This window comes from Eschrichtius robustus, chromosome 3 (assembly GCF_028021215.1).
Source record: "Eschrichtius robustus isolate mEscRob2 chromosome 3, mEscRob2.pri, whole genome shotgun sequence".
Classification (NCBI taxonomy): Eukaryota; Metazoa; Chordata; class Mammalia; order Artiodactyla; family Eschrichtiidae; genus Eschrichtius; species Eschrichtius robustus.
In genome coordinates, this window is record NC_090826.1 from 154,398,085 (window position 1) to 154,470,173 (window position 72,089).

The following is a 72,089-nucleotide window of genomic DNA, read 5'->3' on the forward strand; positions in this document are numbered from 1 at the left end:
CCTAGGAATGCAAGATGAATTTCACAGGGGAAAACTGATGACTGTAATTTACTTTGTTAACAGAATAAAAACAAAAAGTTACTATAAATAAAAACCATTTGACAAAATTCACAGCCCTTCTTTTATTTTCTAGAGCTTTACAATGTTTCAGCTTTATTCCTCAGATTTTTTCTTCCAGTTTTACGAGATATAATTGATATACAGCACTGTATAAGTTTAAGGTGTACAACATAATGATTTGACTTACATCATGAAATGATTATCATAGTAAGTTTAGTGAATATCCATCATCTCATATAGATATAAAATTAAAGAAATAGAAAAAATATTTTCCTTGTGATAAGAACTCAGGGTTTAGTCTCTTAACTTTCATATATAACATTCAGCAGCATTAATTATATGTATTATGTTGTTCATTACATCCCCAGTACTTATTTATCTTATAATTGGAAGATTATACCTTTTGGCTGTCTTCATCCTATTCCCTCTTCCCCCATCCCTGCCTCTGGTAACCACAAATCGGATCTCTTTTTCTATGAGTTTGTTTGTGTGTTTCTGAAGTATAATTGACTTACAACACTAAGTTAGTTCCTGTTATATGACATAGTGATTCGATATTCCCATACATTTCAAAATGATCACCATGATAATTCTAGTTATGATATGTCAACATACAAAGATACCACATAGTTATTGACACTGTACATTTCATACTGGTGACTCATTTATTTTGCATCACAGACCTTCTCTTGAAAACTCTCAGCAAACTAGGAATAGAAGGAAACTCCCTTTGTCTTATAAAAGGCATCTACAAGAACCCTACAATAAATAGCATACTTAAGGATGAATGTTGCAAACATCTCCTTTCTGGCCAGAAACAAAATAAAGATGCCCACTGCTACTGTTTTTATTCACCACTGTACTGGACAGTCAACAAGAAAAAAAAGTCATAAGGTTTGGAATGTAAGAAACAAAACATTAATGGAGATGATATGATTGTCTACATGGAACTTTCTGCAGAATAATCACTGAAATTAATAAAAGGGTTGGAAAAGTTTCTGGGTACAACACTGATATCCAAACATCAATGACATTATTATACACTAGCAATAATTAGTGAAAAAATTTAAATTTTTTTTTTCTTAAATAAATTTCTTTATTTTTTGGCTGCATTGGGTTTTCGTTGCTGGGTGCAGGCTTTCTCTAGTTATGGCGAGCAGGGGGCTACTCTTCATTGCAGTGCGTGGGCTTCTCATTGTGGTGGCTTCTCTTGTTGCGGAGCATGGGCTCTAGGCACGTGGGCTTCAGTAGTTGTGGCACACGGGCTCAGTAGTTGTGGCTCGCAGGTTCTAGAGCGCAGGCTCAGTAGTTGTGGCGCATGGGCTTAGTTGCTCCATGGCATGTGGGATCTTCCCGGACCAGGGCTCAAACCCGTGTCCCCTGCATTGGCAGGCGGATTCTCAACCACTGCACCACCAGGGAAGTCCAAAATTTAATTTTTAAAAAGGATAAAATTTATCAAAAATTTAAAATCTAGGAATAAGTATCATAAGAGATGTATGAGATCTTTAAGAAGAAAATTACAAAATTTTATTAAGATATGTTTTAGAAGAAATAACTACATAAAGAGATATACCATGTTTTTAGAATGGGAGACTCAATATCATAAAAATGTCAATTCTCCCCAAATTGACCTATATATTCAATGCAGTTCTTGTCAAAACCTAAACAGAATTTTTAATGGAACTTGGCAAAAGGATTCTAACATGTACATGGAAAAGTAAGAGCTAAGAATAGCCAAGACATTCCTGAAACAGAAAACATAATAGAAGGATTTACCCTCCCATATACCAAGACATATTGTAAAGCTTTAGTAATTAAGTCTGTGAGTTACTGTGGCAGGGGTAAAAAAATAGATCAAGGCAGAGAAAGATACCCATGCATAGATAGAAACCTGATTTATTAGTATCAAAATGAAAATGATAGATTATGCAATAAATGGTGCTGGGACAACTGGTTATCCAAATGGAAAAAAAATTATTTTGGATCCTACCTCACAGCATACTTAAATGTCAGTTTCGGAAGGATTAAAGATGTAAAGAAAAAGAACTATAAAAATTTTAAATGACAATCTAGGAAAATATCTTTCTGACCTCGGACTAAAGAAAGATTTCTTAAACAACACAGGAAGCACAAACAATAAAGGGTATAAGATTACATTAAACAATACCTAAAAAGAATGAAAAGCCAAACCTCAAACTAGGAGAAAATATAGCCAAACTTGTAACTATCAAAGGATTTGTGTTCAGAATATGTAAAGAACTCCTACATTTCAATAAGAGAGACAAACAACCCAACAGAAAAATGGGCAAGGCACACTCACTCTATTCACAAAAGAACACAAATAGCTTATGACACAGGAAAAGATGCTAAAATAATGAGTAATTATGGAAATGCAAGTTTAAACCATAATGAGATACCATTTTGCACCTCTTGGGTTGGTATAAAGTATAGTGTAGTAAAGGTAGGGATGGAATGCAGTGTGAACTTTGCAATGGGAGGGAAAACCTGTACGACCACTTTGGAAAAATATTTGCCTGCACCTAGTAAAACTGAATTTGCATATGCCCCACATCCTATCAAGTCCACTCTTGGACAAATTCTACACATACTTACCAACAGTCATGCTCAAGTGTTCATAGCAATATTGTCCACATTAGCCAAAAGCTGGAAGCAACCCGAATGCCTATTAATAGCAGAATGTATAAATTGTGGTATACACATATGATGGAATACTGTACAGCAGTGAAGATGAGTGGGTTACAGCTCTGTGGAGCATAAGAAGTGGGCCACAGAAGGTACCACACTGTATGTTTCTATTTATTTAAGTTTCAAAACAGACTAGACTAAATAGTATCTTGTTTAGGAACATACACACGGTTGGTAAGACTATAAGAAAAAAGAGGGAATGACTAACCAAAGTCTAGCTAGAAGGGTGTGGGACTAGGGAGGGGCACATGAGTAACTTCAAAGTTGCTGGTAGTGTTGTTTCCTTACTCCCGTGATGGATTCCTGGGAGACACTGAACATGCGTATTTTTTTAAACACTCTTTTGCCCATGTGGTAGATTTCATAATTGAAACAAAATAAAGACAACAGCGCTTCAGTTCCCATGGCTCCAGGTAAGGTGTGGTACATTAAGAAGTGGATGATGTCAGAGCAGGGGACTGTGGGCCCACCAGGAGAGCTGGGTCCTCGGGTGGGGTGGGGGTTGAGGATTTGCCTGGTGTTCCAGCAGGTATATTAGACATGGTGGTGCATGCTCTGAGTCTGCTCAGAGAGAAGACCAGAGGAACTTCTCCTCTATGGGGCTGAAAGTGGTCATTGCTGTTAGAGAGAGTGGCCAGACATTCATGGACTAAGCCACTAAAGCATAAGTGACCCAAAATTCCTTTACAAACTATATTGCTCGGGGGCGCGGGGTGGGGCGCGGCAAAATGGCGGCCTCGCGGCGAGGGAGAGCTTCCTCCACGGTGGTATCCCGCTGCTGCATCCCTGTGGCCCTCCGTCAGCCCAAGACCCAGACCTCCCAGGCACCTGAAGTCGGCTCTTGGCTCCTGCTTTTTACTGCTTTAAGCCCCCAGCCCCTAGCCCCACCTTCCCTATAAGTTTTGAGTAGTCATTCCACCTGAGTGGGAAGGGCGTCCACTAACAGGTGGAGAGAGTTGATATAACCTCCTCCACTGGTGCCTCCTGCTCAGCCCCACGCCGAGGGATGGCTGCCTGACTCCCTCCGGGCCCTGAGGGGCAGGAACACGAAAACCCCTCACTTGGAAAACTTACAGACTTGTTTCAGCATAAACAAATACGAAGTGTTCAGAGCTCAGGAAAGTTGCTAGTGGGTATTTAACTGCCCCCCAAAAGAGAGAAAGGCATTTTCTTTGAAGAAAGTGAAAAAGGTCACTTTTTGCTCTCAGTGTTATAACTGGGACCTAGGTCAGGGTGATGCCACCTGAGGAAGCCCGGGGTGCCGAGGCCGTCCTGCCTGCAGTCACCAAGGATGTGCCTGGTCCTCTTGCTCCAGGCTAGGATGTCCCCTGGGGGTAAGCCCCAGCCCCACCCCGGAGCCCACAGGAGCCCTGCCAGGTGTGGTGACACCAGGAGGGGTGTCAAAGGAAGCCAGGCAGGGGGCCGTCGGCCGGGTCTCCGTGGCCACCCGAAGGTGCCTGGGCTGGACCCACGTGTTTGCAGGGCCTCTGGACAGGTGGCAGAGCAACCTCTCCTGTCCACCCTCCCCAGGTGGGTGCCCTCGGGCAGGGTCATTTGCTGGGCCTGAGAGTCCTTAACCGCTGGCCAGCTCTCATCACTCCCTCTTCAGATGCTGCTCTATCTGAGTGGAACGTACTATGCCCTCTATTTCCTAGCTACGCTCCTGCTGGCCGTATATAAAAGTCAGGTTTTCCGGCTTCCCTGGTGGCGCAGTAGTTGAGAGTCTGCCTGCCAATGCAGGGGACACGGGTTCGAGCCCTGGTCTGGGAAGATCCCACATGCCGCGGAGCAACTAGGCCCGTGAGCCACAACTACTGAGCCTGCGCGTCTGGAGCCTGTGCTCCGCAACAAGAGAGGCCGCGATAGTGAGAGGCCCACGCACCGCGATGAAGAGTGGCTCCCGCTTGCCGCAACTAGAGAAAGCCCTCGCACAGAAACGAAGACCAAACACAGCCATAAATAAATAAATAAATAAAATAAATTTTTTTTAAAAATCAGGTTTTCACTTATCCTCACAGTTACCTGGTCCTCGACCTGACTCTGCTCTTTCTGATGGGCATTCTGGAAGCAATTCGGTTATACTTCGGCACCAAGGGCAACCTGATGGAAGCCGATGTACCGCTGGCCGCCAGCCTGGTCCTCACGGTGGGCGGTGCCCTGCTGTCCATCTACTTCCTGCTCTGGCAGACCCTGGTGCTGTGGGCCGACTCGGCCCTCAGCGCCATGCTCTTCGCGCTCCACGGCCTGGAGGCCGTCCTGCAGGCAGTGGCCATCGCCGCCTTCGACAGCTAGGTAGGCGGTGCCCGGCCCGCGGGACAACCCTGGACAGGAGACCCTCCTCAGAGCCAGACTGTGCCCCAGCCATCACCTCCCCCGCTGACGGTTGGTGAGCGGGAAGGACATCTTCGTGCTGACCTGCCTCGGTGTTTGTTAGAGGGTCAGATGGTGTGGAGGGTCTATGAGGCGGAGGTGGGGTCGGGAGCCAGGGCAGAACAAGGTGCTGGGCAGAGGCTAGGTGTGACGGAAGCAGGGGTGGGGCTGTCCCGGCCGGTCTGCGGGGAATCGTGGGGACGTCTCTGGCTGGTGGGGATCTGGCTTCAGCAGCCACTGACATCCGGGGTGCAGAGGGGGACGAGGCCTTCGGAAAGCAGGCAGCCAGGCCAGTGCCCTCGCGGTTTCCGTGGCACCTCCCTCTCAGGCAGGGATCGGCCGTCTCTGCTCTCCCTGCAACTTCGGGGTGGCACAGGGACCAGGGGTCCTGCTCTGCGGGCCGAGCCCCGGGCAAGTGGTGCACTCTGCCGTGCACAGGAGGCACTTGCCAAAGGCCAGGCAGCTCGGGGCTGGGGGGGTTCTCCTCAGCCGTGACACCTTTCCCTTGGGGAATTCTGGAGAAAGGCGAAGGTGACCTGGAAGCCCCAGCGCAGAGGGGAGGGAGGAGAACTGGAGAGTCCCCAGTAGGGGTGCTGTCCGGCTCCCAGGCCCTCTGCAAGTGCTCCTGGAAGGAGTCTGCGCCGATGTTTTCTAGTGACTTCCCTTGGTCTCAATTTCACATTTTCTACGTCTGGAGTAATGTTGTGTTTGAGCATCTGGATATTCTCTCTTCACAGTATTTTTAAATAAAGAAGCTTCTCTACCTCAAAAAAACACTATATTGCTCAAAGCGAAGCAAAGCTAACAATCCAGGCAATATTTGCACTTGACTTCAAAGGCCTACTCCATACAAGGGTACATCACCTAGGTTATAAAGTTGGGGGTGGGTGGGTAGGGCAGACAGGTGGGTAAAGGGAGACAGTCTTGTCTAAAGTACACAATAGTATTTGCTTTGGGACAGGGGCTCAAACCTCATAAGAGTGACGGTGGACATCTGGGGTCCCACATGAGAAGCTGGCGTGGCTGAGGTTAGTACCAACAGCTGGGGTACCTGGCACCTGAACTGGGGTTGGATGATAGGAATGAGAGCAGAAGAGACTGGGCCTGATAAAGTGTCTTGACACTGTGCTGATGACAGAGACTTTATTCTTTAGGCGGGAGGAAGCTGTTGGTAGTTCTTAGGCATGGGAAATGACAGGGTTAGATTCCTATTTAGAGAGATCAAGCTGGTCACAGTGTGGAGGTTGCACTGGATGAGGGAGGTACAGGAAGCAGAGAGCCCAGCGAGAAGGTTAGTGAGAGGTGGTGCTGATCACGCTGGACCCAGCTAACACGCACTTACTTCCCCTAATCCTCACCCACCCTGACAGGAGGAGGCTGTCCCCAGCTGCCGGATGAGGACACTGAGCCTCCATTTCTTTGCCTAAAGTCACACAGCTAGTAGGTGGTGGGGCCAGAAGTTGGTTCTGCAGCTGTCTGGCACTAAGCCTCCTGCAGCCCCTGCCATAAGGAGACTTCCATCCTAGACTCCATTCTGAGCAGAGACAGGTCTCAGCTGAGACCTCAGAGGAAGGAACATGGGCAAAAGCAGACCTGTGCTCTGGACTGAAGAAGAGCAGATTTCAAAAGGCTTGAGGACAGGCAGGGTGTAGAGGGGAAGTCACTGCTAGAGGGATCTGGTGCTGCTTGTACTCATGCGAAGGGCCAGCTCATCTCTCTCCCCACTTGTTCCCATCCCCAGCTGCCCGAGTCCCACCCAAAAAACCAGCTTTGGGTGAGTGCATGGCAAGCTGGACCATTAGATTATGTGCAGATTTTCTTCAAATTGACCAAGATTCAACTCAAAACTTCAAGGACTGTTTGGATTACTCTATTTGTCCAGGATACTGTATGTGCATGCCCTTCTGGCCCATATTGGCCCATTTAGGTTCTGGTCTCAGAACTGGGTTAGAATAGGTCTTCAGTTTAAATACCTGTTAAAGGAGGGTAATAAGTATCCCTGCCTCATCTGTCAAATGAGCGCTTAGTAGCAGGGGGTCTGGATTCTCATTTTAATGCAGAGTGGCCATGAGCGGAGCCCTTAAGGCAGGGGAAAAACTCTTCTCTGCTGCCATCTAGTGAGCATCTTGGGAATAACACCTGAATGGAGGTCACCAGGAAAAGTTCTCTCTCCAAGGGGTTCTGAGCCAATGAAGAATGTGTCAGATCCAGGGCCATGCCCCAGATGTGGTCATCTGTGCCCTGGAAGCTGCCCACTGGAAAGTGGAGTCTTCAAGGCGAGACCTGGTGCAGAGCCCGACACACCCTGAATGGACCGCCTTCTCACCTGGCTCTGACCTAGTCATGCCTTATGTCACCCTCCCCTCTTGGCTCCCTACCTTCCTCAGGGTAGTTGTTGAACTAACAGAGTGCTTAGAGAGCCTCTGTAAGCCACCACATCTGGGGGCAGTGGGGTGCAAACCAAAGATTTATTTTTCAAGTAAAATAGGCAGCCCGGGAAGAGCAGAACAAGAGGAAACCAAGGCTGAGAACAGAAAGCTTGGATATGGAAAGACACAAGAAGCCAGATTGCAGCTGCCAGGGAGAGCTGGGGAGGCAGGCTATGGAGTGGTCTGGGCCCTTGCCCAGGTGCTGGGGTCAAAGGGGCCTTTGAGACTCAACTCCAGGTGCAGCATTTGCAAGAGGAGCTGAACACCAGGCTCCTCAGGCAGCTTTGCTGGAACAACCACCCCCCTGTACAACTGTAGTAGCTGGACCAGTCCAGAGGGTTGGGGTAGAGCCCGTCAGCTTTGCCCTGGCAGAATGTGTCTTGTCTGAGGCTGGAGCCATGCTCAAGTTAAGAGGGCTGGCCTGGTGCAGGAGCTTCAGGCTCTGGGGGGCCTGAAGACATATATGGAAGACCTGGGAAAACAGTGATGATTCAACCAAGGCTCCTCCAAAAGATCCCAAACCCATAGGCCAAGCACACAGGCAGCAACCATAGGCAGCAGCAGCTCAACACCCCATACCTTACAGGCAGGGCATAGTCAGACACCCAAGGCAGAGGACAGCCAGACAACAGCCACACCTACAGCTGGAGCACAGCTCAAGAGAAAACACCGGGGCTACAAGTGTCATAGGCAGTGAATGGCTATCTACCATCTGCAAAGGCCAACCAAGTAATGGTGAGGGCCAGCGGGGTCTCACAATGAAGGCTGAGTGCAGGCCTTGAGAAGAGAGGCTGTGGGCCCTCTGGAGGGAAGCCCTGGTTACCAACACCTGGGCAGGCATTGGTACAATCAGAAAGAGGAAGAAGAGTGTGAAAAGAGAATCGTTTCTACAGCTTCCTCAGCTCCTGGGGGTGAAATTTGGGAAATCACAGTACTGGGGCAAAATCATTTCCTCAGAAGAAGCCAGTACCTGAGGTGCCCTGGCCCCATACTCACTCAGCTCCAGCCGCAGCGTCTTGATGAGGGGGTATCGGCCCTGGTTGCAGAAGAAACCAGCAAAGTTGTCCATGTCCAGTGTCCAAACCATGACCCCACCCAGTCCCGTCTGCTTCAGATAGCTGACCTGTTTGAGGAGCGAGATGGGGGTGGAGGAGCCCAGGGAAGCCCGGCCAGCAGCCCCAGAGCCGGTTTCCTCATCCAGGCAGGGACCTCTTTTCTCCAGCACCCACGAGTTCTGATCCTTGCTGGGCATGATTCATTCTGGAATCTCCCTGCCCTGACATAAACATGGCCAGGGGTGGGCATGAGGGTGGAGGTGTGAGGAGTACATGGATGTGTGACCTTCCTTAGGTTGGAAGCCTTAACTTCCCAGCATTTTCTGGGCTGAGCTATTGTGTTTGGGGTACTGTCTGCTGATTGTAATGAGTTCAGTTACCATAGGGAACGACTAACTTCCCCAGAGATCTGAATCAATTCCCTGTCTTCATGTCTTTGTTCACCCTGAGGGCCTTCTCACCTCCACCAGTTCCCTGAGGCTTCTTTAAGGTATGGCTGTGTGTCCCCTCCGAGTGGGCTTCCCTGGCCCTAGCCCTGCCGGGCGCCATGGCTCACCTCTGGCATGAGGTGGTCGGAACCCTTGATGGCCCCAATCTCCCTCCCAGCTACCTCCCTTTCTACACCAGTCCCCACTCAGGGTTCCAGCTACGGTACAACTTGCTCTCAGAGGCTAGCTTCCCCTTTTCTCTCCATCAAGTCTTTCTCCTGTGCTTTCCTCCCCAGAAGGCCCATCTTCTCTGCTTTAAGACTTTCTCAAAATCCCTTCCACCATGATGCCTTCTCTCATCTCCCCCAGCCAGGATCATGCTGCCTCCTCAATTCTCCAGAGCACTTTGTCTACACCTCCAGAAGAACCTGCCACTGTCTGCCCTGCATAACTGACAAGAGATAAGCAGATGAGCAAATACAGGTCCCTCTGCAGGTGCCAATGACTTCACTGGGGAGAGAGACATGGAAACAGGTAAACACACTCAAGTTTTGAGGCAGGAATTGAGGGGGTGTCATATAAGTAAATCAAAGGATCTATAATTTGAACATGCACCAAATATTGTCAACGGACTGAATAAAATAATATGCCTTACTGTATGTATTTCTCCTCTTATATGTCTGTAGAATTTGTGTTTAATAAAATACAAATACTTTCAAGAGAGATACTCAATGTAGAGCAATTTTTTTGCCATTGTGTCTTTTCTTAACCAGTAGGTGATAATGGTACAAAATGCTATCACATGGAGATCTGTGAAATGCTGGGCTATTTCTCCTTGAAGAGGTTCTGAATGCTGTCATTGAATGTTATTGACAGGCCTTGGGCCCACACAGGGCCACACCTTCCCAGCAGGGCTGAACCTCACCTTGATTTTGCAGCTCTCCACATCATCAAAACCCACCCACTGGTTGCTCTGAAAGGCATAGGGCACCTTCTGGTCCTTGATTCTGTGCTCAGCAGCCCCCTTCCAAGAGCAGACCTGGAGGAGCAGAGGGCAGAGCTGGGAAGGAGGTGGGAGGCACTGCAGGCATCTTCTCCCTGTCATGAGGAGACTAGAGACTGAAAAATTCCCATCTGAGAAGCTTGGAGATTCTAGGAAGTTCTAGACTGAGTGACCTAGAACTGTTGATTCAATGAGGCACCTGGGCTTAAGGATAAATCCAAGATGACAGGCATGGGATGGAATTTACCCGACCAGAATTCACTGTGCCTAGCATCCTCATTCAGAAATTATGGGAGAAGAAGCCCCTGCTCTGCACAATACTCGGGGTGGCTGTGGGTTTTCCTACTTCATAGTAAGCCAGGAGTCCTCCCTCTTTGGTGAAGGGGCCAGGAATTCCAGGCCCCGTGGCTTGGGCCCCCACTCCAGTGTCCAACAAAGAGGCCAGGGTAAAGGATCATCCATAGGTGGGCATGCCAAAGATCAGTTTGCTGGCAGGGTCCCTTTCTGCAGCCACCGTTGCATGGCAGAGTCCTGGTGGTGAAGGAGGAATGTCAGGGCTAATTTTCTTTGCCTTTAGACTGGTTCAGATCATCCAAGCCTGGGGGGTCCAGAGGAGTTTCATGAGCCTTTACTAGTGTTCCAACCGTGCCCCATCTTCTTTAGATCCTCTCTTAGACCCTGAACCACAGTGATTGAAGCTGCATGGCCCTATAGCCAAGAGCATGGGCTCTGGAGTCAAACAGTCATTGACTCAGTAAATATTTACTGAAGGCCAGCTGTGTGCCAGGCACTGTCCTAGACGCTTGGGATACCTCAGTAAACAAAGATCTCTGCCTTACTCAGCAACTTATTTGATCTTGCTGAGCCTCAAGCTTCCTGTCCATAAAATGGAAATGATAAAAATATTTGTCACTAAAGGCATTGTGAGAATTAAAAGATATAATGCATGTATAAGTCTAATATAGTGCAATAAAGGGGAGCTATGATCGTGATCATTACCATCACTGTTGTTTCACCCTCAGTACAAGAGCAGGGAATTTTATTTATCTCTGTAACCCCAGTGCCTAGAACAATGCTTGACACTAAGATGTGCAAATAGAAAGAACAAATGAGCACAGGGCTTCTTCACCGCCTCTGCACAAGACCTTCCCCCATCATGTATTACTTGACATGACACCCCCAGGCCTGTGACATGAGGAGGTACCCAATACAACTCTGTGGAATAAACAAGTAATGAAGACTCTTCCCTCAAACCAGGATGGTAGGCTCACTTTCCCCAAGAATCCACCCTGTTTGAGTCCAGGTTTTCTAGTTACCCTGCAACCTCTTAGCACTTAGGTATTTTCACTGTATTGATTTACGTGTATTTCTTTTTGCTGGTCCATATGATTTATCTTTGATCAGACTGGAGCTTTCTGAGGGCAGAGGTCAGAGCACCCTGCTAAGTTCTGTGGCATTTTTGTGCAAATTTGGAAAAGTCACCCCTCTGGCCAGAAGCAACATGCAGGGCACATAGTATAGAGAGTAGAAGGCCTCTTTGTAGGAGGATAAAGGCCTCCCTTCCCCCACATGGATCCAGGGCACACAGCTTGGAGACCACTGTGCCAGTGGGAGTTCAACCCCCTCACCTCTCAGCTGAATGTCTTTGTATGTCTCCCCACTTGACTTGGCTGGCTTCCCCTGGGACCCACACAGTTTCCCAGATGAGGGTGGAGGAACCAGGTGCAATGTGAGGTTTAGACGCTCGGCTCAAGTGCCTGAAGAAGTGCACTTTTTTTGTGAAAGAGCCACGGAAGTCCTAGATGTTCCACCCAGCTGAAACACAAAGATGTGGACTCCCCAAAATTAACAAACATTTTAATTTAGGGCTTTTTGTTATTGTTGTTTGTTAAGAAGGAGAAATGATATGGTCAATCTTGACTTTTAAAATATAGAATGGGCTTATAAAAAAATGTCTAGCCTACTCAATGAGGAAGAGCTGGGCAGGAAACCTCCACCCACCCCAGTCTACAACCAAGCCTGCCCTTTCCAGGGACTGGGGTGGCGTAGGGGGGGGTCTGCCCTGAGTGACATCCCCTGAGATGTTATCAACTTGGGAAAGCTCTCACCTCTTTCCAGAAGGACATTCAGTGCCAAGGAGCAAAAGTTACCCATTATCTTGAAGGAAATGGGGCTGAGGGTGTATGAAGGGAGCAGGAGCCATTTTGGCTGGAAACTTGAGCTCAAAGACAGCCTCCCAATTAGTCACTTGTTTGTTTGATGTTGCTAGATTGGTTGGCTGTGTCTAATATCAGCCGAGATGCTACACAGAAGTGAGGTTTCTCCTCAGCAGTGACATGGAATAGGAAAATAAAACAAACAAACAAACAAACACGAAAGAAACAAAAAAATCCTGGCTTCTCCATGCCCTGCTTGGTATCCTGCTTTTCCCTTCCATTAGGTTCTTCGAGGCTCAAAAAGGGCCACTGGCAAGGGCCTGTGCCAGGGGCGTCCTGCCCCTTACCACATTGAATTCGGCCATGGCCCCAGTCTCTCCCTGTCTCTCATGGGGGGGCTGTTATGCCCTGTGTTCTTTTCCCAAGAGCCATGGATGTCATAGGCCATGAAGCTGAGGAACTCCAGTTTCCTGCATGAGGCATGGGAAGAGAGAGTGAGGGGCTAGTGAGCAGGGTGGAGCCCTCCCCTTTCCTTGCTCCTCTGTCCCCTCACACGCAGTGTGTGGCCTGGGGAGAGACCTGCATGGTGGGGGCGGGCTCCCTTCTTGCCCTGGGAGACGCAGCAGCATAGGCAACACCTCCGGTGGCCCCCGTCATCCTGGCCATTCTCATTCTTGGCAGCTCACGTCTTCAGCGTCCTCCTCCCAGCTGTCCCCTTAGCACCCTCAGGACAGAGTCCACTCAAGGACACCTCTTGCTATTTTGCTATTTTGAAGGGAAATCTAGCTTAGCATTTCTCAAACTTTAGTTGTGCACATATATCACTTGGGAATCTCATTCAGGTACAGGCTCTTATTCAGTAGGCTTGGGGTGGGAACTCATTCTCTCAGAGATGCTAAGTGCTTCCCTCTTTCCTCCTCCAGGGGTATTTCACTTTAAGACTGAATTCTTAAGGAAAAGGGCAAGGCTCCAAAGAGAGGGACTCTGGAGTGATGGAGTAGCAGATGTGCTAAGGAAACCCTCCTTAGGTCTGCTGGTGGTGCAGGTGAGCCCCTGCTCCATTCTGGGGGAAGCTCAGCCTGCCCTTGGTCTCTTTCCCCTGCAGAGAACACAGGGTCCATGCCATCTGCCTGAGACTCACAGAGCAATTTTGTCCCACTCATATCCAGCTTTTGTGCAGTGTGGCCCTGCTGGGACAGCTGTGCTCGGCAGGAGGTGTGCCTTCCCTGAGGCCTGGGCTTCCTGCTGAAAGGCATTGGCCAGGTCCTGCAGGGGCAGCTCAGAGTGAACACACAGGCGGGGAACAGGCAGCCCTGTGAGCTCCAAGCAGATGTTCCCACACAGGAGCCTGAAAACTGACTACAGGGCTGGTCTGTGCTATGCAGACACATGAAGCAGCTGAGCCTGGGGGCAGAGCAGCACCTATGCGGCCCCCTGGCCAACTAGGTCTTCCCTATCTCACCCAGCTGTACCTGCACCAGGGCTATGAAGCACTGCTTATCTGATGGAGGGCTTCCCCGGCTTCCTGCGTACTCCCAGTCAAGGTCGAGACCATCAACGCCATATTTGCACAGAAACCTGATGGCTGAGTTGACAAAGGTCTGTTGATTATCGGCTATAGCCACCATATCCATGAACCTATGGGTTGATAAAAGGCAGTGTGGGCCTGTCTTACACAGGACAGTGGGTCATGCTCCCTCAGAGGCAAGTGAGAAACTTCTCAGGATATTGGTGCTCGGCTGTCTAGGCTAGAAGGGAACCAGAAGGGCTGCTTCAGAGACTGCTGGGATATTTGCAGGTGGGTTATGGGCCTGGCTAAGGGAAAGGGACAATGTAGAAGTGCCCCCAAACATTGACATCACCAGGGGCACACTGACTCACTAGGAGTTCTGCTTCCCAAAATTCCCTCCAGAAGCTTACTGCCACATCCCTGCCCAGGGATTTGTTCTAACCTGAATCAGAGCTGGCTGTCAACCCAGCAAGGAGATTGAAAAAAGAAGAGGAATCAGTTTCTAAGATGAAGAGGAAGAGAAGCACGGCAGTTTAGTGAGGATCTGGGTAATCTTGGGGGCCTGCTGTTCTACTTCCCTGGCAGGTTAACATGGTTACTATTCTTCTAACTCACATTTGTAGAGTGCTTTGTGTTATTGTTATTACTATTACTAGTCCAGAGTTCTTTACAATTTCTGAGGTGCCCCAAGAACAACCTCCCCACATCTTACTTTCTCAAGAAGTCCCTGGACTTCTTGGGGGTCTTGAGTTTTATAGACTGTTTCTATTTTAATTTATTTTTTAATTTAGCTAATAGCATCAGTTCTTAAGTGGGGTTTGTATGCCTGGGAACCCCAGGCTAATAATCCTGAATTTCAGTGAAAAATCTGTGTATAAGCAGTGTTTTGGGAAGGGGAGTCATAAATTTCATCAGGTTCTCAAAAAGGACCATGATCCAAAAAATTATTAGAAAGACTGGTTTAGAATTTTGGGGACCTTATAGTTAGGACTTTCTAGGAAAAGTATGGTTCCAAATATACCATTCCATTATCTCCATAAATCATCAAAAATGTCCTGGAAATGTCAATATTCTGGCATCCAAGCTCAATCTCGCAGACTGCCTTTGACACCCAGAAGGGGAACAAAAATTCTCAGACATACTGTTCCAGAGCTCAGAAAATATAGACATTATATGTTGTCTGGGATTAGTTGAGACCCTCCCTTTACACATTTCAGGGAGGAAGAGACTGAGGCCTGGAAAGAGGTCAGACTCTCTGTGCTGCATTTAAAGCAAGACTGGATGTATAACGGCCTGGAGCTAAGCCCACTCCACTGCCTCCTGATGAGGTACCAAGAAGTCAGAAGGAAGGTCAGCCCCCAGAGTCCACTCTTCTCTCCCACTCCCCCTCACCCTGGCTACACCTCTGCCTGGCTGATTCCCTGACTGGGGGTCTCTCTGGCCAGTGAGCCAGTTCCCCACTAGGGGCCCTGCCACATTGGTGCCCACAGACAGCTCACTTCTGAGTGCCGAAGCTCCAGCCCCCAGTGGCCTGCAACGTCTTCAGCTTGGGATTCCTGGGAAAGAAAAGAGAAATGCCAGAATTTATCCAGCCAGGTCCTGGGGGGGCTCACCTCACTAACAAGGAAGCAAGGAGCCTGGCAGGGCTGGTGGGGTGAGGTAGGGGATATATAAATCCCTATGTTCAGATTCTGTACCAGGGAAGCTCTAGATTGGGAAAGAAAAGACACGTTCCTGCCTTTGAGGACTTCTTGTCTGGCTGGGGAGCCGTACACTCAAGGAATTCAGAAAGCAAGAGATCAGAACAGATCTTCAGAGAGGCTGTATTAAGGTAGTGATAACACTTGAGCTGAAGGATAGATAGATTTTAGGAGAAAGAAGGGCACTCATTCCCAGTAGAGGGAAACAGTTTCACAGTCCGGATTCCACTTAGACCTAAACTGGAAGGGCACTTAAGGAGTCACTATCTACCCCCACTTCTTCCACATAAGCACGGGAAAGCCCAGAGAAGTGATGAGACTTGCCCAAAGCCACACAGCGGGTCTGCAGCCAGACTGCAGTAATGGAGAAGGTTTCTGGCTTTGAGAAGAGGCGCCTGTCTTCTCCACCTCCCATCCCCACCTCCTCCACTGCAGCTCACATCTTTTTCAAGATGTTGAATTCCTTGTAGAGTGTCTCATCATTCCACGCTATGGAGCTGAGCTGGTGATTGTTCATGCCAGCAAAGGCACATATGAGGTGGGTGCACAGATTGGGGTCCACATCCTTGGGCAAGAAGCGAACAGCCCCGTCTGTACTGGGCCCAGTTAGTGAAGTAGCAGACCAGTTTTGCCGCAGAGCCTGGCAAGTTGGGGCAAAGAAAAGAAATGGCAATCAGAAGGGCCTGCTGTGGACTGGCCTCCTCTGCCCAGAGGCAGAACTTATGTCATGCCAGAAGACGTTAAACATGGCCCTTCATCTGCTGGAGGCAGGGAGGCAGAACTTTCAAATCACAGCTTGGAATACTTCAGAATGTTAATTAAAATACAAATATATAAAGTGGCAGAGAGGAGGCCCCAGTTACAGCCTGGGTTTATGTTTCTTTAGTCTTGCTTTAAAGAGGTTTGCATTTATATACTATTATCCCTTGTAGAGAATTGGTTTAATATCACTGACAAGGTTCTAACAAGGAGAATATTTTCTCTAGGAAAAGGCAGCTTGTTTCTGTCATCCCCACACCCTGTAGAATGGCTTTGTGTGTAGGGCCTCTCCTCCCAGGTGGGGGCTTGTCTAGCAGTGATCGCTCCCACCGAGGGCAGCACTGTGCAAAGTTGACCAGAACACAAAGGCCTGCAGCTTCATCCCTGCAGCTGCCAGAAGTGTACTTTGGGCTGATCTTCTCTTTAGCCTTGGCTTAGGGGTCCCCATCTGAAAATGACAGTGTGGTCTCTGAGGGCTCTTCCAGCCTTGCAGACTATGATCGTGTGGTTTGCACACACCAGTATTTTATGCCAGGGACTTGGCAGAATGATGAGTTTGGACTGGAGCATGTCTGTGGTCATGGTCTAGACCCTAGGATTTCCTTTTGCACAGACAGGGTCTCTCTGCACCCTCTTCCAGCCCCCATGTGGCCAGTGAGAGGATGAGGAAGGAGAGCAGTGCAAAGTGGCTATAGGAGAGTGTGTAGGAACCCAGAGCATGAAGGGCTGGCTGAGACACCCCTGGGCCCATGGATGGCTCTCAGAAGGAGGAGTCAAAGCTCTTGGGTAGTCACTGGCCCTAACTAGAGGTCACCCGGGAGTGAAGTTTGCCGATGGGACTGGGGTGTTGCCTGAGTGACATAGAAGGAGGATTGGTGAACTCCCTAGAGCAAAAGAAGGAAACAGGGGATTAACCCAGCGAACACATCCCTGGGACCATCTAGAAAGGAGCCAGGAGGCTCTTTTTATTTTGTATCATATCCTGCCATAGCATATTGAATATTGTGCATGAATATTTGTACTATAGAGGCAACAAAGTCTAGTGGTTAACAGCAAGGACTTTGGAATTTCATGCCTGGGTTGAAATCCCAACTCTGCAAATTTTTAGCCAGATAATTCAGCTTTCTCCTTCATAAAATGGGAATGATGATTGTTCCTATCTTAAGGACTATTGTGTGAATGAAGAGTTAATGTATGTGAAACACTCAGAACAGTGCTGGCAGAAAGTAAGCTCTGTTCTAAGTGCTTTGCATACATTAACCCTTAGCCCACAAAAAATTCTATTATTATAAATATATACCATCCCATACCATAGCACACCATATGCCCAGAAGTAGCTTGGATTAAAGCTTTTGAGGAAATCTTCAACTTTTCTCTCTTCCCCATGTTTGCTATTTCTCTGGACCTGGCTGTCCCCTCCTGTGAGATGAAGAGGGGAAATGTGTGTCTAGTGCCACAGCCCAGGCTCAGGATGAGGGTCTGAGTACAGGGAGTGGTGTGGGATAGGAAGGGAACCCAGGAGTCCAAGTTGCTAAACATCACCCAGAGAGTTCTCTCTTGTCTTGCACAAGAAGGATCCCTCCTGGCTCTCCCAAGCTCCACATGCAATCAGTTCAACAGACACGGAAAGAGTGTGTTGTCCTTGCTGAGCCAAGGGGCTAGGACATGGAGCTGGAGAAGACTTAGGTTTCTTACTTCCAGTAGGTCAGAGCGCCCCTACTGGTGGTAGGGGAGACATCTAAGCCAGTAATTAGAAACACTGTGATATATACTGTAAAATGTGTTCCAGTGCTATGAGAGCACAGAGGTTGGAGCAAGTGACCTCAGGAAAGAACAGAGAGAGGTTGACATTTAAGCTGGCCCCACGGACACACAGGAGTTCAGCTAGTGGGTTAGGAGGCTAGACCCTTCCCAGAAGAAGGAATGGCAAGGCCATTATGCGGACAAGGACACTTGCAGGGGCCTGAGCTTTGGAGGCGAGAACCCACTGAAATCTGGCAAGAGCTCTTGAGGTGGGCGTAAATGTTGGGGGAGTGAATGGGAGAGGGTAGCAGAGCCCAGGGAATGGGGCTGAGGGAACCCAGGGCTAGCTTCAAGAAGGGCACCACTTACCCCACTGGATCGTCAGCAGAACCATCAAACCTGAACAGCACAAAAGAGAAGGCAGAGGTTAAGATGTCATTCTTACTTTCCCAGCCCTCTATGGCTATTGAAGCGCAGGAGCGAGAAGTGGTCAGGGATGGGGGTGGGCTCAGGACAGTTTCCTACAAATCCAGCTTCCTCTGCCCACAAGTGACCCAGGAGGGCACTGTGTCCATCCCTTTACCCAGGCCAGACAGCAGGGGCCCCTACCTGGCCTGGGCTAGTCCCAGAGCTGATGGAAATCTCCATGAGCTGAGACTGCTCCCTGTCTAGAACATCAGTAGAGGGCAGTGTGGATTTAGGAAGATTCTAGGAAAACCACTGACTTTTAAGCTTTTTAGAGAGAAAGTTTCTCTTTTGAAATAAGCAGAAAACCTGTCCTCAGGATGAAAAGAGCCAATTTGCAAGGGCTAGGCCAGAGAGTTCATCTCTAGGTGAGGTCTCTGTACCTCTGCTCACAGCCACAATTGACTACTTTTTGCTGCTTTCCTGCCACACCCCACAAGAGGCTGGCTGAGTTACCAATATCCTTGGAGACCTAGGGCTCAGTGGGACTCCTTTAAAAGTATTTATTTCACCTCTCTGGTGACCTTGGATTTTCCCATTAACCTAATAAAACCTGCATGAAAATTTGTAAGGGCACCCAGGGTCATGGCTCCCAGGCTGCACTTTGCAGGGCAACCAGCTTCAGGGTGGGGAAGAATTCCTTGGCAGTGGGCACCCCTGGAAAGTAGGGGGCCTCAGAACATAGGAAAGACAAAACCACCCAATGCCGAGGGGTTCACTGACTCTGGGCTTCCAAAACAGGAAGAAAAGTCATTTTCAGCCTGTTGACAAAAGCTTTTCCTTGCAACACAAAGCCTCTTGGGCTGAAAGACCTCAGGGGGGAACCCACAGGAACTGCAAGCCTGGCAGCAGAAGGAGAAATGGAATGACCGTCCAAAGTTCTCCTGAAAGCTTCTGCTTCCTTACAAACAGCACCAAGGAACCATTTCACATACACATCCCCACTTCCCCACAGCTCCCGGGGCCCAGCCCATACTCCCTGACAGCACCCACTCACCTGCCCAGGCTACAGACCACACCATGGTGCTGGCTCAGTGATAGACTCCAGCCCACGCAACCAGCTATCCAGGTCCTGCCCTCCTTTTATCAGGCCTCCCTGTCCCACCACAGCCAGGGTGTTGAAGTCAGACAGGGGCAGTGGGAGGGCACAGGGGGCAGGGGATGTGGTATGGAGGTCTAGGGTGCCAAGTAGCACGGACTGGGGACACCCGACACAATGCCCTTTAGCAATGCTTGGTTTTCTGGAACAATCACAGGGTGTAACCTGGGCTCTTATCATTGCCAAGCCAGGAGGCAAAGGGAGGGAAGAGGGAAGTGTTTCTAAACCTTCTGCTGGGCAAGCTTGATTCTGATTTTCTCTGTGTGGGCTGGTGAGGACCACGAGCAGCCCCAGGCTTTGGAGGAAGAGAAACACCTCATGAGTCAGGGAAACAGGCTTCCAGACCAGCCTGCCTGCTTGCTTTACCACGGCCCTCTCTGAAATTTAGGTAATCTCTCTGTAAGGTGATAGTGTTGCAAGTATAATCTGTATTTTACAATAGTAATGTTTTTATTACTATCCATGTGATAGTAATATTTTATATCCATTGAGAAAAATACATAATGATAAATAGCAACTATGAGCTTAGTACTATTGTTAAATGCCTGTGTTTCTCATGAAGAATCAGAGGGACCTCTATCAGTGCCCTGTGGCTGCTGTAACAAATAACCTCAAACTAGGCGGCTTAAAGCAGCAGGATTTATTACCTCACAGTTCAGGAGGCCGGAAGTCTGAAATCGAGGTATTGGCAGGGCCATGCTTCCTCCAAAATTTCTAGGGAAGAATGTTTCCTTGTCTCTTCCATCTTCTGATGGCTTCTGGTGTTCCTTGGTCTGTGGCAACATCACTCCGATGTCTGTCTCCATTCTCACAAGGCTTTTTCCTCTGTGTCTTTGCATGTCTTCTTTTCTGCCTCATATAAAGACCCTTGTCATTGGATTTAGGGCCCACCCAGGGTGATCTCATCTTGAGATTCCCACCTTACTTACATCTGCATAGACCCTTATTCAAGTAAGGTCACATTCTGAGGTGCTGGGTGGAGATAATGGGGGAGGGGGCAGCATTCAGCCACTGCAGGACCTACTGGGACATGTTACTTATTCTGTATGCAGACAGTAGCCAGTGCATACATGAACTCCAAGGTCCTGGCAAAACTCTGAGCTTCTAGGGGATCTGCTCTTTGGTCCTAGGCCTTAATATGAGTGGCCTGAATGGCTGAGTGGGAACGTCCAGTGGCAGCAGACTCTGGAGTCAAGTTGCCTGGGTTTGAATCCGAACTCTGTCATTTACTATCTGTGTAACCTCGAGCACGTTCCTCGATTTCTTTGAACTCCAGTTTCTTCATCTGTAAGGAGAAGTCCTCAGAGGATGGTTATGAATGCACTGCCTGCTGGCTGCTCTTATTCCTGGGGCTGCCCGGCCCTGACACTTCTGCCCAGTCTCTGTTGGTGTCAGAGATCAGGGCTCTGGTAACCTCTGTGAGGTCTCTGAGGCGGTCAGAGCTCTGTGCCCAGATGGACAGTCCCTGTGTCCTTGCCTTCTCTTTCACTTAGGGATCCTGCCAAGGAGCCTGTTCAGAATCACCTGAGGTCTATAGAGCTGCCTCAGGTCTTGGGATGTGGGCAGAAGGGGAAGGGTGAAGGTGGGAAGTGAAAACCAGGAGACTTTGAGAGGCTTCTCCAGGGAGACAGGTGGCCTCCTTATCTTGCTCCCTACTGCCGTACAAATAGCTGACCTGTCAGCTTTGAGCTTTTCTGACTCAGCTTCATGTCACCAAAAGGACCCTGCATTGTGGTGTCCAGGATTCTGAGTCACTCTAAGTGCTGACCTGCCCCCAATCATCTGGGGTCTCCACCGTGCCCAGTAGCCCCACCATTAGCATCACTACCTTGGTTTATGCAGCTGTTTCTTTTCTTTCCCCCTGACTACCTCATTCCTGCTACTCTCTCCTGAAGCAGAATGCTCTTTTCCTTCCTAGCCCTTATCCTAATTTGAAATTATGTACTTATTTTGTGAGTTTATGAATTGAATGTGTGTCTCTCTCACTAGACTGGAAGCCCCAAGAGTGGGAACCATGTCTGTTTGTCCACTACTGTGCACTGACAACCCCAGTGGCCAGTACATAGAATAGTCATCAACAAATATCTGAAAATATTGAGTTTATTATTGGATGTTGTTTCCTCAGTCCTCTCACCACTCAATGTCAAGTGCTCAGAAAGTATCTGGTTGATGTGAGAAGTGCAAACCTCCCCATAAAACCTCTTAACTATTAGCAGAAGCTATTCTCCCATATTGCAGTTGAAGAAACAGGAGCCAAAGCTTCTGTTTCTTGCAAACTTGCCCAAAGCTGGATAAAAGAGGAGCCAGAGCTGGAGTGAAGGTTCCCAGGCTCTTCCCTTTCCTATCTGGGCATCTTCTGATGGGCCTGAGCCCCAGACAGGGGTGGACCTTGTGGATGCTGGCCACTATGGCCTTCAGTCATGCTGAAACGCACATCTGGGAGCCCCCACCACCACCCTCTGGCAAGAAAGGGCACACTGAGCCCTCTCTGGCCATGTAGGTTGTGGCTTTGCCTGTCCAAACGTCAGCTTGTTTCCTGATCCTAGTAGACCACATCCCAGTGGAAGCTGCTTTTCTCACAAATAACAACAGGTTTGAGTCTGAGGCAGTTGGCATTCAGTGGGTACCAGAAATGAGAGGCGAGGATTGGATCTAGGTAGTATGGGCCAAGGCCAGAACTACAGCCCATTCATTTCCCTGAGCTTCTCCCCCACTCCCTCCTTCAGAGCCTGACATTCCATGTAGACCTCTTTCTTCTTCCTCCTTCCTTCTCTCTTTCTCACTCTCTTTCTCTCTCTCCTTCTATTCTTCTCTCCTTTATTTCTACACATAATTATTAGTGTAAAATAATGTTCGTTGTATACTTTTCAGCATTAAGCAACATAAACTTAAAATAGATTTATGTGTTGCCTATTGGAGCCCGGAATTCTATACCCAATTACAAAGAAATAAACACCTTCTCAATATATTGTTAAAAGGAAAAAGCACAGTGTACCCATTGCACATGGTAGATTGAACAAAGGTGTTTATCTCCACTCTCTTCTGAAACCCCCTCAAAATAGCAGTTAAAGGATTAAAATGGTATAAACCAACTAGGACGAAGTAAATGGAAGAGGGGACCAAAATAGATGAGAGATATCAACAGCTGCTTGGAAGATGAAACAGAATGAACAAGTGGAACTCACTCAGCAGACCTGAAAAAGCTGAAACCTCAGCCAGCAGGTGGGGAATGCACAGGAAGCAGGGGATTCATGCCAAGGCACCCTGGAAAGGCACAGGAGTTAGCAGAAAATTGTGAAGTGGAGTGAAGCTGACAACAGTAGGTATGAGTGAACTGTTTAGACCCCCAGATCTTCTTCTCCATCCCCATAAAACACAAGATGAACCAGAGTGACTGTAGATTTGGGAACACGTTGCCCAGCAGAGAGTGGAGGGGAATGGGGTGAGGGGGATGCCAGACTGAAGACTGAGACTGATGACAGGGGAATTAAATGAAAGTCTCTGAAAGTCTCTGGGATGGTCAGACCAACCAGCCCTTCCCTCCACTAGAGCCCTAAGCAGAGCATTAACTCCTCTCAGGAAAACAAACCAGCCTAAGAGAAAAGTTACCAAAACTCAGACTACTGAAACTCAAATGACATCTTGAATGGAATAGCCATGTCCCTATCCCATCACCCCAAAGTGGGGGCCCTTAGATAAAAAGCCACCAAGCCCCTGGATCTTCCAGTAGCGATGACTCACTATTGCAGATGGAAGAAATGCAGGATCACCAGACATTTGAGGAAAGAGTCCCTACATGAAAGATAGATCAAACAAACAGAAAAAAAAAGGAACTTGGAGAAACCAGAGTGAGCGGCAGTGAGGTCTTCTGATTTTCTAACCTCAAACAATTATGTTCTGACTGTTAATGATGAGCACACATTACTTTTACTTTTTTACTTTTATTATTTTAAAAAATTTAGTCTACCTGTTTGCTGTACACCTTCTAGATAACAAGCACTGTGCCAGGCACTGGGGACCCTGAGATGAATTCACCGCCCCTGTGCCTGTGGAGCTTGCAGCCTACAAGGTTAAGTAAAGTACTGCTTCTCACTGGGGTCATTTCTCAAAATGCAAATCCCCTTGAGAATCACTCACGCTTCAACCTTTTCTCAGTGGCAGGGAGAATTTTCCATCCCCACAATGGGCCCTGAGCCTTTTCTATCTTCCCCCAAACGTGTTGAAGTTGAGATTCCTCATTACTCAAGGCTTTAAATGTGCAAGGGCAGTGGACTTTAGCTTGAGGCCTTGGGCCAGGGTCTGCTGGTCCCCATGAGATGGGTTCCACCTGGCCTCTGGAGAGCCTAGCAAGGAAGGCTGGTCAAAAAAGGCTCCTTTTGGGAGCATCTTGGCTCTGGCCCATTGCCCCATTAATATGAAATCTCATCTCCCACTCAGGGGCGGTGCACAGGCTTCTATTCCGGGTGCTTCCACCCACTCACTGCCTGCTGACTGAGGGACTCTATAAGTATCAGCTTCCTCTCCCATGAGCTCCCCAATATCATCATGGGATGCGCTATCACAGGCTCTGAACTGAGCTGGGCTTGGTCCAGCAAGACTCACTGTACATTGTGCCCATATATACTTGTTTATAATTCTCCTTCCCATTTCTAGGCATTTGAGTTTTCCTTTCTTTTTTTTCTTTAATTAGCATTGCCAAAGCTTTGTGTATATAGCTCATTATTTTTTGAATTTTTGAATTTTATTTAATTTATTTTTTTATACAGCAGGTTCTTATTGGTCATCAATTTTATACACATCAGTGTATACATGTCAATCCCAAACGCCCAATTCATCACACCACCACCCCCGCCCCCCTGCCGCTTGCCCCCCTTGGTGTCCATATGTTTGTTCTCTACATCTGTGTCTCAATTTCTGCCCTGCGAACTGGTGCATCTGTACCATTTTTCTAGGTTCCACATATATGCGTTAATATACAATATTGTTTTTCTCTTTCTGACTTAACTTCACTCTGTATGAAAGTCTCTAGATCCAACCACGTCTCAACAAATGACCCAATTTCGTTCCTTTTTATGACTGAGTAATATTCCATTGTATATATGTACCATTACTTCTTTATCCATTCATCTGTCGATGGGCATTTAGGTTGCTTCCATGACCTGGCTATTGTAAACAGTGCTACAATGAACATTGGGGTGCATGTGTCTTTTTGAATTATGGTTTTCTCTAGGGATATGCCCAGTAGTGGGATTGCTGGGTCATATGGTAATTCTATTTTTAGTTTTTGAAGGAACCTCCATATTGTTCTCCATAGTGGCTGTATCAATTTACATTCCCACCAACAGTGCAAGAGGGTTCCCTTTTCTCCACACCCTCTCCAGCATTTGTTGTTTGTAGATTTTCTGATGATGCCCATTCTAACTGGTGTGAGGTGATACCTCATTGTAGTTTTGATTTGCATTTCTCTAATAATTAGTGATGTTGAGCAGCTATTCATGTGCTTCTTGGCCATCTGTATGTCTTCTTTGGAGAAATGTCTATGTAGGTCTTCTGCACATTTTTGGTTTGGGTTGTTTGTTTTTTAAATATTGAGCTGCATGAGCTGTTTGTCTATTTTGGAGATTAATCCTTTGTCTGTTGATTCTTTTGCAAATATTTTCTCCCATTCAGAGGGTTGTCTTTTCGTCTTGTTTATGGTTTCCTTTGCTGTGCAAAAGCTTTGAAGTTTCATTAGGTGCCATTTGTTTATTTTTGTTTTTATTTCCTTTACTCTAGGAGGTGGATCAAAAAAGATCTTGCTGTGATTTATGTCAAAGAGTGTTCTTCCTATGTTTTCCTCTAAGAGTTTTATAGTGTCCAGTCTTACATTTAGGTCTCTAATCCATTTTGAGTTTACTTTTGTGTATGGTATTAGGGAGTGTTCTAATTTCATTCTTTTATATGTAGCTGTCCAGTTTTCCCACCACCACTTATTGAAGAGACTGTCTTTTCTCCATCGTATATCCTTGCCTCCTTTGTCATAGATTAGTTGACCATAGGTGCGTGGGTTTATCTCTGGGCTTTCTATCTTTTTCCATTGATCTATGTTTCTGTTTTTGTGCCAGTACCATATTGTCTTGATTACTGTAGCTTTGTAGTATAGTCTGAAGTCAGGGAGTCTGATTCCTCCAGCTCCGTTTTATTCCCTCAAGACTGCTTTGGCTATTCGGGGTCTTTTTTGTCTCCATACAAATTTTAAGATTTTTTGTTCTAGTTCCATAAAAAATGCCACTGGTAATTTGATAGGGATTACATTGAATCTATAGATTGCCTCGGGTAGTATAGTCATTTTCACAATATTGATTCTTCCAATCCAAGAACATGGTATATCTCTCCATCTGTTGGTATCATCTTTAATATCTTTCATCAGTGTCTTATAGTTTTCTGCATACAGGTCTTTTTTCTCCCTAGGTAGGTTTATTCCTAGGTATTTTATTCTTTTTGTTGCAATGGTAAATGGGAGTGTTTCCTTAATTTCTCTTTCAGATTTTTCATCATTAGTGTATAGGAATGCAAGAGATTTCTTTTTTTTTTTTTTTTTTTCACACACACACACTGTATTTTATTTTTACAAGAGATAAATAGACTGACACCAAGCATTGTACATGGATGACCACAACAAAAGCAACGACTGCAATTACCAAACATGAAACACACTCATACTATGTCATAATATTGACATTCAGTCCAGTAATCCTCCACTGTAACAGCTCCTTTACTTTGCAGTGAAAATTGATTTGTATATTCTTTGCCTCTGAGTCCTTGTGGGATTTTTTTTTTTTTTAATTCAGACAGAAAGTCACAAAAATTATAGTCATCCTCATCAGTTCACTCAGTCCCATGTAATTAAATTTTTTTTTTCATCTTGATCTTTTGTTAGCACTTTTATGAGTTCATCAGTTTTTCATTAGAGTTCTGAAAATGCTTATTCATTCAGTTCAGCAGTACAGTCAGTTACCAGAAATCTGTACTTGTCAGAGTGTTTTCCATGAATTTCTTGAAGATGAAACCCTTTTATAGGAACATATTTGCAAAATCATCAGAGTACACCCAGAACTGTCTGTAAATGACAAAAGACTTAAAAATGACCACGGTTAAAGATTTGATGAAAGTTCATAAAAATGCAGTTGACAAGAAAATTAGTTATTTCTGGGATATACATTTTAAAGTAATAACTAGGATTATTACTTATAACATTATACCAGAACATATAAGATTTTTAGAAATTTCATGTAATGTCTGAAACATTTATATTAACATATTTCCATACATATTTCCATACAAATACAAATATAAGATTTTTAGAAATTTCATGTAATGTCTGAAACATTTATATTATCATATTTCCATACAAAAAACCCAATGAAAGTTTAGTATTAGTTGTTTTGTTTGTTTTTTTATACTGCAGGTTCTTATTAGGCATCAGTTTTATACACATCAGTGTATACATGTCAATCCCAATCGCCCAATTCAGCACACCACCATCCCCACCTCACCGCAGTTTTCCCCCCTTGGTGTCCATATGTCCATTCTCTACATCTGTGTCTCAACTTCTGCCCTGCAAACTGGCTCATCTGTACCATTTTTCTAGGTTCCACATACATGCATTAATATACGATATTTGTTTTTCTCTTTCTGACTTACTTCACTCTGTATGACAGTCTCTAGATCCATCCACGTCTCAACAAATGACTCAATTTCGTTCCTTTTTATGGCTGAGTAATATTCCATTGTATATATGTACCACTACTTCTTTATCCATTCGTCTGCTGATGGGCATTTAGGTTGCTTCCATGACCTGGCTATTGTAAATAGTGCTGCAATGAACATTCGGGTGCATGTGTCTTTTTGAATTACGGTTTTCTCTGGGTATATGCCCAGTAGTGGGATTGCTGGGTCATATGGTAATTCTATTTTTAGTTTTTGAAGGAACCTCCATATTGTTCTCCATAGTGGCTGTATCAATTTACATTCCCACCAACAGTGCAAGAGGGTTCCCTTTTCTCCACACCCTCTCCAGCATTTGTTGTTTGTAGATTTTCTGATGATGCCCATTCTAACAGGAGTGAGGTGATACCTCATTGTAGTTTTGATTTGCATTTCTCTAATAATTAGTGATGTTGAGCATCTTTTCATGTGCTTCGTGGCCGTCTGTATGTCTTCTTTGGAGAAATGTCGATTTAGGTCTTCTGCCCATTTTTGGATTGGGGTGTTTGTTTCTTTGATATTGAGCTGAATGAGCTGTTTATATATTTTGGAGATTAATCCTTTGTCCGTTGATTCATTTGCAAATATTTTCTCCCATTCTGAGGGTTGTCTTTTCGTCTTGTTTATGGTTTCCTTTGCTGTGCAAAAGCTTTGAAGTTTCATTAGGTCCCACTTGTTTATTTTTGTTTTTATTTCCATTACTCTAGGAGGTGGATCAAAAAAGATCTTGCTGTGATTTATGTCAAAGAGTGTTCTTCCTATGTTTTCCTCTAAGAGTTTTATAGTGTCCAGTCTTATATTTAGGTCTCTAATCCATTTTGAGTTTATTTTTGTGTATGGTGTTAGGGAGTATTCTAATTTCATTCTTTTACATGTAGCTGTCCAGTTTTCCCAGCACCACTTATTGAAGAGACTGTCCTTTCTCCATTGTATATCTTTGCCTCCTTTGTCATAGATTAGTTGACCATAGGTGCGTGGGTTTATCTCTGGGCTTTCTATCTTGTTCCATTGATCTATGTTTCTGTTTTTGTGCCAGTACCATATTGTCTTGATTACTGTAGCTTTGTAGTATAGTCTGAAGTCAGGGAGTCTGATTCCTCCAGCTCCGTTTTATTCCCTCAAGACTGCTTTGGCTATTCGGGGTCTTTTTTGTCTCCATACAAATTTTAAGATTTTTTGTTCTAGTTCCATAAAAAATGCCACTGGTAATTTGATAGGGATTACATTGAATCTATAGATTGCCTCGGGTAGTATAGTCATTTTCACAATATTGATTCTTCCAATCCAAGAACATGGTATATCTCTCCATCTGTTGGTATCATCTTTAATATCTTTCATCAGTGTCTTATAGTTTTCTGCATACAGGTCTTTTTTCTCCCTAGGTAGGTTTATTCCTAGGTATTTTATTCTTTTTGTTGCAATGGTAAATGGGAGTGTTTCCTTAATTTCTCTTTCAGATTTTTCATCATTAGTGTATAGGAATGCAAGAGATTTCTGTGTATTAAATTTGTATCCTGCAACTTTACCAAATTCATTGATTACTTCTAGTAGCTTTGTGGTGGCGTCTTTAGGATTCTCTATGTATAGTATCGTGACATCTGCAAACAGTGACAGTTTTACTTCTTTACCAATTTGTATTCCTTTTATTTCTTTTTCTTTGCTGATTGCCATGACTAGGACTTCCAAAACTATGTTGAATAATAGTGGTTAGAGTGGACATCCTTGTCTTGTTCCTGATCTTAGAGGAAATGCTTTCAGTTTTTCACCATTGAGAATGATGTCATATATGGCCTTTATTATGTTGAGGTAGGTTCCCTCTATGCCCACTTTCTGGAGAGTTTTTATCATAAATGGGTGTTGAATTTTGTCAAAAGCTTTTTCTGCATCTATTGAGATGATCATATGGTTTTTATTCTTCAATTTGTTAATATGGTGTATCACATTGATTGATTTGCGTATATTGAAGAATCCTTGCATCCCTGGGATAAATCCCACTTGATCATGGTGTATGATCCTTTTAATGTGTTGTTGGATTCTGTTTGCTAGTATTTTGCTGAGGATTTTTGCATCTATATTCATCAGTGATATTGGTCTGTAATTTTCTTTTTTTGTAGTATCTTTGTCTGGTTTTGGTATCAGGGTGATGGTGGCCTCATAGAATGAGGTTGGGGGTGTTCCTTCCTCCGCAATTTTTTGGAAGAGTTTGAGAAGGATAGGTGTTAGCTCTTCTCTAAATGTTTGATAGAATTCACCTGTGAAGCCATCTGGTCCTGGACTTTTGTTTGTTGGAAGATTTTTAATCATGGTTTCAATTTCATTACCTGTGATTGGTCTGTTCATATTTTCTGCTTCTTCCTGGTTCAGTCTTGGAAGGTTATACCTTTCTAAGAATTTGTCCATTTCTTCCAGGTTGTCCATTTTATTGGCATAGAGTTGCTTGTAGTAGTCTCTTAGGATGCTTTGTATTTCTGCGGTGTCTGTTGTAACTTCTCCTTTTTCATTTCTAATTTTATTGATTTGCGTCCTCTCCCTCTTTTTCTTGATGAGTCTGGCTAATGGCTTATCAATTTTGTTTATCTTCTCAAAGAACCAGCTTTTAGTTTTATTGATCTTTGCTATTGTTTTGTTTCTATTTCATTTATTTCCACTCTGATCTTTATGATTTCTTTCCTTCTGCTAACTTTGGGTTTTGTTTGTTTTTCTTTCTCTAGTTCCTTTAGGTGTAAGGTTAGATTGTTTACTTGAGATTTTTCTTGTTTATTTAAGTAGGTTTTTATAGCTATAAACTTCCCTCTTAGAACTGCTTTTGCTGCATCCCATAGGTTTTGGATCGTTGTGTTTTCATTGTCATTTGTCTCTAGGTATTTTTTGATTTCCTCTCTGATTTCTTCAGTGATCTCTTGGTTATTTAGTAACGTATTGTTTAGCCTCCATGTGTTTGTGTTTTTTATGTTTTTTTCCCTGTAATTCATTTCTAATCTCATAGCATTGTGGTCAGAAAAGATGCTTGATATGATTTCTATTTTCTTAAATTTACTGAGGCTTGATTTGTGACCCAAGATGTGATCTATCCTGGAGAGTGTTCCATGTGCACTTGAGAAGAAAGTGTAATCTGCTGTTTTTGGTTGGAATGTCCTATAAATATCAATTAAGTCTATCTGGTCTATTGTGTCATTTAAAGCTTCTGTTTCCTTATTTATTTTCATTTTGGATGATCTGTCCATTGGTGTAAGTGAGGTGTTAAAGTCCCCCACTATTATTGTGTTACGGTTGATTTCCTCTTTTATAGCTGTTAGCATTTGCCTTATGTGTTGAGGTGCTCCTATGTTGGGTGCATATATATTTATAATTGTTATATCTTCTTCTTGGATTGATCCCTTGATCATTATGTAGTGTCCTTCCTTGTCTCTTGTAACATTCTTTATTTTAAAGTCTACTTTATCTGATATGAGTATAGCTACTCCTGCTTTCTTTTGATTTCCATTTGCATGGAATATCTTTTTCCATCCCCTCACTTTCAGTCTGTATGTGTCCCTAGGTCTGAAGTGGGTTTCTTGTAGACAGCATATATATGGACCTTGTTTTTGTATCCATTCAGCGAACCTGTGTCTTTTGGTTGGAGCATTTAATCCATTCACGTTTAAGGTAATTATCGATATGTATGTTCCTATGACCATTTTCTTAATTGTTTTGGGTTTGTTTTTGTAGGTCCTTTTCTTCTCTTGTGTTTCCCACTTAGAGAAGTTCCTTTAGCATTTGTTGTAGAGCTTGTTTGGTGGTGCTGAATTCTCTTAGCTTTTGCTTGTCTGTAAAGCTTTTGATTTCTCCATCAAATCTGAATGAGATCCTTGCCGGGTAGAGTAATCTTGGTTGTAGGTTCTTCCTTTTCATCACTTTAAGTATATCATGCCACTCCCTTATGGCTTGTAGAGTTTCTGCTGAGAAATCAGCTGTTAACCTTATGGGAGTTCCCTTGTATGTTATTTGTCGTTTTTCCCTTGCTGCTTTCAAAATTTTTTCTTGTCTTTAATTTTTGCCAATTTGATTACTATGTGTCTCAGCATGTTTCTCCTTGGGTTTATCCTGTATGGGACTCGCTGCACTTCCTAGACTTGGGTGGCTATTTCCTTTCCTATGTTAGGGAAGTTTTCGACTATAATCTCTTCAAATATTTTCTGAGGTCCTTTCTCTCTCTCTTCTCCTTCTGGGACCCCTATAATGCGAATGATGTTTTGTTTAATGTTGTCCCAGAGGTCTCTTAGGCTGTCTTCATTTCTTTTCATTCTTTTTTCTTTAGTCTGTTCCGCAGTAGTGAATTCCACCATTCTGTCTTCCAGGTCACTTATCCGTTCTTCTGCTTCAGTTATTCTGCTATTGATTCCTTCTAGTGTAGTTTTCATTTCAGTTATTGTATTGTTCATCTCTGTTTGTTTGTTCTTTAAATCTTCTAGGTCTTTGTTAAACATTTCTTGCATCTTCTCGATCTTTGCCTCCATTCTTATTCCAAGGTCCTGGATCATCTTCACCATCATTATTCTGAATTCTTTTTCTGGAAGGTTGCCTATCTCCACTTCATTTAGTTGTTTTTCTGGGGTTTTATCTTGTTCCTTCATCTGGTGTATAGCTCTCTGCCTTTTCATCTTGTCTGTCTTTCTGTGAATGTGGTTTTTGTTCCACAGGCTGCAGGATTATAGTTTTTCTTGCTTCTGCTGTCTGCCCTCTGGTGGTTGAGGCTTTCTAAGAGGCCTGATGGGAGGCTCTGATGGTGGGTAGAGCTGACTGTTGCTGTGGTGGTCAGAACTCAGTAAAACTTTAATCCACTTGACTGTTGATGGGTGGGGTGGTTTCCCTCCCTGTTGGTTGTTTTGCCTGAGGCAGCCCAACACTGGAGCCTACCTGGGCTCTTTGGTGGGGCTAATAACCGACTCTGGGAGGGCTCACACCAAGGAGTACTTCCCAGAACTTCCACTGCCAGCGTCCCCGTCCCCATGGTGAAACAGAGCCACCTCCTGCCTCTGCAGGAGACCCTCCAACACTAGCAGGTAGGTCTGGTCCAGTCTCCCCCGGGGTCACTGCTTCTTCCCCTGGGTCCCGATGTGCACACTATTTTGTGTGCGTCCTCCAAGAGTGGGGTCTTTTTTTCCTCCAGTCCCGCAATCAATTCCCACTAGGCTTCAAAGTCTGATTCTCTATGAATTCCTTCTCTCATTGCCGGACCCCCAGGTTGGGAGACCCGATGTGGGGCTCAGAACCTTCACTCCAGTGGGTGGACTTCTGTGGTATAAGTGTTCGCCAGTCTGTGTGTCACCCCCCAACCAGTTATGGGATTTGATTTTACTCTGATTGCGCCCCTCCTACCGTATCATTTTGGCTTCTCCTTTGTCTTTGGATGCGGGGTATTCTTTTTGGTGCATTCCAGTGTCTTCCTGTCGATGACCGTCCAGCAGCTAGTTGTGATTCTGGTGTTCTTGCAAGAGGGAGTGAGAGCACATCCTTCTACTCCACCATCTTGGTTCCTCCCATTGTTTACATTTTTATTTTCTCTTCCTGTTGTCTATAAACATAATTCCACATAGCTTCAATATAATTTGCCATTCTTATCTTTTCATACTAAATTTAAATTTTATGATTCATAGTTATACTTTTTAACATTGGATTCAGAAGGTTTCATTGAGTTGGTCCATTTTTGAAATTGGTGAAAAATTGGAAATTACCTAAAATAAACTATTGTAAACATCTTCATAAATACAACTTTTCTTTTTCTACTTAAAGATGTATGTTTTTGATTTCCATTAATCAACTTGCTTGGACAATAGTGTATTAAATAGAAGTTGTTAAGAGTGTTTATGAAGTCAAAAAAAAAAGCTTATGATTTGTCTGCCAATTGTTATTTCAAGACAGTGATATTTTAATAATCAAATAGTACATACAAAGAAGTTAAGATTTGTGGTATCACACTAATTACATATTATCATTAAAAATTTATATGATATGTAAAGCATTCTTAAAATAGCTAAGTTGCCTTTTGCTATAATATTAGAAATGGAAATATATATAAATAAAACATGTATATGTAAAACATATTAGGAATTCTGTAATATTAGTACCTGGTGGTATATAATACGGCATCATGGAATGAGAATAAAACAATTAAAAAAAATTTTTTTTTATTTAGCATGATTAAACAAAGTGGAAATGTAACTGAAGTATACAAGCTCATTGAGCTATTTTAAGAGTAATTTTATTTCTTGGGCTATTTTTTGTATTTGCCTCAGTTATTTGGAGACATAGAGGGAAGCCAAATCAATAGCTGGGTATATACTCAGATCCAGGTGAGTATAGGGGTAAGATAATGGTGTGAATTGTGTCACATTTATATTGTCCATAATAATGTATGCCTAATACTAATACTAATACTACTAATACTAATACTAATCCTGTCACATTTATATTGTCCATACTAATGTATGCCTAAAAAAGATGGGAACTTTTATTAGAAAAATTTTTTATCTCCTAACACGAAAGGTGTAATTAAAAAAAATTTTAATACAAATGTATTTGCATTAGTTTCTGAAAGTAAAGGAAGGGTATACACATACAAACCACATGCATACAGACATTTTTTTTGGAGGGTAATTAAGTTAAAAAACAAAATAAAATAGCACAAAATGAACTGAGCTCCTATATATTTTTAAGAGGCATGTTAAATTACACAGGATCATGTGGTGATTATCAATAAGCTACACTCTACGAAATAGTTATCCTATATTACCACATACACTCTATTTTACACTCCATCCTAATGCTGCTAAAATGTAGTAGAAAGCAGCAGCAAAGCATAGGGAGATCAGCTCGGTGCTTTGCGATGACCTAGAGGGGTGGGATAGGGAGGGTGGGAGGGAGGCTCAAGAGGGAGGGGATATGGGGACATGTGTATGCATATGGCTGATTCGCTTTGTTGTGCAACAGAAACTAACACAGAATTGTGAAGCAATTATACTCCAATAAAGATCTATTAAAATAAATAAATAAAATAACATGAAATATAGTAGATTTGAAGGATAAATATAACCATTTTAACCTATGATGTTTGTTTTCAGTAAATTCAAATTAAATATTTAAATGTGAATTTTAATATATGGCTTGTTCTAAATAAAATATTAACACGTAGGTCTAGTTTTTGCAACCAAATATTTCATATAAAGATACTTGCCTCTTTACTACTGAAATATAGGATAAGTCTCCACATTTCACTCTTTTATCCAGTGGGTTTCATTTGTTTTTTTGTGTGTTTTCTATATGAAATCAAAGGAGCAGTGAAGGTTGACAGGCTTATAGGAGAGTAACATTGACTCACCTACCACCCAGCAACTTGCAGTCTTATAACTTTTACTGTTTTTACATAGAAAAATTCATCTTAAATTGAAATTTTGGTCTAATTCTGAAGATTCTGTTTGGCAGAAGTCATGGGTGTACCCGTGTTTCGCTATCCTTGAGATTCAGAAATGCCAAAGGTGTTCTAAGATTCAATAAACTTGAGTGTTTCTGTATGATACATAAAATGTATCATACTTTGGGATTTTTTAAAAATTTATTTTTCCATTTCTGCACATCTCAATACTTTTGTTTTAGTTAAAATAACTTGTTACTGTAGAGAACTTATACTTTTAAAAAATGCTGGCTTATGTAAAACCTTTTTACAAAACGATCCTTTTTTTAATGGCCTTGGCATCATTGTCCAGTGCCTGTTTGATTCCTTTCAAACTGTATTCGTTTGAGAGTTGCTCTGTAGACCTTTGGTGCATCTTGATTCCTTCTTTCGTGCTTTGTCAAACATAGGATTGGCCACAAAGAAACCTGTAAGTAATGGAAGGAAACACTCTGCTGGTAAAGAATGTTATGGTCCTGAACCTCTACCACCTGGTGTGTCTGGTTTCCTGCCATGGCGTACTGCAGAACGTGCAAAAAGCAACAGGTAATGTGTTTGCATTCCCTGTCTCTTTCAGTCGTTCAGAATTCTTTATTTTGGAACTTCTATTACATGGGCGGTGTCTGGTGCTTTCTATAGAGGAAAAAAGATAACTCACACATGGCTTCTGCTTAATGAGCCCTCTAAGGAAGAAAAACAGAAAGTAATTGGGAGTTTCAAGTTGTTTCTCAAGTGTCACAACAGAGGTAACCCCGTGGGAGTCATGAGGAGACTAAAATTATCTCCAATTGTGCAGGTGAGAAAAGTTTCACTAAAGGCAGGTGTAGTTGAGCCAAGCCCTACAGCACAGAAGTAGGAATTTGGATATGTACGAATGGGAAAAAAGACATTTTAGGCATGGGAAGTAGTTTAATGCAGAATGGATGAGAAATCTGCATTAGACCTATTCTAAATCAACTGGCTTATTAACTCAGTAAATCAGATTTAGTGAGTCAAACTAGCTTTAGCTGATTACTTATCCAGGGGATAGCTGTTCATAGTAATTTTTGTCATAGAACAGTAAATAAAATTGTTGAATTATAGCTTTAGGCTTGCTAAGTGAAATAGATTGCTCTAGATGATTTTCAAGTGACTTACTTGGTAGTATTCATGAAATTGGGGGTTAACAATTGCTTCAGAAAACAAAGAGAATTGATTTTAAATAGTACTTGAAGGAGTTACTGTGTAAAGTATCTGTTCAGTAGCTCATGTTAAATGGATGTTTATAATCCCTATTGGACAACCAACTAATTTTTTGCAAATGGTAATGTGAATTGCTGTTGCATAAACTATAGTGTTGAATCCCCAGTCTTTGCACTTGAGTTTAACAACTCTGTGGTTTCCTATCTTCTTGGTGAGACACTTAATCTCAGGTCCATCCTCGTCACACAGAGTGGTAAATTAGAGAACGATTAATATCACCATTTAAAGAAGTGAGACTGAAATCTCAACCATCCTGAACATAGGAACTGAAGGGGCCTCTCAGCAGTTCAGAGAGTTATCACCAAGCCAGTCGGCTGAATTCTGTTCAGTTTTCTCTGTAGCAGAGCCCTCCAGGTCCTTCTTTTGAGCTTATTTATTTTTATACACAATTCTGTATGGATACTGTACATAATACTAAATAGTTGTATTAACTGGATTTAACTGGTGATGTATTTACATCAAGATCTAACTTCATTTTGTTGATATCCTTTTAGGGGCTTTCCATTCATCAAACTCGTGATGTATGTAGTCAGGTGCAGGTATGTAGCTATCATATTTATGACATGTAGGGGTTGAATTGGGAAAGGTGGGTGGTCATTCTTTTTGCTTTTTAAACTGACAGAGCCTTACAAGAAGCATTTCCCTCTCTGAAATAAATCCATGTAAAACTTGTCTGGTCGCTCTCCCAATGCAACTGTGTAGTTGTGTGGATTTTGCACACAACTGGCAGCCTTGTGGTTATGTCTGTAAACAAGGAAGCCTGTTCTTCAGTCCACAAATCAGCTGTTACCCAGTGACACAAACCTGACTGCCATTGCTGACCCCTCACACGGAGCTGTCATACTCAAGAATGTTCATATGTTTTCAAGAAATGTTGTTTGCAGGCTATATGTACAAATTCCTGATCTGAAAGCCAATATAAAGCAACATCTCCCAAACCTCTGCTCTCTCACCAAGGCCACACACATTCCCTCGCTTATGGCCTCATGGCAAGCTAATACTGTCAGTATCAGATTCTCCTTCCCAATGGTCTTGGGAGACTGCATAGTTGCTCTGTGAAAGGCACCACTGCTGAGATTGAGAGAAGAGCACCTTGGGTGTCAGTCCTGCCCTTGCATGCCCAGAGGGAGGGGTGTGTGCCTCGTTCTCCTGTTGGGAATTTCCTATGCTGCAGGTTTGCTGCTTGTTGTGAAAATGATGTCCTAGTGACTTGTCTTCTGCATAGTTATATAATCCCAGCACACTTCTGTATGATCTGTAGACTTTTATGGGGTTGTGGCCAGGTCAGTTTTTAAATGTTTGGAAATGTCCTATGGAACAACATTGCAGTGGTAGTGAAGCTTGACAGGAGAATTGTATTACTGTTACCCTAGTTTTGGCTTAAGGGTGATGAGAAGATGAAATTTTTGATGGGTCAGTTTTAGTTGTGTATGTGTATGTGATTTATTTTTTAAAATTCAAACGTCTGTTATTCACAGCTTAGATATGTTGACTTTCTGATTATTCATCAGTCCCTTTACTGATGTATTTTCCTCCGAAAAACTACATTTTCTTCCAGACTGTTTTCGTCTGATGGTAAAGAATACATTTTTCATTTGCAGTATAAAGTTGATCTGAGAAAAAATGTTTGCCTTGGCTCTTCACTTGGCTTCTGTGAAAGAAACTTAATAAAATAATATGGGCAATTCCCATTACTAATCCTAACCATGTACAACAGAGGTCTGTACAGTAACATAGCAAAAATAAGTTACTGTACTTTTACTTAGTCATTGCCTGTTTTAGACTAAGGAGCAGTGAGAGACATTTATAAATAATGATACCTCAGATCACTTTTGTTAAATGTCCTCTAATATTTGGATATTTGGTATCTGGCTTGTGTTATCTTGTATACAATCTTGTCTTCTTTCTTTGTACTTCAGTTTAACAACTCTGTGGTTTCCTATCTTCTTCTTGTGACACTCAGGTCCATCAGAATTTCCTGACTGTGACAGTAGAGAGTCCTTCCTCCTCAGAAATTGAAGAGGCCGAAGATTCCTCAGAAAGTGTTCAGGAAGAGCCAGAGAAAATCAGTTTGAAACAAGAAGCATTGCAGGTACAAAGTTATCACTTTAAAGCTATAGAGAAGATTATTTTTCAAATGGAAGCCTGATTGCAACACTGCACAGCTTGAGTGAGGGTTCTGTTTTCTCCTCCCATCTGCATTGTATCCCCTTGAATGGTTCCTTAAGCTTACACCAAGGTGAATGGTGGACATTTGAACTCTAAGAAATAAAAATCAAAACATGTCGTTAGTAATATAGTTTCCTTTCCTTAGAACCTTAGGATATTCGATTTAGGGAGAACCTTAGTGATCATAAGATAAAGAAATTGAGTTCTGAATGAATATAGTCAGCTGATTCAGTGCTCTTGTTTTACAAATGAGAAAATTGACAGTTCTAGTTGAACTCTCTTTTTATAAGAGGAAAATATGGCCTCATTTTAAATAAAAGTAAGGTTGAAAGAAGTTTTGATGTTAATATTCTCCTTTTCTAAAATAAAAAACATCAAGAAGCTACATTATATTCCCTAATAAACCCGACATCTAATGTGATTCCATACTTTTGTTTGTACGGACAGAAAAGAAAAATTGATTTTCATAAGAAACTTTTGCACCTCAAAAATAATATATTTGTTTTATTTCAACTTTAATGCAGAGCTGAACATTTCTAGTAAATAAGGGAATACCATTTGGGGGAACCTTGTCTTTGTGCTACAAAGTCCATGTTTAATGTTTTAAAATTATTTAATATGATTCTCTTTTCGTATGAAACATGAAACTTGACAGGTTTCAGAACTAATTATCCCCTTATTGTAGGACTATGGTAATTACTCTTTGATTTTCAAAAGAGAAAGTTAGATTTTTATGTTTTTAATTAAAATTAATGATAATATAGAGAAATTTTAAGAAAACTTAGAAAATTATGAAATGTTACAGTAGGAGAAATCTATAGTTCATGTAGAGTTACCCCCTTTCGTTTTATAAATGAGCACCTACAATTTGTAGCACATAAGTGGTTTCTTAGTAAATTGCAGAGTACGACAAGACCCTGGAGCATCTAACCCACATTCCTTGTCATTTTAGATGCGTTGTATTCATTTCCTTCATGAGTAGAACAGGAGATTGTATTTCTAAAAGCAGTGATAGACTGGGGAAGACCAAGAACTTTAAACACTGGGACCACAGAATAGCAGATTCAGAATGCACTGAGAACCCTTGCAGCTCTTCTCCGTTTTGACAAGACACTACAAGGATGGTATCAGTGTTTAAGTACATAAGCCAACAACAGTCAAGAGACTTCAACATAGTTTTGAAAGGCGGAAGACAAGTGGAAGAGTGTGAAACTGAAGCAGTAGAACAGAGGAAAAGCATCACCTAGAATATGCACCGGGACCACCTGCAACTGAGGAGGATTCTGACCCCACCTGCAGAAGTAACCCCATGCTCAGATGCGCATGTAGGAAAGAGGGTAGATTTAGTTAAAAGTGTGACTGAAATAGGGGAGCTCATTGAAGGGTTGTGTTTGGAGGAGTGGACTCCCAGCCCCGCCCTCACGCTCCTGAAATGAGATGATTTCACTTTGAAAACAGTGAAACTGGGGAGAACTAGGGCAGCTAGTGTGAGTTTTTACACACTAGAAAAGAGTGTTTGGGGGAGATCCTATTACAGTCACTCCCCACTTCTTCCTGCATAAGAAGCCAATCAATCGTTGACTTCAGGGAGCTTTCTGCACTCATTCTTAAATAGAAAATAACTGTCATTTGCCTGATAGTTGAGTAAAGCTTACAACATGAGAGAGGGGGAAAAAGAGTGAAAACATATCCTGGTAGGACCGGGGACAATTTAGGGAACAAAATAATTTAAGCAAAAACCCTAATTAGTATCCTGAGAGAGGTTTAAAAAGAGCTAGCAACTATAAAATAAGACTAGGGTGTTAATTAAAAAGAGAATGGTCAGAAAGCAAGAGAGGTGTCTTGGAAATGAAAATATGCTTGCTGAAACAAATTCAGTAGGAATTTAAAAAATTTCTCAGTATATAAAAAAGAACAACACAATGGAAAATGTGATAGCAATATGTTAGAGAGGCTGCATCTGGGAGATCCAACATGTTACTATTAGAAACTCCAGACCCAGACAAAAAATGGAGGAAAGCTGTCAAAGGGCAACAAAATTCCCCACAGCTGAAAGTAGACATCAGGCCTCATATTGAAAATAGTTACTAAGTTTTGAGCAAGATGAACAAGAATAGACACATACCTAGGCACACTGCATTGTGAAACTTTAAAATACTGAAAAAATAAATTAAAATAGAATAAAATACTGAGAGCATACATCCATTCCAGAGAGAAAAATACTGGTCACCTAAAAAAAAAGTTAAAATCTGACTTTATCATAGTTGTCATCAGCACCATGGATGCTGGAAGGCATTAGAAAGATATCTCCAAATTTTTCCAGCACATAATTTTCACCCTAGGGTTTTGTATCCAGCCAAACTATTAGTCATAAGTGGAGGCTGAATGAGATATTTTGTACACAAAGAAATTTGAAAAATTTACATACTGTGCTACACCTTAAGCTATTTATAGAAATAATCCAGCAAAATGAGGCAATAAACCAAGAAGGAAGGTAATAGGGGATTCAGTGCAGAGAGCAGCTAGTCTAGATTGGAGAGGCTTCTATTGATTGTGTGATTGAGAGCTTAGAAACACCTTGAGGCATATTGTACTTACTAGGTATTAGGCACTGTTGGAAGGGAGGAGGGAGAGGAAGAGGAGAAGGAACTTGAACTCCAGAGGAGAAAAGGCTATACTGACATAAACATGAAGCAAACTAAACTATGGTTGATTTTTAACCTACTATTGGTGAGGAAGAGAAGAATCCACTTAAACTTGACACTATAGATGCCCCCGTTTTCAGTGACACACAGGGGTAATGACCACTTATCTAATTTGTTGTCCAAACCAGAACTTGTCCAAACTCCTTACACTTCAATAGTGTAAGGAGGCACTCTAATGCTGTAATATCAGGACAACAGGTATAAACTGGAACAGCCCAAGGTGGCTTGGGGTATGTGGTCATCCTGCACAAGGGCAGTGACACTGACACAGTATGGAACGAGGTGTAGTCTATACACAGAGACACAGTACCTCTGCAGTGGGCAATATTAATTTAATTGTAATAATGGCAATACTGTCTTGGTTTGCTGCTTTTATTGTCAACTTGCATGTAATAACAAATAACTAACCTAAACTATACTTAGTATGTATTAGTATTAACTTGGTATGTACTGAAATGTATTGTGTACTAGTATGTACTTAGTATATATTAGGCTCTAAGTGTTTTTGCATATATTAACTCATTTAATCCTCTGAATAGCTTTATGAGGTTGGTGCTAATATCATTCCCACTTTTGAGAAAAGGATGCTAAGACAGGGAAGGAACTTGCCCAGGCTGTACCAAATTTAGGGTTGGATCGAGGCTTTGAGTTTAGGCTCTCTGCCTGTTCTCTTAAACCTTACTCCCTACTGACTCTCAAATAACAGAAGACTTAACTGCACATAGAACAAAATATAAATTTCAACTTTGACAACGTAAAAGCTAGGTTTGGAAGGTAGACAGGAGGTAGAAAAAAGGGAAGATGGTATGAATGTCCTCATTTTACAAAGTGTGATGTTGAGAGAGTTTATAGTGGATCAACAATGTAGGTTTTTAAGTATATCACTACAAGTCAAAGAGATCATGAGCAGTGGAATAACTAATGATGACATAACTTTACTGAGCAGTGTGGACATAGGAAAGAGCGTAAAGGAACTAAACCCTTACTTAGTAAATCAGAAAGTGAACAGATAATGCCTCAAATTTAGTCAGAAAATAGTCATGTAAGAGTATTACTTGGAAGTGGAGAAGAATTCAAAATAACAATAGTTGGACCTCCCTGGTGGCGCAGTGGTTAAGAATCTGCCTGCCAAGGCAGGGGACACAGGTTCGAGCCCTGGTCCAGGAAGATCCCACATGCCACAGAGCAATGAAGCCCATGCGCCACAAGTACAGAGCCTGCGCTCTAGAGCCTGTGAGCCACAACTACTGAGCCCATGTGCCACAGCTACTGAACCCCGCGTGCCTAGATCTTGTGCTCCACGACAAGAGAAGCCACTGCAATGAAGTGTAGCCCCCACTCGCTGCAACTAGAGAAAGCCTGCATGCAGCAACGAAGACCCAACACAGCCAAAAATAAATAAATAGTAATTTAAAAAATAAGAATAAAAAATAACAATTGTTGACTTAAACCTCATAAAAAAGGAAATCCAAACAGCCAGTAAACACAGAAAAGTGTACGACTTCATTAAGTAATAAGAGAAAAGTGAGTCAAAACCAGTGAAACTTCATGCCAATCAGATTGACAAATACATAAATAAAGTCTGGTAGTATCAGGTATTGTAGACCTGGAGTACTATGGGAATCTTCTACCTTGCTTATACTGGAGTATAAATCGACACAACTACTTTGGAAAGCATTTAGCACTCTCCATCAACTGAAGGTATATAAATAGCCTGTGACCCAGCAGCCCTCACCCCCGTCCTGTGTAAATGCACCAGAATAACCGGTACAGCAGGATTCCTGTCCATGATTTGCATTAGCACAAACTGAAAACAAACCAAATATCCATTAAGAGTCAAAAATTAAATAAATTATGTGTATTCGTACAGTGGGAAAACTATCAAGTAATAAAATTGTATGAACTAGAGCTACAGGCTGCAATGTGGATGAATTTTTTAAACCAATGTTGAGTGAAAGAAATAAGTTAGAAAAGACTTCATATACTATGATCCTCTACATAAAGTTAGATGTTGACAAAACTAAACTCTTTTGTTAAGGATGCATGCAGGTTAAAGGAAATGATTGTCGAGAAATGAGGATGGTGTTTAACCGGGAAGAGGGAAGGAGCTTGTGATGAGAAAACGATATGGGGGGTTTTTGAGATGCTGACAAGTATCAGTACTTTCAGATTCGAGTAGTGGTTATGTAAGTATTCTCTTTTTATTTGTCACATTGACAGTTTTGTCCTGTGCACTTCTCAGTACACATATCGTATTTTACAATTAAAAACCTGCGTACCAGGGCTTCCCTGGTGGCACAGTGGTTGAGAATCTGCATGCTAATGCAGGGGACACGGGTTCCAGCCCTGGTCTGGGAGGATCCCATATGCCGCGGAGCAACTAGGCCCGTGAGCCACAGCTACTGAGCCTGCGCGTCTGGAGCCTGTGCTCCGCAACAAGAGAGGCCGCGATAGTGAGAGGCCCGCGCACCGCGATGAAGAGTGGCCCCCGCTTGCCACAACTAGAGAAAGCCCTCGCACAGAAACGAGGACCCAACACAGCCAAAAATAAATAAATAAATTAATTAAAAAAAAAAAAACCTGCATACAGAATCGGTCGCTTCTTGAGTGCTGGATGTGGGAGTGGGATGGGACTATTTCATTTTAAGCCCTTCACTACTGCTTGCATTCACATGCTCATTCATTCAGCATTAATTGAACATATGCTGTGTACCAAGCACTCTTCTAATTTTATATGTGTTTTAAGTCATGTAATCCTCACAAGAGCTCTGTGATATGGGAGCTTATCTCCATTTTATAGATGAGGAAGTTGAGGCCTAGAGTTGTAGAACTTGTCCAAGGTTATATAGCTAATGGGTAGTGCCAGGCCCATTTGCCTCAGAGAATCTGAATTTTTACAATATAATATAAAAGAGAAATTTAATTACTAATTATAAACCAAAAAATTGCACATTAAAGAAGATGACAAGTTTTCATCTATCCAGTTAGAGAAAAACACACAGTCTGTCTTTCACACACGTACATCTTGTATTGGTAAGGATTTTCCTTATTAAGCAATTATTTATTGACCGTCTACGTTGTGCTAGGCACAGGTGCTGGGGATAAACACTTAATAAAATACACCCCCTATCTTCAAATAACTTGCACTCTAGGTGAGGAAGTAAGCCAACAGTTATAGTAGAGGTTATATACCAAGTGATACATCGCTGATGGCAGTATAAAATCTCAGAACTCTTTTGGAAAGAAGTTTGGAGATAGGTACCTCAGATCCTTAAAAATATTCATTTGCTTTGATCTCAAACTCATTTTTATGGATTTATTGTAAGAATGTTTTTCTCAATATGGAAAAAACCTTCATGCATAAAAACAGTTATTTTGTCTTATAATACTGAAAAGTTGGAAAGAATTTAAATGTGTAAAATGGTTAACCAGTAAACCCACTCAGTGCAATATTTTGTAGCCCACACAAAAAAAATCAAGGTTATGAATCCCCTGATTATATGAGAAATGATTGATTTCAATGTTAATGGAGAAAAGTTGAACATAAAATTTGATATCCAATATGATGGGAGCTTTGTCCCAGAAAAATCACCCTAGTCAGTGTACAGAAGGGAGGAAGGAGAGCAGATGACAGGAAGGAAAATTATTCCAAAGCCTTATCATTAGTCTTACTTAAGTAATAGAATATCAAGCAATTTTACTTTCTAACATTTTTGGTTCCATATTTCCATGTAAGGGACATGAATTATTAATTCTTTGTAGGAGGAGGGTACACTTTTTCACAAAAATTTCACACTGTGTTCTAATTCCCTCCATTAGAGGGAGAAACTATTTCATGTAATTGCACTTTGATGTGCTATTTAGAACCAGTCAGGAATTTTAGTCTACTTTCCTCTGACGGTGGTGAGGGTTTTTTGTTTGTTTGCTTATTTGCTTAGAATTTCTTTGAAATCAGTTTTAGAAGATTGATTAAACCATTATACTAAAAGTAGAGGAATTTTGCAATTTTTTTCCCTTTTTTCCCATTGAAAACTTGACTGGCTTTAGCAATGAAACATTAAAGAATTTGAAGTTCTTAGACTCTCAATTTTTTAAACATGTTCTGAATATAAAAATATATGTTCATTGAGCAAATCTTTGAAAACAGTGAACAACTTATTGAAGGAAATAAAAGCCACCTCTGCATGTACACACACCTAATCTGCTCTTTTGTCTTAAAAAAGTATCAAAAATATTTTGCCATGTCACTAAATACTCTTCTACATCAGAGAATTTGATTAAGCTTATGCATCGCCTCCCAGGAGAAATGCACAGATATATTTTGAACGTAGAACTCCTGAAGCCCATTCATTAACTCTGGTTGAGACCTCTTGTCATTCTTTTCTTAGTGGCTTCACAGCGCATTCCTTCATACGGTGAGCTATTTTTATTGAAACCAATCCCAATTTGGAGGCTCTTAGCTTTCTTCTAGGGTTTGGTTATAAACAATCTTGTGACATCATGTTGGTAGATAAATCTTTGCCCACATCTTTGATTTTCTTAGGGTAAACTCCTGATGTAGGACTGTTGTTAGGTACCAAAAGCTACTCTCCAGAAAGTGATACCAGTTCCTCTCCCAATGATGGCATATAATAGAGTTCCTCATTCTTTAAGTGATTGTTCAATGCAGTTAAAATGTATAAATATACCTTACTGTTTTCATAAGTATAGGTATTCTGATTGTTTATCGCTGCATAAGAAACCACCCCGAAACAGTGGCCCAAAACAATGACAGTCATTTATTTTGTCCATGAACCTGGAGGTTGAGTAGAATATTAATTCTTTTACTACACTCTCACTGACTGAAAACAATACCTATTTGACTAGCTCACAGTTCTGCAGGTCAGAAGTCCAGGCACAGCGTGACTGGGTTTCCTGCTCAGATGCACACGGGAACATGTGGGTTCCCTCCTGAGAGTGTTAAAGCACGTGAAATTTAAGTGTAAACATTGAGCGCCAAAGGTTGGATGTTCACCATAGTTTGTGTGGGTCACAGAGCTGAAATCAACATATCAGTCTGGCTGTGTTAGCATCCAGAGGCTCTGGGAAAGAATGCCTCCAAGCTTCTTCGGCTTGTTGGCATAATTCAGATTCTGCAGTAGCAGGACAGAGGTCCCCATTTCCTTGCTGGCTGTCAGTCGGGGGACGGTCTCAGCTCCTAGAGGCCTCTCGCTTGCCTTCCCTGCCGCAGCATTGGACTTCTTCAGAGCCAGCAATGGAGAGTCTCCCTCTTGTCCCTTTTGTACTTCAATTCAGGAAGAGTTCAAGTCCTTTTCATGGGGTGCCCGAGTAGGTCACATCCACCTAGAATAATCTCCCTATCTTAAAAAATCAACTGATTTTGAATCTTAATTCCGTCTGCAAAATCCCTTCACTACAGCACCCAGATTTAGGGTTTGATTGGATAAGTGGAAGGTTTGTGTACTTCAGTAAGTAGGAGTCTTAGGGGCTCTGTTAGAATTCTGCCTATTGCAAGCAGTGTCCCCACTTCAAGGACCGAAGTGTCTTAGCTCCTAAAACTCCTAAGAGAGTTTATCAGTGTTCATTTTATTTGATTGACCTTGGTGAGTGGGAAGACTACCACCTCCGTGAACAGGAATGGCACCCAGCTTCCTGAGTCCACAGTGTGGCTCTGCTACTTAGTGGTGTCACCTTGGCTGTGCTGCTCTACTTTACTTCTCTGCCTCCGTTTCCCTCATCTGTAAAATAACATGGAGTTACTGATTGTTCTTTCCTCGTAGGGTTTTTTTTTAAATAAATTAATTAATTTATTTATTTTTGGCTGTGCTTGGTGTTTGATACTGCTCACGGGCTTTCTCTAGTTGCGTCGAGCGGGGGCTACTCTTCGTAGTGGTGTGCGGGCTTTTCATTGCGGTGTTTTCTCTTATTGCGGAGCACGGGCTCTAGGCACGCAGGCTTCAGTGGTTGTGACACAGGGGCTCTAGAGCGTAGGCTCAGTGGTCGTGGCGCACGGGCTTAGTTGCTCCGCGGCACGTAGGATCTTCCCGGACCAGGGCTCGAACCCGTGTCCCCTGCACTGGCAGGCGGATTCTTAGCCACTGCGCCACCAGGGAAGCCCCCCTCTTAGGGTTTTGATGATTAGATTATTTAATGCCCAGGGAACTCCAGGAACAGTGCTTGACTGTAAATCGCTTTAAAAGTGATTACTTTTTAAAAAATGCTTTTGAATCTGCAATTATGCAATTCAGGTATATTAAGCATGTTCATTAATAGGACTTCCTACTATAAAGAGACCCACAAATAAAAATAGAAGTTTTCTTTCTTGGTCTTAACTATTTATTTCTGACTTGCTATGTTATACGCATATGCCTTTTATGGTGGGCTGCCACAAATTTATGTTGGAAAAAGTGGAATTTAAATAAATCTTTACTATGCTAATTTGATAGATTTTGATAATTCATTTCACTAGCATGGTATGATATTACCAGTAGCAGACTAAAACCTGAGTTCACTTCTGGCTCTGCCCCTAAATCCTGATGAGTCTTATAGCTGGAAAGGCTTTTGGATATTATACTACGAATTAGTTATAATATTTACTCTGTTTGTTTAGGAAAAACTGGAGGAGTGCCTAAAGCAGTTAAAGGAGGAAAGAGTAATAAGACTTAAGGTTGATAAATGAGTCAATGAGGCAAACAATTTCTTATACTTTTGAGAGTGTTTTCGTTTTATTTTGATTTGATTTTAAGCCATATACACATAGTTTGTAAACTTTAAAACTGTAATATGTTGCAAATTGGTTGTATCATATGGACTTTTGCATTTACTGGTATTTAGTGATCATATGATCTATATTCCAGAAAGCATGTTTTTAAAAATGTGAAAATCTCGTTGTGTGTGTGTGTGTGTGTGTGTGTGTGTGCTTTCATATGACACTAGCTTATTTTCTGTTCATGATTCTTTGATTCAAAAAAGCACTTTTTGTGCATATACTGTATATACAGTAGCATAAAAGACATGATGAGACTCTCCTGGCAATGAATTAGGAAAGTGAATCATTTAAATAAATTTAAGACATTGGAAAACTTGTACGAATGCAATGCAAGATAAAAATATATACTATAAGAATTACATTAGGTAATGTGCATGAAAGCAGGGCATAATCTAAAAAGTTCCATCTAAATATACTTTATCATAGGTTGAACGTAGGGAGGAATTTTTCAAAGTGCATCCATTGGATTGGCGGACACTCATTCAATAAATGTTGAGCATCTGCTTATATGAGGCAAAAGGGGCATCATGAACATAACAGCCTTTCTGAGAAATACTAGAGTTGAGCTTATAGGGGGTTTTAAGTGCATAGGTGATGAGTGGAAGGGGAAGAGTGCACGGGAGTGAATATTTTCAAGAAGCCAAAGAAAATATTGGTGATCGTACATTTAATAAATTGGGTTGGGTATGATTTAGGACTTTTAAACGTAAGCATTAGAGAGTTTGCTCACTAAAGTTAATTCTTAACATTCAGCAGAGTTGTAATATGTTTTGTTCAAATCAGATTCTATAATTCACTTTCTAATTTAAGGGAAACTTAAAGCAGGTAATTTTCTAATGTGGAATGAGGCTTCATTATGAATTTAACCAGTTAGAAATGTGATCTTTTGTGAAAGGTCATTAATAAAACGATAACTTTGGTTTATTTATATACCACCTGTTATATAGGAAACTTTGTTGGGTGCCTGGGGGTTTTGGTTATTATGTGATATGGTCTCTGTCTTTACTGGTGGAGAGTTAGGTTAATTACAGATTAATTACATTTTGAGTGTTTTAGTTTTGTTCCTTGAAACTAGACAAGACTACTTTTGATGACAATGAGAAAAAAGCATGTCAGACATTTTCAGTCTTCTTTTATAGCTGGAACATGAAAATGCCCAGTTAAGAAATATAAATTTCTCTTTGTCTGAAGGCCTTCATGCCCACTCATTGACAAGCATGATCCTGGATGATGAAGGTGTTTTGGGCAGCACTGAGAATTCTTTTCAGAAGTTCCATGCTTTCTTGGATCTCCTTAAAGATGCTGGGTTAGTTCATTTCTCTTCATGGCGTTCTTCTCTTTGAGACTATAATGGTAGTTTGCTGAGGAACTGGAGCAATTTTCATCACTTACGTGGCCATATTTAGCCAAATTTAGGGGAATTATAGGTAATATAGTTGACGTTTTAAAATGAGGAATTAAATTTTTTAAGAAATGCAAGTAGGGGAGCCTGCCTTGGTAGAGCGGGGAGCCCATTATAAAAGAGTAACCTGTAGACAGAGTAATTAGTAGGTATAGTTTTTTGTAAAGACTAAATTGAAGGCAGTTTTCATTGAAAATATTTGGGAATGGATAAGAATTTTCCTATCTTTCATTTATTTTGCTTGTTTGATAAGTCTGCATTAAAGTTATTTTTGTCTTAGACATAAAAATTATTATTAATCTTCAGGGAAGATATAGGTCAGTGGTTCTCAACCGGGAGCAATTTTGCTGAAAGAGGGAAGTGGAGATTGACAGTTGATGGAGTGGTGTTTTGTCAGTGAATGAATTGGTGTTGGGAAGGAAGGAACAAACACATTCTTGGAAACTGGAGGAAAGGTGGTAAAGAAGTGTGGGAGTGGAGGTGTGACAGGCAGTGGACGGGGTGGTACATGTTGAAGCTGCTAGTGAGACAGTGGGATGTCTCCTAGAGGATGAATCTGGAAAGGGCTGAGAATTTGGGGGAGAGAGAGGCTTGTAGTCTGGAGTAGGATGTTGGCTTTTAAGATTTTAGAAGTATTTCATGATTGTAGGTCTGGGGAAATCTAAACTGCTCTTATGTGATTATAATAACCTTTGTCTTTTCTCCTTTCCTCCTCTGGTCCAGGCTTGGGCAGCTGGCCACAATGGCTGGTATAGATCAGTCAGATTTTCATTTACTAGGTCGTCCCCAGATGAATTCTACTGTTAGTAGTCCACCTAAAGAAGAAAAGAAAGCACTTGAAGAAGAAAAATCAGAATCAAAGCAGAGTGCCCCAGTACAAACGCAAAATCTCCAAGTAAGTGGACAGGACAGCACTTAATGATTCTAAGAGTGATTAGCAAAAAGGAAATGACCAAGTCAGAGAGAAACTAATAATGGTCAGTCTCTAATAGTTCACATGCTCGGGAGCTAGAAGACTGTGGAGTCCTCTCCAAATCTGAGATTAGTAAATGTGGGCCCATTTCATGATACTGTATTGTTGCACATAAGAAAACTGGAAGTTCTTTAGAAAATTTATGAGTTAAAGCAAACTCTCCTTAATGAAGAAAGAAAACATTACAGAAAATATTCCAAATTTTAAATTGTATAAATGTCTATTCTATTCATATTTTATCTAGGTTTCTATTTGTATGCAGTCAGCTTAAAATGAAGGAACACTAATGAAGGTACACGTATTGACAGAATTTTTAAAATAAGTAATCTTGACATAGCTAATACGTAAGATATTATAGTGACTCACCTGGTCATGGGAATGGGAGGGGAAACATGTCAACTTTTCCTCTAGTCTTACTTAGAGCCCCCTTCGCCCACCTCAGCCAATCTCAGACTGGTCTTGGGAACTGACAACTTGAGAACACAGTATGGTCACAAACAATATACTGTTTACATGTGCCTGGAGGATAGAAAAGAAACTAATTTTCTTAAAGAGTAGGGTTTCATTTTTAGTGAGGGAAAGGAAATGGGTAATAACTACCCCAATCACCAAAGTCTGAAAATGTAGCGGACATAGCCTTGGATATAGCTAGGTTAAGTTGAGAATCACTTGGCAAGATATAATTAGAAAAAAACTGGCTCTGAAATCTTCTGAATAATCAATTACTGTGTTAATAATAAGATCACAGAATAACATTGAAGTTTTGAACTCTACTTTTTAATGGTTGGCTTTGTTCATCACAAAATTTTTGTCTTGTCTTTTGTCTTTCCCTCCAGTTTCAGAAAATTACAGGTGATGCTGGGCTTCCTTTGCCTCTCGACTCCTTCCATGTCCCAGTCTCTACTCAGGAGGCCTTAGAAACTTCCAAAGACAACCTAGGGGTCCCAGTCACAGAGCAGCGGCAGGAGTCTTTTGAAGATTTCATTGCTAGAACATGTTCTCCCTTCAGCAGACGTCATTTCTGGAACTGGAAGTCAAAGAAAAGAAGAGGAATTATCTAGAAATAGCAGGTCTTCTTCAGAGAAAATGAGCAAAGCAGGTGAATATACCAAAAAATACTCTGCTAAGAAACAACCTGGGAAGGACCTGCATTCCTGCTCTGACTCACCTGTAAAGCAGAAAAGCAAAGGAATTGGGCAAAAGAATTCTTTGGTTAATAAACCAATTAAAAGTGAGTCTTTGAAAAAACACATTTCTGTTAAGAAAGAGAGTAGAATAGTGACTGTTTCATCAAAGACAACTAAAAGTAAACTCAGTCTACTAGAACATTCTGAAAGTGATACTCTTGGATCTGATTGTGAATTTTAAGAAAGCATCCATACTCTATCACGCCTAACATAGGACTAAATCTTTTAAAATTATGTTTTTGCCTTCAAATTTTAATAAACTACTTATGTTTTTATTATAGCATACGGTGTTTTCAATTACTTGACTGGAAGCCATTAGAGAAAGATTTATCTATACTTTTTTATTATAATGAAAGTTTTGGTGTATTTTTCCTGGTGACACTTTGCACCATTCATTCAGCTAGTGTTTTCTGAGGTCTTCATATGTACAGTACTTTTCTGGGTGCCGTTGGTTTCAGCAGTGAACAAAATAAAGCCTTTACTCTCCTGGAACTAGCACTCTGTGGTGGGAGAAAACTTAAACAACAAAACAGGGTAAGGGGTAAAAAGAGACGGGAATAATAAATGGAACAGTTTTACCATTTGGTTAAATGTCAAACTATTATAAATCACATGGCCAGAAGCCACGTATTTTAATTCACAATAACCAGAGAGCCTCAAACATTTATCAAGGCACTTAACTGTGTTTATGGATTACAGCAACGCTATGAGGTTGGGAACTATTACCATCCCCATTTTATAGATGAGGAGTCGGAGGAGACATTATGTGAGTTGCCAAGAATTACACAGCTATAAGTAAGTGGTAAGCTGCGATCTGACCCGAACCCATGCTCCTTTTTTTTTAAATGTACGGACTTTATTGTTTCATTTGTTTCTGATTTATGTGATTTTTTTCTTTAAAGATATTTTTTGATGTCGACCATTTTTAAAGTGTTTATTGTATTTGTTACAGTATTGCTTCTGTTTTATATTTTGGTTTATGGCCGCAAGGCATGTGGGATCTTAGCTGCCCGACCAGGGATCAAACCCTCACCCCCTCCATTGGAAGGTGAAGTCTTAACCACTGGACCACCAAGGAAGTCCCCCTTATGTGATGATTTTTATGACAATTTTTTTAAATTTTATTTTTTATTGACGTATAGTTGAATTACAGTGTGTGTTAATTACTGCTGTACAGGAAAGTGACAGTTATACATTTATATACATTCTTTTTCATATTCTTTTCCATTACAGTTTATCACAGAATATAGAATATAGTTCCCTGTGCTCTACAGTAGGACCTTTTTGGTTTTTTTAAAATACATCCACTTTTTTTTTTAATAAATGTATTTATTTATTTTTTTATTTTTGGCTGTGTTGGGCCTTCATTGCTGCACACGGGCTTTCTCTAGTTGCGGTGCACAGGCTTCTCAATGTGGTGGCTTCTCGTGTTGCAGAGCACGGGCTCTAGGTGCATGGACTTCAGTAGTTGTGGCATCAGACTTAGTTGCTCTCTGGCATGTGGGATCTTCCCAGACCAGGGCTCGAACCCGTGTCCCCTGCATTGGCAGGCGTATTCTTAACCACTGCGCCACCAGGGAAGTCCCATGTAGGACCTTTTTGTTTATCCATCCTGTATATACACCAGTTTGCATTTGCTAATCCCAAACTCCCAATCCAACCCTCTCCCACCCCTCCCCCTTGGCAACCACCAGTCTATTCTCTATGTCCTTGGTTTTGTTTCTGTTTCACAGATAGGCAGAACCCAGGCTCTTAATTACTTTGTTATCCTGTTTCCTTGTTAAGAGAGGAAGGGTTTAAGGAAGGCACCAAGAGAGAAGCCAGTGAGCACTAGAGGTGCAAAAGAGTGGGGCTATCAGAAAGCACACCTGTCTCCTTTCCCCATCGCGAGCCGAATTTTTAAACAGCAGAGTATGTAAGAGTATGTGATGACACATCTCTGGATTAAATTATGTCTCCCTGGTAAAACATGTACAGATGTCTTTAGTTCATTCAGACTGAAAGGTGAGATCAGAGAAGAGCTGGAGTGTCAGATTTCTTCTAGAAGTTCCTGCCTGATTGTTACTAAGAGGGCTACTACAGTACTAGTTAGTTCATTAGTCATGGATTGAGTGCTAGAGGAGCGAAACAATGAGCAAGATGTAGTGTTGGCCCTTTAGCAGTGGAGTGAGAGGGGAAGACACACAGCAGATGTCTCATCCTGCACGTGACATGCTGTGACAGGCATATTCAGGGCGTTTTGTCAGTGTTTGTGGAAGAAGAGGGGGAGCTGTGAGGCAAAGAAAAGTCATCAAAAGAGGCAGTCCCTAAGCTAAGTCTTAAAGGACTCGTGAAAAACTGGTGCGTCAGCCGGTGAAGGGCAAGGACACTCAAGGCAGAGAGGACAGCAGAAGTCCAGAGCCGTGAGTGTGCGAGGGGTGTGTTATGGAGCCACAGGCACAGGCTCTGGAGCATCAGTGCAGTGTCACCAGGCAGTGGCAAGCGCCCCTAAAGGAGGCAGCGAGGAGGAGGAGAGCGGGTCTTAGCCATCCATGTGCGTGGAGCTGGTTTCCTCAGAAAATAGCTAAGAATGGAAAGGACAAGTTCAGGTGGCGTTTTAGACCACTGATGTCAGTATGGATGAGGAATCTGAAGAAGCCTGGAGACAATTATGCCCCACTCTTCTGAGGAGCAGTGTTTTTTATTTTCGAGTGGGACTTTCGTGCTGCCACCTCCTCTCCTGTTCCTACTGAAAGGTTTATAGGCCGGCAGAAGGGAGAACCCGGCTTAAGTAAAGTTAATCAGGTGTCTTTACTGCACAGCTTCTCGGGGCTGCTGTAGGCTAATGTTCATTCTGGATCGTCACAGCAGGCATATGGTACACAGCCATCCTCAAAGCTATTTGACTCTAGAGTCCTTTTTTAATAGAAGTGTGTAACAACTGGGTCCACCAAACAGCAATTTGGTAACTTCTAGACCAGATAATAACAAGAAGAAAGGAGTCTGAAATAAGGTATAGATGAAGGGAGGAAATAAGTTCTAATTGTATTTAGGAAATTACAAGCAAGACTTGATCTTGGGAAGTAAGGAAGAAGTAGGAGGCGGAGGCTGAACCCCCATCTGTGTGACTAAGGTTGGGTGGTGGTATCATTGAGTTTGGAAATAGGGGATAAAGAACTGAATTGAGGAAAAGACTTTAGTTCTGGACATGTAGAATTTTAAAGCACCTGTAGAATTCAGGAGACAAACTGGTAGATAACTGGACCTGCACGTGAAGACATGGAAAGATAAAAATTTGAATGTCATCAGCACTTAGCAGTCATTAAAATCATGAAAATGGATGAGATTTCAGAGAATTGTGAGTACTGACAACGTTTAAGTAATAAGCAGAGAAAGAATTCTGGGAAGGAGAGAGGTGATAGAGTTTCAAGAAGGAGGAAGTAGATGACAGTGTCATCCTTCAGAGAATGTAAGTGTCCATTGGATTTGGGCAGTTAGGTCCCCAGTGACCTTAGAGCAGTTCAGTGAAGTGGTGGACAAGAAAGCCAGATGGCAATAAATTGAGGGTGTAGGGCTGCTTGTGGGGGCCAGGCGGGGCTAGTGAAGACAGTGGGAATAGGCTACTCTGAAGGAGTTTGGATGAAAAGAGAAAATAATTAGCAAAAAAGAATTTTTTAGAATGAGAAGGACTTATATTTTATATGTTGAAATGAAGGAACCGATAAAGGAGATCCTGAAGATGTCGATAATAATTTAGAGAACTGGGGAAACATGGACATAGGAATAAGAATAAAACCTTGCACAGTATATAAAAATCACTTGTATCCTTCGAGTTGGATGGATACTGGTAAGTTTGGGAGGAAATAAAGGTAAGAAGAGATAGAAGTTAAATGAGTTTATACTGATAGCCTCAGTTTTCTTTGACACAGATTTTTCAGAGACACATATATACACATACATAATTACAGTTTTAAAATTCTTTCATAGTTACATGTTTTATTAATCATGTCTGAGAAAAGTCATTGATTTTCATTTTCTACAGCATTATCTTGTAAGGACAAGATACAGTGACAACTTCCAAGCTTTTTGCATATCAGAGCTGAAACTGAAAGTATCTCCATAATTGAATTTTCACTTCTTATTTGTAATCAGTTTATCCTTAGGAGGATACTTTCATAGTGTTTGATCACAGATGAGTTTAGGCATTGCTATCACTCAATAATGTTAAGCATCTGTCAGGTTCTCTCCTATACTATATATTAATTTTTTCTCCATTAAGCAAATATTTATTGGCGGCCTGTGGGAATAAGATACACCTAGGTCCTCTTTCCTTGGTATATTCACAAAAGCCTCTGAAACTAAATTTCCAAGTCAGGCCATACTAAGGCTGGCATAAGTTTTCATCATTAACAGTTTTTTTGTGTTTGTGGGGTTTTTTTGTTTTTGTTTTTTTGAAGCAAGGATAAGACACTGTCTTAACTCAGTAGTTGTCCATTGATGAATAAGTCAAAGAAGACACTGATGAAGCATGGTACTTTGAATATCCTTTCCACAGAATAGGTAACGGGCCGTCCTGAAACTCTGGTGAGATGCTTATCATTTTCAGATTTTGGAGTGGCAGAGAAAACCCTATTACACCTTGAATTATCACTAGAAACATGAATTCAGCCAAATAAAAACAGTGCCTCTGCCTACTGAGGTTGTCAATTTCCATCTTAACAAAAGTGAACATTTCTCCTTTAGATTAAAATCAAGAAAATCCCCTCTGTCCAGGATGCAATAATGGGGTACAAGAAAGGAAAACTGAAGGTATTCCCTCTTTACACCTGAACAGTGAATTCATTCTGATATCAAATATTTGTTATGATTCTGCTATGACCAGGTGCTTTATTGTGTTTAGAGATCAAGTTACTGTTCATTCTTGGTAAGTAAGAAAAATCCATGTTTTAGGACTCTGAATAGTAACTTTATATATTTTATATATATATTAAAAAATATATATTATATATAATATATATTCCACCTATTCAACAAACTTGTAATTTTCATCATCTCTTACGTATGATGAACTGTATTTACTCTTTGGAAAGGACTTATAGGGAATTAAAGTCTCCATATACTTTTCATATAAGACCATGGAAACCAAATTCTCAACTGGGAGCAAAGTTAGGTTTTGCTATGAAGGTTTATGCTTGCCTGGCCTTAGAGTGGTAGGCCAAGAACTCAAGGTGGAGTTTTTTTCCTCTAAGTTACTTTCATTGATGCCACCCTGAAAAAATTTGGAGGGAGTATTTTTTGAAATAGCTTTATCTCAGTAAACCTTTAAAAATGCTTCAGGGTATGGGGAACGTAACTGTCAAAATGTTCAAGCAACTCTTGTTGATTTAAGTGTAATTGATCAGGAGCAATACAGGAAAGAGCTGGGTACAAAAGACAAAAGGCCCGAGGCTATTTCATGTATAGTTTTTGGCTTATTGTACAAAACAGAGAAAGTCTCATACACTCACACAGCCAAGGTCCCCTACTGTTCTCTCCTTTTAGCATAAATAAAAGAGAGCTAGTTTCTCAGTAGCGGCATTCTATCCTTAAGTGGGTACACAGTGATATTCTAATGGTCTCTGGAGCAGGGAATAATTCCGTGGCAGCTCTGACCTCCAGTCACCGGGCTCTCTGTAACTTAAGTCTTTCATGGCCAAGGACTACAATCATTATTTCGATTTCTATTTAGCATCTCAAAATTGAAAGGATTCCATGGACAACAAAACAGTAAGTGATTTCATGAAGTGTTTTAGTATGGATAAAATAATAAACTATAAAAATACAAATCATCGTAAAGCTTTTTCTTTCTGGAGAACTATATTCAGAAATTAATGCAAGCATCTAAGGTGCGCATGTGTGTTTTTTCACCCATGATCATGTTTGTGTGTGTGTGTGTGTGTGTGTGTGTGCATTCCACTGCTACAGGAGACATGCAAAATAGTATCAGATTTGCTACTATATGAAGTACTGGTTTCTCCCAAGAACTGTGTGCTCGCAGGTTTCGTTCAGGAAGGTGAGTGCCCTACCACCACATCGCAGTCATATCTCATCACCTTCGGCAGGAATAATTTACACTTTAACCTTACATGCAGGCGTATTAAATTAGTATTACTCATCAGAACTTGCTTATTAATAAAACAAGCTGAATTAGCCACCGCAGAATCATATTTGGAAATTCAATGACAATTTTACATTTTTAATAAAGGCTCAGAAATATTGCAGAGCAGGTGGTACAGAAAACTGTGGTCAAATTTGACATTCATTAATAATTGAAGTGTGGAATGTGACAGGTGAAAATTGATATTGATTTCTTTCCTCTAATATTTGGAAGAGTTCTAAAAGGTAAATAAAATGACATAACAAGACATATCAAGTCTCACTGATTTCTTTGATCACCTCCTCCCCACATATCACTCCTTCGCCTACCATGTTTTGAATAATTCAATGCCCATAGTCTTTCCAGTTCAGTGCATTATAAAACACTCAAGCTGGGTTTCAATCATATTAGACTGAAAGCTGAACTTTTTATGAAGGATTATTTAAAACAAAATGCGTCTTGAGCCCAACAGCTTTTGAAACCAAACAATCCTGGGAGTTCAGTAAGGAAATGTCAACACCGTGGAGAACTTTTGGATTCAGAAAATTCAGTAATATTATTTGATGTATGTTAACCGTATCAATATTAACAAGCTTCTGCTTGATTTCAGCACTGATTTGAGAGCTGAGTTACTGATTTGAGAGCTGAGTTAACTAGTTGTGAAAGCACTGAGAGAGTTGTTCTTGGGTTGAACTTGACCTGCCTCTTGGAATGCTCTCTGTTTTATCCATCTTACAAAGCTTTATTCAAGTGCATTTCTCTGCCTTCCTTCTTCTCACCTGCACCCCTTGGGAAAACGAAAGATGCTCAAATATAGATGTTAACACTGCAGATGCTCTGTTTGGCAATGGTGTCTTTCAGCTTCCCAATAAAAAATTATATTGCTGACCACCCATTTGACTGAAAAGTGACTCATTTTACTGACAGATATCTGGATTGAGATGCCAAAAGAAATAGGTCATTTCAAATTTCCTTTTTAATTTGAAGTCATAGCTTTGTGTTGCAACACTACTTGTTCAAAAGTTAGATCATGAAGGTTCCTTCCTATGACCTCCAAATAATTAATCAAAATGTTCTTCAATCGGCTATATAAAAAGCAAGCAGAATATTTCTAACTATCAATCTTTCTCTTGAGTCATATAGTTCTTGTAATTTCAAGGAAGAGAAACTCAAATGTAAAGTGTTACAATAGCCAAGCATACCAGCACTGTTGTCTAACCATTCAGCAATTTTCTCTGCCAAGTCACTCTGAAGCTTAGACTAGTGAGAATGTCTTTTTAATTAATTTTTAAGGTTCTCCTCTTTTGAGTTAAAAAATGGTCACAATTTTATAAGTAAAATTAAAGAAAAAACACAAAATAGACCATCTGAGATATTTTCATTAGGCATTATATATATATAAATATTTATAATTTTAATATATATACATATATAAATGCCCTGGGATAAATCTCCATCTTCTGTGTCAGTCAGACACAAGTCCATTTTCTTAGGAATGGGGAACTCCTTTCACAATGGAAGTGAGGAAATTGGCTGGACCATCCTTCTTGAATATAATTCCATGAAGCAGCCATTTAAGGTTGTCTAGATCTTGGTTCCTTCTAGCAATCTACTACTCCAACAGTGTGCAGTTCATCAGATTCAGGTCTTTCTGAAGCCAGGCTAGAAATACAAAGTGAGGTGGACAACTAAGGTAACTGACCAAAAAGGAGGAGGAAGAGAGCAAAATAATTTCCCAATTTCATTTTTTCCCATATTCTCTGTGCTTTACAAGGGAAAAAAATATTTCGGTCTGAGTTCCTTTCATTCTTAGCCATTGTTGGTTCAAAGTCTGAGAAAAAAAAAAAAAGGTAAAAACGAAAATATGGAGTCCAGAATTCCGTTAGCTCTCTTGCATGCAATATCACAACTTAAAAGGCCTTCCAAAATGAAGGGATAAACTTTTAAAAATATAGCCCAATCTTTTCAATCTAAACAAGTAAACACTAAAAATATATTTTAGAAATCCAGCAAACACACTAACCACAGTCAAAGCAAAGAAAGGCTTATGGCTTACCAAATGACAGTGGCTGTCTACAAGAGAGATAAAGAATACTCCAAAATTCTATCTGACCTGGCAGAGCTCAGCATAGCTACTATTCTCCTTTCCTAAAATCAAGGCATAAAGAAATTGAATAAAACTTGCCAAAATGTCCCCCGCTGCCTCCAAAAGCAGATTAAAGAAGGGAATGTCCAGAAATCAGGATGAAGAAAACTACTTAGAGAAGCCCCTTCTCCTATCAGTGGACCACCAGGGTTTATCTGGGTAATAAAATGATAATAGGCCTTTTTGTCATCTTCTTTTTATAATTTATACATTTAAATTTCAGTTAACATTTTAAAAATATCCAATCAGAATGACAGGCATTTCCAGAAGTATCAGTTTTTTTAATCCTCACCCTTTTACAAATGTGAAAACTGAGGCTCAGTATAGCTGTCAAGAAATTTTCCTAAATCATTGAAGCTGTAAATTTGGGACCTAAGTCTAAATCAGTTTCTCATTGTATCTTGGCTATCTTCTTAAAATTCTGTTTAGGGACATGGGGAGAGAGAAGGGGAAGCTGGGATGAAGTGAGAGAGTGTCATGGACATATATACACTACCAAATGTAAAATAGATAGCTAGTGGGAAGCAGTCAAATAGCACAGGGAGATCAGCTCGGGGCTTTGTGACCACCTAGAGGGGTGGGATAGGGAGGGTGGGAGGGAGACGCAAAGAGGAGGGGATATGGGGATATATATATACGTATAGCTGATGCACTGTTATACAGCAGAGACTAACACAACATTGTAAAGCAATTATACTCCAATGAAGATGTTAAAAATATATATATGAAAGCTATACTATAAAATAGATACAGTGATAATATATCTGAGAGGTGGAATTATGGCTGCTTTTTAATCTATTTTTGGATTATTTGAGTACTTGATTTCCCTATAAAGAATATGAATCCCTTGTGTAATAAAAGTTACTCAAAACCAAAAAACAAAACAAAAAAAACCAATTCTGTTTAGGAAGAGAGGATAGAATGAAGGTTTGAGCATAGAAATCATCTAGAAATCACTGAAGATACTGGGCCTGTAGTGCAGTATCATTTGTAGTGGGTTTGGCTTACATTCTTATGTTTAGCTTTGTTTCTATACAACTATCAAAGAAGGAGAAAGAAGTTGGGTAATATTTGCATTTGCAACTAATCAAAGCAGAATTGCTTTTAGCTTTAACAAAAAGATCGTTTTGTGATCTCAGATTAACATCTTTATTCTTAAATGGAGCATAAATAACATTTATTGGCTAAGATTATTTGCAATAAACAAGACTGTTTACTGTTTACCACCTAGCAGATGACTATTTGTAAGTCTCACTGAGTATGCTAAAAGCTTATACTGAGCTCTCATTTTACCAGAGTGAATTTAAATTAACTTCAGCAGCCAGAATTAATGAAACCGGGTAAATGATGCAAAGATATTCCACAGGGTATTCTGTTTTAATTAGAGATACAAAATGTGAGTCATTAGAGGTTTTTAAAAATGTTGCATTCTATTACTTTCTCAGATTTTAAATCTAGGAATATAGATGAAAACTAAAAAAATGTTAGCCACCTTAGTTCAGTTTTTAATGTACATCAGCTCTGAATTTATATTGAGTGAATAGTAAAGAGTCTGAATGAAGAACATAATCTGGAGGCATTCAGGTACAAGTCATAAATTTTATTAGAAGTTGAGTCTCTGTTAATTAGCAGGCAGCTATATAACTTAACTATAAAGCCACTACAATTCAAACATTGTAGCATTACTACATGAATGAACACATATACAAATTAAACAGAAAAGAATATCCACAAATAGTTCTAAGTATGTCTGGGAAGTTTGATTGTGATAAAGTCAAGTTATAATCTTTAAAATTGATGCCTAGAAAGCTACACGCCCATTGAAAACTAAAGTCTGTACCTCACACTACATACCAAAATAAATTACACCAGTTGCACATGTAAGAAGCTTGCAAGTTGCCACTTTATCTTAACAAGATGCGTCTTTTTTTTTTTTTAATAAATTTATTTATTTATTTTTAGCTGTGTTGGGTCTTCGTTTCTGTGCGAGGGCTTTCTCCAGTTGCGGCGAGCAGGGGCCACTCTTCATCGCGGTGCGCGGGCCTCTCACTCTCGCGGCCTCTCGTTGCGGAGCACGGCTCCAGACGCGCAGGCTCAGTAGTTGTGGCTCACGGGCCCAGTTGCTCCGCGGCATGTGGGATCCTCCCAGACCAGGGCTCAAACCCGTGTCCCCTGCATCGGCAGGCAGACTCTCAACCACTGCGCCACCAGGGAAGCCCAAGATGCGTCTTTTACGAATGTTTTCTCCGACTCTGTGGCTTGTCTTTTCATTATCTTGATAGTGATTTTCACAGAGCAGAAATTTTCTATTTTAATGAAGTCTAGCTTATCAATTCTTTCTTTCATGGATTGTGCCTTTGGTGTTATATTTTAAAAGTCACTGCCATACCCAAGGTCATCTAGGTTTTCTCCTATGTTATCTTCTGGGAGTTTTACAGTTTTGTGTTTTACATTTAGGTCTGTGGTTCATTTTGACTTAAGTTTTATGAAGGATATAAAGTCTGTGTCTAGATTTTTTTTTTTTTTTTTTTACTATGGACATCCAGTTGTTTCAGCACTATTTGATGAAAAGACTATCTTTGCTCCATTGTATTGCCTTTGTTCTTTTACCAAAGATCAGTTGACTGTATTTATGTGGGTTTATTTTGGGGCTCTTTATTCTGTTCCATTGATCTATTTGTTCTTTCACCAATACCACCCTGTCTTGATAACTGCACCTTCATAATAAGTCCTCAAGCTGGGTAGTGTCATCCCTTCAACTTTGTCCTTCTTCAATAAGGTGATAGCTATTCTGGGTCTCTTGCCTCTTCATATGGACTTTAGAATCAGTTTGCCAATATCCATAAAATAACTTGCTGAGATTTTGATTGGGATCGCACTGAATTTCTATAGATTAAGTCGGAAAGAACTGACATTTTGATAATACCGAGTCTTCCTATTCATGAACATGCACTATCTCTCCATTTATTTAGTTATTCTTTGACTTCATTCATCACGGTTTTGTAGTTTTCCTCCTATAGAGGTTGTACTTATTTTATTAGATTTATACTGAAGTATTACATTTTTGGCAGTGCTATTGTAAATAGTGTGGGGTTTTTTTAAACCTATTCCACTTGCTCATTATTGGTATATAGGAAAGCAATTGCCTTTTATATATTAACCTTGGATCCTGCAACCTTGCTATAATCACTTATTAGTTACAGGAGTTTTGTGTCAACTCTTTAAGATTTTCTACATAGATGATCCTGTCACCTGTGAACAAAGACAGCTTTATGTCTTCCTTCTCAATCTGTACACCATTTATTTCCTTTTCTTGCCTTATTGCATTAGCAAGGACTTACAGCACAATACTGAAAAGTTATAATAAAGGAGGACATCCTTGCCTTGTGCTTAATCTTAGTGGGAAGGCATTGAGTTTCTCTCCAGTAAGTATGATGTTAGCTATTGGTTTTTTTGTAGATCGTATTTATCAAGTTAAGAAAGTCCCTCTCTATTCCTAGTTTACTGAGAGTTTTTCTCATGAGTACACACTGGATTTTGTCAAATGCTTCTTCCGCATGTATTTATATGTTTTTTTTTTTTCCTTTTTTTGTCTTGGATGGATTATATTAATTAATTTTCAAATGTTGAACCAGCCTTACTTACCTGACACAAATCCCGTTTGGTCATGGTATATAATTGTTTTTATACTTTTGTGGCTTCAATTTGCTAACATTTTGTTGAGAATCTCTGACACAATTCTTATCACATTTCTACTATAAAAGGTTTGGGAGTCTAACGAATTTAAGCTATTAATTAGTCTTATCAAATTGCGCTTTTTATTCAAAGATACACCATAGCAGAACCCTGAGGGAATGGATGGTGAACTGTAAGGCCTGAATTTACACTTCTTTTCTTCTTTATACCCTGAACCTGTCTCTCAACAAGTGTTTACGGCTGATGTTTATTTTTTTGGAAATTAGACATAGCCCACTCCATTCATTCATTCAACAGATTCTACAGCAGAAGGGAGGCTTCTAAGGAGGTAGTGTGTATTAGTGGGACTGCAGGTTATTACAGGGAATCCAAGCAAGGCCTCATAATGGAGATGGTGATATTTGAGAAAAGACCTAAAAAAGTGAGTGGAATACTACAAAGCTACAGTAATCAAGACAATATGGTACTGGCACAAAAACAGAAACATAGATCAATGGAACAAGATAGAAAGCCCAGAGATAAACCCACGCACCTATGGTCAACTAATCTATGACAAAGGAGGCAAAGATATACAATGGAGAAAAGACAGTCTCTTCAATAAGTGGTGCTGGGAAAACTGGACAGCTACATGTAAAAGAATGAAATTAGAATACTCCCTAACACCATACACAAAAATAAACTCAAAATGGATTAGAGACCTAAATGTAAGACTGGACACTATAAAACTCTTAGAGGAAAACATAGGAAGAACACTCTTTGACATAAATCACAGCAAGATCTTTTTGGATCCACCTCCTAGAGTAATGGAAATAAAAACAAAAATAAACAAATGGCACCTAATGAAACTTCAAAGCTTTTGCACAGCAAAGGAAACCATAAACAAGACGAAAAGACAACCCTCAGAATGGGAGAAAATATTTGCAAACGAATCAACGGACAAAGGATTAATCTCCAAAATAGGTAAACAGCTCATTCAGCTCAATATTAAAGAAACAAACACCCCAACCCAAAAATGGGCAGAAGACCTAAATAAACATTTCTCCAAAGAAGACCTACAGACGGCCACGAAGCACATGAAAAGATGCTCAACATCACTAATTATTAGAGAAATGCAAATCAAAACTACAATGAGGTATCACCTCACACCAGTTAGAATGGGCATCATCAGAAAATCTACAAACAACAAATGCTGGAGAGCGTGTGGAGAAAAGGGAACCCTCTTGCACTGTTGGTGGGAATGTAAATTGATACAGCCACTATGGAGAACAGTATGGAGGTTCCTTAAGAAACTAAAAATAGAATTACCATGTGACCCAGCAATCCCACTACTGGGCATATACCCAGAGAAAACTGTAATTCAAAAAGACACATGCACCCGAATGTTCATTGCAGCACTATTTACAATAGCCAGGTCATGGAAGCAACCTAGATGCCCATCAACAGATGAATGGATAAAGAAGTAGTGGTACATATATACAATGGAATATTACTCAGCCATAAAAAGGAATGAAGTTGAGTCATTTGTTGAGACGTGGATGGATCTAGGGACTGTCATACAGAGTGAAGTAAGTCAGAAAGAGAAAAACAAATATTGTATAGTAACACATGTATATGGAACCTAGAAAAATGGTACAGATGAGCCAGTTTGCAGGGCAGAAGTTGAGACACAGATGTAGAGAATGGACATATGGACACCAAGGGGGGAAAACTGCGGTGGGGTGGGGATGGTGGTGTGTTGAATTGGGCGATTGGGATTGACATGTATACACTGATGTGTATAAAATTGATGACCAATAAGAACCTGCAGTATAAAAAAACAAACAAAACAACTAATACTAAACTTTCATTGGGTTATTTGTATGGAAATATGTTAATATAAATGTTTCAGACATGAAATTTCTAAAAATCTTATATGTTCTGGTATAATGTTATAAGTCATAATCCTAGTTATTACTTTAAAATGTATATCTCAGAAATAACTAATTTTCTTGTCAACTGCATTATTATGAACTTTCATCAAATCTTTAACCGTGGTCATTTTAAAATCTTTTGTCATTTACAGACAGTTCTGGTGTACTCTGATGCTTTTGCAAATATGTTCCTATAAAAGGGTTTCACCTTCAAGAAATTCATGGAAAAGACTCTGACAAGTACAGGTTTCTGGTAACTGACTGTACTGCTGAACTGAATGAATAAGCATTTTCAGAACTCTAATGAAAAACTGACGAACTCATACAAGTGCTAACAAAAGATCAAGATGAAAAAAAAAATTAATTACATGGGACTGAGTGAACTGATGAGGATGAGTATCATTTTTGTGACTTTCTGTTTGAATTAAAAAAAAAATCCCACAAGGACTCAGAGGCAAAGAATATACAAATCAATTTTCACTGCAAAGTAAAGGAGCTGTTACAGTGGAGGATTACTGGACTGAATGTCAATATTATGACATAGTATGAGTGTGTTTCATGTGTGGTAATTGCAATCATTGTTTTTTTTGTTGTGATCATCCATGTACAATGCTTGGTGTCAGTCTATTTATCTCTTGTAAAAATAAAATACAGTGTGTGTGTGTGAAAAAAAAAGTGAGTGGATGAGTACTGTAGATAGTAAAGAGAACAGCAATTCAGGTAAAGGGAACAGCAAGTGAAAATGTCTGCCTACTATACTTGTTGAACATCAAGGACTAAAGAGTATAAGGTGTTTGGAAAAGAGTGAGCAAGGAGTAGAGGTAGAGGAGATGAGATCAAATATATAATGTGGAGGGTAATCATGTAGCAACTTTCCAGCATTTTAAGAACTTCAGCTTCAACTATAATGAAGGGGAAGACACTGAAGTCACATAATTCTTCTGACTTAGATTCTCAAAGGGTTCTCCGGCCACTGTGTTAAGGACACATTTCAGAGGGATAATAATTAAGATGACAGACAACGAAATCTTAATCCTGAGTGATAATAGTGGAAAAATCGAGAAACTGTCAAATTCTGGTTCTATCTCAAAGATAGGGCCGGCACATTTTGCTTCTGTATTGGATGTGAAAGGAGAGAGAAAGGAAAAAGTCAAAGATGAATCACATTTTGTAACTGAGCACCAGGAAGAATGGAGCTGGCCTTTTCTGCTTTGGAAAGTCTACAGGAAAAGCATGAGTGACTATGTGTGTATTTGATTGCAAGGTATATTAAGTTTGGGATGTCTATTAAATGACAAAACAGAGATATTCTGTTAGTAAGCAGTCTTGTTAGGTGGACCCAGTCCATAAAGGACAACGATCAACCTAATCTGCTCAATTTGAAGACCCATAAAGGACTTTGCGGCATTAGTGTGAAGAGGGCTTCCTTTTGCGTTTGTGTGTATGTGTGTTATTTGCTTTGACACTGTGGTTAGGCTAAAGTAGCACTATTCTGGGCTTTCATCTTTGGCAACTTTTTTCTCACCAAGAAGCTTTTTTATTGGGTTGACGCCAAATGAGTATTTGCTTGATTCATGTCCTGATTCTTTAACTATTTTCCTAGTTTGGACAGCCACAAATTTGGTTAGTATTTGTTCATTTCACCCTTCAACGTGGACACACTTGAAGCAAAGTGAACTCCCACCACACTGATGGTAGACTCCATCTGAGCATGCTCAAAAGAGCACAGAAGGTTGTCCACGGGGAGGGTACTATCAGAGGCTGATTGACAGTATCTGTGTTGTAGACCAACTTAAGGACAAACACATACGGTTCTTACGCTTTCCTGCTCCTGATAATAGGCAATGGCAGGCTCTGGATCACAATGTTTGAACCCAGCAGGAATAGTTTTGCACTCTATGTGGCATGACTATGATAAGGGGTCTATATCTTATCTAGCATGTATCTTCTTTTTTATGCTACACAAATACAAGGCTGTCACTTTCTGAGACAATAAACTTTCTCTGGCTGTGACAGATTCAAAGCAGATGCCAAGTTAGAAACATTTCTGAATTAGGTGATTTGGGTTCCTTGACCAGGTGAAAAAAACAAAACAAAACTGTTTTTCTTCTTGGTTTCACATTTAAACAATATGAGTTAGTCTAAACTATATGACCAAAAAATAGAACTACTAAAATAACAGGCCCTTATCATTATTATTTTGATATAATAAATAATAGAGGGGTATTGTTTTACTAATAATTACCAGCATTTAGTAATGACAAGCCAAACATTAAGCCTTTAGGAAATTTGTGAACTCCTTCATTTCTTACAATAACTCTGTCAGATTGGTTACCAGTATTTATCACCATTGACGAAGAAACTCAGTTTCAGAGGAAGACACTGAGGCACAGAGAGGTTAAATGTAACTTGTCCATAATTGCCCTAGCTGCTATGCTAGTCTGCTTCATCAACCACTATCACCACTATCACATTTCTTTAATTGGACTTTAGATTCAGATAAACAATTTTTCCTGGTTGCAAGGAAATCATTTAACAAGCCCAGATTGCAATGCTTGAAATGCAAGTCTGAGCCCAAATCCGAGAACCCTAAACCATGTGATCACTAAAAATACTGAGTATCAATTCTGAGCCTTCTAATATGAGTTTGCATTTAAAATAACAGGTCCTATTAGGAATAAGTGTACAAACGGCATTCTAGGAGGGAATATATCCAACAGGTGTTTTAAATTCCTTTAGTGGCAATGAAAAAGTATGAAGGCATTTCCTGCAATACTAAATGAGCTGATTTCCTTTTGGTGGGTAACCACTGAACTTTGTATACAAAACTTAACCTGAAAGTATTTTCTAAGTATCTTGCTATTACTCTACTCAAAGTTAGCCTTGTTATCTCCTTTAACAAACAAGAATGGTAAGACACAGTCTCAGTCAGTATAGTACGGATAAATCATTTGCAGTCTTGGGGAAACTTGTACCTTAACGAGTGTCTTCAATTTGGGGAAGACAGGAATTCACAATTGCCAATCTCTAAGCATATTATTGCCATATAAACTAACTCCAGCAAAAGAAAGCTATAGTTAGGTAGATCCTTTCATAAAGTGACGCAGTCACTCAGGAATACTTTATAACCTAAAACGACTGGACAGTCGGTAACCAATGAATTATCCTAACGCTGATTCATCTGAGAGGTCCTTTATTCCAATGACTTTCGCTGCTATCCTTCTCTTTTCCTTTTGGGATTAAGAACTATGCATAAAGTCTTACTTACTCTAAGGTTCACCTTGTACCTCTTCTGTCATACAACTCGTCACTTTCCCCATCATATGCCACCAAATGCCAAAAAGAAATCTGAGTACTCTGCGGTCATGGCACAGGTATTTCTAAAGAGATGAACACCTGTTCAAAAATCACTAATCCGAGAATAAATATATGGGGAAATGAACTGGGGACATGACTGGAATCAGCTGAAACTGTGAGAGGCCAGCAGGGCAGATATGTGTGCCTGTATGTGCCTTACAGAATAATGTTCTCTATGAGAAAAAATGCTTTATTGCCCCAAACTTTAATCCAATTAATATCTGGGAATATATTTCAAGACCACTTGTATATATGTGTATGTACATAATGTTAGCATTGTATATTATTTGTGTTATGTTCTCCCTTCTATTCATGGGACTATGTTGCCTTTAAAGTTTAACCTTTCTTGTTGATTTTGCACATGGATGAAGGTTCACACAGTAAGATAAGTTCAAGGATTTCTTTCTCCAATATCATTGATATGAATTCCTATTACTTAATTTCTTTTTGATAGATTTTCAGATGACAGTCCAAGATAGTTCTGCCAATGGAAATCACAGGACTACCAAATATGGAAAAGACTTTGGAACACTTACAGTGTGTTTTCATGGTCTGCATCAGAATTCTACAGAAGGCTTTTGGCTGAATTGGCAGTGAAATGAGAATGGAAAGTTAGTGTATCAGTTAATTTTCAGTGTGGTATTTTTTCTTTTCTACTATTCTACTATGTATTAGAAATTATGTAAAAATCAGGAGAAGAGAAATGGTTAAGAAAAAATATGATCTGTCATGTTAAAGACATTCGGCACTTACCTAGACTCACAGGTAACATGAGAGAACATGAGAGCTGGCTTGTGAGAGCTAACCTTGTTCCAATTCCCTCACTGTCTTGATGAAAAGCTTTGAGGCTCAAAGAAGGAAGTGACCCTGCCAGAAGCATACCATGAATCAGTGATGAAAGGGAGACTCCTTGGCTTCTGTAGAGCCATGCCTCTGTGCACAAGGTATTAAAGAAGCATTAATTAAATGCCCCTTTACCTAACAACGTGGAGCTTAATCATAAGGTTTGGGCTTCTTGTCTCTTCTTTTGCTTTCTCTTTTACATCCTTGGGGTCCTTAGTTTTCAGTTGCTCTCTCTTTTTTTTTTTTTTAATTAATAGCTACTTTATTTTATTTATTTATTTATTTATTTATGGCTGTGTTGGGTCTTCGTTTCTGTGCGAGGGCTTTCTCTAGTTGTGGCAAGCGTGGGCCACTCCTCATCGCGGTGCGCGGGCCTTTCACTATCGCGGCCCCTCCCGTTGCAGGGCACAGGCTGCAGACGCGCAGGCTCAGTAGTTGTGGCTCACGGGCCCTGTTGCTTCGCGGCATGTGGGATCTTCCCAGACCAGGGCTCGAACCCGTGTCCCCTGCATTGGCAGGCAGATTCTTAACCACCGTGCCACCAGGGAAGCCCCTTTAGTTGCTCTCTTGAACTGGATTTACAAGACATTTATTTTCACTAGCCCTTATTGTTTTGGATTGTAGGTTGAATATTTACGAAGTTGGGGAAGGATACTGAACTGCCAAAAGTTAACAGATTATTGGCAAAGATATAAAAATAATTATAATGCCAATTTCCCTGGGTATTCCCCGTGTACTTTAGGGGTAAAAATAGTATTTGTAAAGTGATTTCAAAATGTGCAAATATTACCTGTGGGACATAACCTACTGGTTAAGAGCACTAACTCTGAAATTAATTTGCCTGGATCTTTTTTCCCCAGCTCCACCACTTATTAGTGGTGGGACTTCAGGAGTGTTACTTCTTTGTGTTTCGCTTCCGCTTTGAAAAACAAGGGCTTAATAACCTCACCCATTTTACAGAGCTGTGGCGTGGAGTTAATACAGGTAGAGTGCTTAGGAATCCATGCCACTCTTAAGGCTTTTAAAATCAATCTTACTATTTTTGTTACTACTATTATTATTTTGTTAGCTGTCCTTGAAAAAGTTTGCCAGCAGTACTCACTTGCTTTTCTTTTTGTTGTATATTCTCTATATCCCACTTAAGCGTTCTACCAAACACGAAAAGGCTCTTTTCAGATATTTTACACCTTTTTACTTGTTTGTCACAGCAAAAGTAAAAGGAGTGTGGCTCCCCTTGATCGAACAAACCAGAACTTTGGTTTTCTCCCATTCATACACATTGGTGAACAGATGTGAAAAAACGACTCCATGGGGCTTTCAGTCTGGAGCCAAACATCCAGGCTCTGTGTAACTTGACACTATTATGCACGCATATTGTTCCCTTAGGACCCAAAAGAATCTCAACTAAGCCCATCATTATTTCAGGAATATGAAGAATGCTTTTTGTGAAGTAGCTGAACATAACAGAAATACAAGAAAAGGCAGAGGTGTTTCGTATCACAACTTTTTGAGAAATGCTCAGAGCTCTAAGATGTAGCTGACAATTCCCCCATCAGCTAATGTTTTCAAAATTACCATAAATTTCACCATAAATACATTTTTTCAGCAATGGCAATAACGCGGTGACTATACTGCTCAATTCCTCACAGTGTCAGCATTAAATGCATTAAAAGGGTAAGTTAAAATATCTGTCTGATTGCTTCTGACATAACCCCGAGATCTCTTTTATTTCTGTACTCCATCAATTATAATGTGGAACATTAACACAAATTATTTCTAAACACTAACAAGCAATGTAGCAACAAGTGGCAGACAATCAAGGGGAATTTTGCCATAGCACGGTGCTTATTTTGTTACAAGCAGGAATGCAAACCCAAAGGATGTAATTTAGAGGAAACTCTGTCCTGTCTATTCTCTAGGAACTAGAACAAGGAGACTGAGAGAAGATGATTCTGGGTAAATCAAACCGTTTTCTCCTAATTACAGCTGAATAATAGGGAGCAAACTCCCATGGAAGGCTGTGACCTGCTTGGAAGAAAGCTAGGAGGTTGCCCTGGCTAGGGTCTTTCATATACAGTTATTCAAGCTCAGACTTGATCATCTGTCAGGGATGCTACAGTAGGGAGAGTTTTGCCATAGCTGTGAGACTCAGCAAGATCACTTCCAACTCTAAAACCTACAATTTTAATTTAATCACCAACACCAGCCATCATTAAGAGCGACCTCAAATAACTCCAAATCTGTTCATCTACTCACATATTCTTTACACAGTCAACAGGCCTCGAGTGATTACTACATGCCAGGCACAGTTCTAAGACACAGAATAAGGGATAAGAAAGGTAACAACCTCTGTCACTGTGGGACTTGATTTCTTTGGGAAGAAGTTCATCTAAATACAAAGAGACACCAAAGATAATATTTGTTTTTATTATCATTCTGTGAAAGAAGTAAGGTAATCTGATAAATTGGGACTAAGTTAGGCTAGTAGGACAATCAAGGAAAAAATATCTTTAAGAGATGAGTGCCAAAGAATAGAAAGGAATCATTTATGGACAATTTTTCTGGAAATAATATTTCCAAAACATGGGAACAGCAAATACAAAGGCCCTGAGGCAAGATGAAGCTTAACTACAATCAAGGAACAAAGAGAAGCTAAAAGGTTAGGTCAGGAGATAACCACACAAATTTACACCAGCTGGTCCCTAACTTCAAGTCTACGTGGATATATTCTTGAGGTGAGTTAGACATATATATCATCCAAAAAACAAAAAAAAGTTGACTCCAAAATTACCCTGGAAATTCTGAGTGAGACTCTTTACAAAGGCACAACCATATTAAAGATCACAGCCATCATTCTCCAAACTCCACTCTGGCCATCACTTGCAGGCATTTAACGGGGGTGTTTAATATCCTC

The 72,089-nt window shown here is 41.1% G+C and overlaps 2 protein-coding genes and 1 pseudogene across 2 annotated transcripts; 2 read left to right on the top strand and 1 right to left on the bottom strand.

The window, feature by feature from the left end:
• Positions 1-3,497: 3,497 nt before the first annotated feature.
• LOC137761531 (transmembrane protein 80-like) lies at positions 3,498-5,061 on the top strand. The gene is made up of 3 exons (XM_068538460.1): positions 3,498-3,536; positions 4,358-4,456; positions 4,768-5,061. The coding sequence occupies exons 1-3, from the start codon at positions 3,498-3,500 to the stop codon at positions 5,059-5,061; spliced, it is 432 nt and encodes a 143-aa protein (XP_068394561.1).
• A 2,734-nt stretch (positions 5,062-7,795) lies between these two features.
• Positions 7,796-19,409, bottom strand: CHIT1 (chitinase 1). Its single transcript, XM_068538461.1, is given in 14 exon segments — positions 7,796-8,040; positions 8,565-8,691; positions 9,977-10,090; positions 10,401-10,552; positions 10,555-10,585; positions 12,558-12,604; positions 12,607-12,680; positions 13,352-13,476; positions 13,683-13,848; positions 15,220-15,276; positions 15,861-16,004; positions 16,006-16,060; positions 18,292-18,321; positions 19,385-19,409. Coding segments are annotated over 14 exon segments (1,392 nt in total).
• A 2,484-nt stretch (positions 19,410-21,893) lies between these two features.
• On the top strand, positions 21,894-51,322 carry LOC137760739 (centrosomal protein of 78 kDa-like; annotated as a pseudogene).
• Positions 51,323-72,089: the final 20,767 nt, after the last annotated feature.

Excerpts from the sequence above, each read along its gene's own strand:
- LOC137761531 (XM_068538460.1), top strand. The coding sequence starts at position 3,498 with ATGGCGGCCTCGCGGCGAGGGAGAGCTTCCTCCACGGTG. Across the intron at positions 3,537-4,357 it reads GGAGAGCTTCCTCCACGGTG|CTCTCATCACTCCCTCTTCA; the intron begins GTATCCCGCTGC and ends ACCGCTGGCCAG. Across the intron at positions 4,457-4,767 it reads TGGCCGTATATAAAAGTCAG|GTTTTCACTTATCCTCACAG; the intron begins GTTTTCCGGCTT and ends TTTAAAAATCAG.